The sequence below is a fragment of the Lolium perenne genome, chromosome 7 (genome assembly GCF_019359855.2).
Source record: "Lolium perenne isolate Kyuss_39 chromosome 7, Kyuss_2.0, whole genome shotgun sequence".
Lineage (NCBI taxonomy): Eukaryota > Viridiplantae > Streptophyta > Magnoliopsida > Poales > Poaceae > Lolium > Lolium perenne.
Window position 1 is genome coordinate 65,442,971 of NC_067250.2, and position 72,089 is coordinate 65,515,059.

General features: G+C 43.7%; 1 protein-coding gene and 1 long non-coding RNA gene across 2 annotated transcripts; both read left to right on the plus strand.

Annotated features, from left to right (window-relative positions):
* The first annotated feature begins 2,663 nt into the window (after positions 1-2,663).
* Positions 2,664-4,079, plus strand: LOC127317238 (uncharacterized). Its single transcript, XR_007860999.2, has 3 exons — positions 2,664-3,404; positions 3,479-3,550; positions 3,844-4,079. It is a non-coding gene; the product is annotated as an uncharacterized lncRNA (long non-coding RNA).
* A 15,466-nt stretch (positions 4,080-19,545) lies between these two features.
* Positions 19,546-23,052, plus strand: LOC127317237 (uncharacterized). The gene is made up of 3 exons (XM_051347762.1): positions 19,546-19,689; positions 19,776-20,391; positions 20,495-23,052. The coding sequence occupies exon 3, from the start codon at positions 20,515-20,517 to the stop codon at positions 22,594-22,596; it is 2,082 nt and encodes a 693-aa protein (XP_051203722.1). The 5' UTR covers positions 19,546-19,689; positions 19,776-20,391; positions 20,495-20,514; the 3' UTR covers positions 22,597-23,052.
* Positions 23,053-72,089: the final 49,037 nt, after the last annotated feature.

Here is a 72,089-nt window from a genome sequence, read left to right on the forward strand (position 1 = left end):
TCTTTGCCTCGTAGGGTTTGGAGACGGTTCGTAGATACCAAGGTCGGTGAATTCAAAAAAGAGCTACATTTTAAAATGGCAGTGCGGACGACTGGGGATATTCAGCCACCGGGGACCAATCTATGTGGATACTATGTTTGTGAGAGGATCCGGAGATACTGCAATGAGCGGGACCAGAAGTGTGAGAACAACATCATGAGGAATAACCTCCGGAAGACGCTTAGTCCAGAAGCTCGCTTCCGACCACTTCAAGAGGAACTAGCTGGATGGTTGGCGAGGGAAGTCATCGATCCTAGAGGAGAACACCATTACGATGACGTAGAACTTCATATGCACTAAATTATGGATGGAAACTTGTTCAAAATTGTATATGGTCATCCGATATTGAATATATATTGTATATTCCTCTTGAATTCTTTTTGTTTCTAATTTCAAATTTGTTTGAAATTGTACATTCATATGCATGTATGTAGTGCCGTAGAATATGTGAAACTCCTTCAAAATTAAAACCCAAAAGAAATAAAACAATACAAATTAAAAAGAAACCAGATTTAGGGGGAGGGGGGGCTAAACCCTAAACCCTGCGGAGGCCTTTAGTCGCGGTTGGCCAGAAGAACCGCGACTAAAGGTCCTCCGCCCTGGCGCTCGCCTGCGGCCCACGTGGACGGGCCTTTAGTCGCGGTTCGTAAGGAACCGCGACTAAAGGGGGGGCCTTTAGTCGCGCTACTTTGGTCGCGGTTGCGCAACCGCGACTAATGGCAGTTGCGAACCGCGACCAAAGGCCCTTTTTCCACCAGTGTTAGGAGGTGTACTCTCTCCTTTCCAAATTACTACTACCTCTATTCGTCTTTAATCGATACACGACACGGAATTTTGGAACCTGGGTGCGCGTGCACTCGATTATGAAAATAACAAAATATCCAAACAACACGATTATGTAAGACCTTATTAGAAGGGATGCAAGGGCCTCTCGAATCTACAGCACCGCTGCCTACCACCATCGGGATACATCAAATCATAGAAGGTTCATGGTGTATCGGATTTGGTCCGCGGAGTCCACCAATGTAATCTCAAACGCCATAAAGGGAAAAGCTACACAAAAGAAAAAAAACAAATCTACTTTTGGTGCCTTCCCTTTGCCTACTCCGACCAGCATCACCGACGAGAGAGGCTCCGACCCTGCCCGGTGCTACGGAAGAGGATATCGGACAAAGGAGTTCGGTGAGCCCGAGAGAATATGCAACTGATACACTACGGCTAAATTTCTGAATTTGTTTCCTTCAACACATAAATTGGTGTGCCAAAGTGAACCATGCATTCTCAGGATAAATAGTGAAGCTCCATGAATTTCTGAGTTGTATCCCTTCACTGTTTCGACTGTTAAATAGTCTCTGTAGTACATCCACTTTTGGAGATTCATAGACAACAATTGTAGACTACTCCTTTCATTTCAATTATTAGAGACTAATCCTTTATTTTGATAGCTAGGCTTGTTAACATGTCTACACATGTGTCTGAGAGCTCTGGCACTGGTGATGCTGTTGATGCACCTTCTGCAACACCACATGGTAGGAGGTCAAAAGTGTGGGAGCACTTCGAGCAAGATCTTCTCATTGTTGGTGATGTTCCGAAAGCTGTCTGCAAATATTGTGCAATGAAGCTTACTTGCACTAGAAGGTCTGGAACTAGTACCCTCTTGAGTCACATTTCCGAGTCGTGCAGATTGGTTGAAGCTGAGGTTAGAGCTGGGTTTCTAGCGACCCTTAAGAAGAACCCATCAGATGTTGGATTTGTTTTTGATGCTAAGAAAAGTCAGCAACTCATGACCAAGTATTGCATCCATGCTGAGATTCCATTCAAGAAATTCGATGACCCTTACTTTGAGGAGTGGATGGACTCAGTGCAACCAACATTCAAAGTTGTTGGTCGTCATACAGTTCACAATGATTGCATCCTTACACATGATGAGATGAAGGATCAGCTGAAAGTCGAACTTCAGAGTCTTGATTCCCGTATTTTCCTAACGTCGGACATGTGGACATCTGTTCAGAAGTTGGGCTATATGTGTGTCACAATGCACTATATTGATGCCAACTTTGTCTTGAAGAAAAAGATCATATCCTTCGAAGACGTGAAGTATCCACACACAAAAGAAGCCATTGAGGAGGCTCTTAGCCGGTGCTTGACAGAATGGTGTATTAAGCGCAAACTATTCACTATAGCATTGGACAATGCAGCTAATAACATTGGGGCAGTTAAGAACTTCTTGGAAACTCAGGATCATGGCCTGATGCTTGAAGGCATAGGTTTCCATGTCAGATGTTGTGCCCACATACTGAACCTCATAGTTCAAGATGGAACAAAGCATATCCACGGTTCAGTTGAGAATATACGTGACCTGTTTAGGCACGTCAATTCCTCAGGCGGGAGAATCCAAGCATTCAATGCACTTTCCGCCAATAAGGGTCTACCGGAGAAGGATGGTCTTGCCCTTGACATTCCAAGCTCTTGGAATTCAACTTTCCACATGCTCGTTCAAGCTATCAAATATAAGGAAGTTCTAAACAGCTATGCAAGTGAAAATGGTGAAGTTGCACTCAACGCAAAACAGTGAGCAGATGTTGAAGTAATATGTGATTTTCTTAAAGCTTTTAAAGAAGCTACAAATGCAGTATGATAGAAAACCAAATGCGCATCACTTCTTGCACATGGTATTGTGTATCCGCAATGCATTAAAGGATCCCCAGTGGAAAGTGAATGCAGATATGATGAATTTTTCTATCTCTATGGGTACGAAGTTCGATAAGTACTGGAAGGAGGTCAACTAAAGTAATGCACTTGTAATCGCCACAATACTAGATCCAAGGAAAAAGGAAGAGTACCTAAACTTCTTTTTGAAAAGTATTGTGAGCAGCCCTTTGACACTGAGGAGACCGTGAATGTTATAAGCAAAGCGGTCAGGTTGTACTATGATCTATACGAACAACAGATCAAGCTAAGAAGCAACGAGCACTCGGTGTCTCGTGAAGCCCGGATTAATATGGGCTCACCTGTTCTTGGTGAAAGGAAACTTGAAGAAGAGTTTGCTCAGTACTGGTCAAGGAGGAGAGCCAACACACAACCATGGTCAGAGTTGGACGCATACGTGGATGAGGTTTTCATTGAAAGCTCAGCTGGAACTACTGATATAGTCACATGGTGGAAATCAAATGCCGAAAAATACCCGGTGCTCTCAGCTATGGCTCGTGATTTTCTTGCAGTGCCTCTTAGTATTGTGTCATCCGAGTCAGCATTTAGTTGCGGTGGAAGAATTCTAGGAGATACACGGGCCTCACTAAAACCACATGCACTGGAAGCTTTAGTTTGCGGAAAGGACTGACTTCTTAAAGTCCCGAGCAATGAAGGTATAATAAAGTCCCAAGCAATGAAGTTATGTTCATGAAACTTTTGGTGATTAACATATATTTTTCATGTGCAGGTTCAAGCACGGGAGGTCCAAGCTCGGAGGTCCAAGTTCAGGAGTTGGATGGTCAGATTGTCTAATCTAAAGGTACTACAAGCTTGATGCTTGCTGATCGTTGACTCTCCAAATACTTTAGTTTAAGTAGCAGTGAATGACATGAGTACAAGTACAAACCAGAGCTACTAGCCATTTGTAGTCGCATAGAAGATCTGCGGGTTCATCAAATTTGCTTCTGTATTGCCTGTTGTCATGCTACTTCCAAACTAGAGCTACTAGCAGTTTACATGATATTGCGAAGCTTGGGAACTTTACATGATACAATATAATAGCCTGGCTTGTTATCTTGATATACTTGCTTTGATGCCCTGTTTATCTATCAGGACTTGAATTCTCTCAAGAGCATGGCTGGGGAGACTGGAAGAAGTTGGCATCTGAGTCATCCATGACTGTCGAACTGTAATGCTATTTGGGCGACCACCGTGGGAGACCTCTAACCATGAGCGGAGCAGTAGTGGCGGACTGCCGATAAGCTTGGGTTAATTATTTTTCTGGCTTGGACCCTGCGTGTATCTGACAAGAACTATTCTGTGACATGATTGTTATGGTGTTTAGCCTCTATAGCAGATGAAGTTTTCCCTAGCATGTCCTCACTTATATGATCTTGTAGCGCATTTTAAGGGTAATGAAGTAGCCGTAGTAGTTTCCTTCTACAGCTGTTGAATTTCGCCAGAACATTCAGTTCTAGTCAAGCAAAGAAAAGATAGTTCTTGCTGTTGTTCCTCTAATTTAGTGCTATGTGTATTTCAATGTGATTTTCCAGGTTTATGATTTTCCAGCACAGTGCTATGTGATTTTCCAGGTTTAGCTAGCAGCACGCCTAGGACACTCTATACATCAGTTGAGACCAAAGAGAATCAACAAGTCTGCACTCCGTAGCATCTCAGCATGCAGAGGCCAGCGACTAGCCATCAGCAAGTGAAATAGGGATGTCGCGGGTTGAACCCATGGATTTAGCCGCATTCTCCATGTGGTGCAGTGCGGGTGCAAACTTCGCGTGGGGCGGGTTGATTGCTCTTTTTTTTTTTTTTTTTTTTTTTTTTTGGATTGGATAGTATTGGAAAATTAGGCCACTGTCTGCGGGGTGGGCTGGATTAGGCGCGGCTTCTGCGGAAAACTTGGGGTTGAACCGGGCGGCATGTGCTCCCGGCGGAAATGGGCCTCCCATTGGTCCGGGTTGGTTGCGGGACCTATTAGAGTAATAAGCCAACCAGGGCGAGCGGCTCTGCGGCGGTGAGCGTATTCGGACTACACGTAGAGTTCTCGACTGAACCGCGATGGAAATACCAGGTGGTGCTCGAATCAGAACAATGAACAAAGACGAGCTGACGACCATGGAAGTTGCCGATCCCCAACTCATGAGCTCCTACTCAAAATACAACTGGGAAATGGGATGTGCGGTGGATTTGGGCTTTCCAGTTACAGATTTCCTTGATTTGATACATAAATTGGTGTCCAATTTTAAGATTTTGTGGGTGGGTGAGAGACTCGATGGTGACAGGATTTGGGGAAGAAGAGGAACTTCCGCATGGGAGAAGATTGGTGGGTCCCGGCGGCGATGGTGGCTATCGCTTATTAGTGCTTTTCCTTTACATCGGTCGGTGATTTTTTTTTCTCCTTGAAATGTGGTTACAAAACATAGAACCAATTTACACATTTTCAGCATGGTGCGGTTCAAGTTTTCCTCTCTATACATGGCATCTATGAAAATACATTCCGGTCTCATGTACACAATGAAGTACATATTGCAAAAAAGAAAAGTCAGCCAAAAGGTCTAGCGCCTTGCAAATCACCACATTGAGACGAATCGAGAGACTAATTTCGCGGCCGTGATTTATGGCTGGCCCGAGCAAAAAATCCATTCTGGTTACCGCCTAGCGAGGCTCGCCACGAGCCTCTCTGGCGGGAGCTCCGGTGTTAAACTAGCGCCTGGAGGACATCCCGAACAAGATCCTCCGCCTCCTTGGTGTGGGGAGATACGAGGGAACGCGCATAGATCGTACTCGAGCGTCACTGCGTGATCCTGAAATTTTAGACAAAGTGGATAGATGGATGACCCTGTGCAACTTAGTTTATATTTATACGGAGTGAGCCAACCGCAATTAGCACCGGCGCACGACACTGATCGGCCACGATCTCTAATTTTCTTTATTTTCTCTCATATTTTTAATTATGATTAGTTTTTCCAAACTAGAACACTAAAATTAACTGCTATATACATAAGCAGGTTCAATGAAATTGGAGAACCAATAAACTCTTTTGTATTGTTTCAAGTGCCATCTCTTTGCCGCTGTCAGAGGGACTGATGCAATATCCAGGGCTGGTAGCAAACACTTTTAGTTCCACGCCACGTGGCTGGGCTGACTACAGTCGTGTAATTGTTCCCCCAGAGCATGGTATGTTGATAGATTTTTCTCTGCACAATTGTGAGATATGTCATTGTCAATCTCTAGAATTATTTTCAATGTTTTTGATAATTTCTAAAAATGTTTTTTTAGTTTTTTTAAAGTGCCGAGAGAACTGGAGCTCGGGAGACAAACACATTTTCGGATACGTTTTCCAAAAAAACTGTGTTTCCAGGAACGCTCGCGCGAGCTGTGCGGTGGCTACCGTTGCTTGATGTTGGCCGGCGGCCAAACGGCCCAATTAACCAGCAACAAACCAATCGAGGCTATTCACGGAACAAATCATCGCTATGGCTCACGTTAGGTGTAGATAGTTTGTGTAGATAGTCCCACCTGGCTTCCGTGTATGAAGTCCCACCGATTTATATACCTAAGTTTTCTAGGTTGAAACAAGTAACTGCTATATAGAGAAGCAGGTTCAATGAAATTGGAGAACCAATAAACTCTTTCGTATTGTTTCAAGTGCCATCTCTTTGCTGCTGTCAGAGGGACTGATGCAATCTTCAGGGAGGCTGGTAGCAAACACTTTTAGTTCCACACCACGTGGCTGGGCTGACTACAGTCGTGTAATTGTTCCCCCAGAGCATGGTATGTTGATAGATTTTTCTCTGCATAATTGTGAGATATGTCATTGTCAATCTCTAGAATTATTTTCAATGTTTTTGATAATTTCTAAAAATGCTTTTTAGTTTTTTTTTAAAGTGCCGAGAGAACTGGAGCTCGGGAGACAAACACATTTTCAGATACGTTTTCCAAAAAACTGTGTTTCCAGAAACGCTCGCGCGAGTTGTGCGGTGGCTGCCGTTGCTTGATGTTGGCCGGCGGCCAAACGACCCAATTAACCAGCAACAAACCAATCGAGGCTATTCACGGAACAAATCATCGCTATGGCTCACGTTAGGCGCATATAGTTTGTGTGGATAGTCCCACCTCGCTTCCGTGTATGAAGTCCCACCGATTTATATACCTAAGTTTTCTAGGTTGAAACAAGCCACAACAAGAAGCAACATCATTGTATGGATCTAAGATCTAATGTGTGGTGGAATGAGGAAGGAAAACCGAATCAAAGGGACAAAGGAGGAAGGAAAGGTTGGTCTCAGACTTGTGAGAGGACAGTGAATTAATGGGTGTTGGTTTGGAAGGAAAGGTACGGGAACTAAAGGAGAAATTACGGAAAAATTGGACGCTGGTTGTGGGGAGGAAGGAAAGGTGGAAAATCAGAAGATGAAAGGAAAGGGAATTGAAGGAGGAATTACAAAAAAAAAACCTGGTGATGCGACGAAGAAAAGTCATGGGACGACAAATGGATGGGCCAACTAACAAATCCCTGTTCTGTCCGCACAACTCGCTTCAATTTCGCTTCCTTTTGTTCGGATTGCTTCCAGAATCTGAAGGGGGAAAGAGCCAGGTGGTTGAGCATGGTTTTGGTTTAGCTGAACCATTTTCTTTTCATAGATAATAGTACAGTATAAAAGAGGAATGATTTAAATTTAGCACTGAAAACAACAAGCTTTGCCTTCATAACATTATTAGTAGGGATTTATTTTAAAAGAAGATCAAACCGGAAAATATGTGGCATGTTCTCTAGAGTAATTTGCAGCATTCTATTTAGATTAGATCGACGCAAATATTGATATATATTTAAAATAGATGTTACATTTCCAAATACACTGGATAATAGATTGGTTATTTAAAGGATATATTCTATTTGTTTTGATGACACACATATATAAAAATATAAAACATACTTATTTGATTTAATGTTGACACCGTAGCAACGCACGGGTTTTGTGCTAGTTTTATACAAAACTGTCAATACAAAGGGGAATACTTTAGGTGGGCCCGTAATTAATACTCTGCAGAGAGACCAATCGCTAGGAGAAATCCCCCACGGCAGCGATGCTCGTCTGTCGGCCGGCGCTCGTGCCCGAGACAGGTCGGCGGCGTGGCGCGGCGCCTGGTTGATGACCGCTGCCACCTCGTCGAACGCAGGCCGGCCATGAACCCACCTCCGACGCGAGCTGCTCCTTGCAGACGTTGTTGGTGATCAGGCGCGGATCTTGGGCCAAAACTCTGGGGGGGCGAAATGGACTGAGGGGCGAAATGGGCTGGTTTTTGTCATTAAATGGGCCACTTAGTGAGAGAGATTTTGGTATTTTCTGCTGGGCTGGGGGGGCGACGGCCCAATTCGCCCCCGAGAAGGTCCGCCAGTGTTGGTGATGACGGCGATGGTGTGGCGACGAGCATGACATCCTCGGCGGCCGAGAGCAGTGCCTCGCAAGTGCAGAGAACGACCACGGAGTTCGGCAGCGGGCGGCTTCATCTCCCACGCGTCGTTTCCTCATCGACCTCTGCGCCGCCCTTGACGTCCGCAACGGGCCGGCTGCGCCGTTGCGCGCTCGCCTTCGCGACACCGTGAAATCCCCCAGGTGGAGTGCCGCCCGCCCTCGCCGGAGGAGGACGCCGCCATCCTGCGCGCTGATGACCCACAAGTATAGGGGATCGCAACAGTCTTCGAGGGAAGTAAAACACAATTTATTGATTCGACACAAGGGGAGACAAAGAATACTTGAAAGCCTTAACAGCGGAGTTGTCAATTCAGCTGCACCTGGAAACAAACTAGCTCGCAAGAGTTTATCAGTAGTAACAGTTTTATAGCAGTAGCAGTAGTGAAATAACAGCAGCAGAGTAACAAAGACAGCAGTAGTGATTTTAGTAAACAGCAGGATTAAAATACTGTAGACACGGGGACGGATGAACGGGCGTTGCATGGATGAGAGAAACTCATGTAACAATCATAGCAGGGCATTTGCAGATAATAATAAAACGGTGTCCAAGTACAAAGCAATCAATAGGCATGTGTTCCAATTATAGTCGTACGTGCTCGCAATGAGAAACTTGCACAACATCTTTTGTCCTACCAGCCGGTGGCAGCCGGGCCTCAAGGGAAACTACTGGATATTAAGGTACTCCTTTTAATAGAGTACCGGAGCAAAGCATTAACACTCCGTGAACACATGTGATCCTCACATCGCTACCATTCCCTCCGGTTGTCCCGATTTCTGTCACTTCGGGGTCATCGGTTCCGGACAGCGACATGTGTATACAACTTGCAGGTAAGATCAATAAACAATGAATATCATGATGAAACAATAACATGTTCAGATCTGAGATCATGGCACTCGGGCCCTAGTGACAAGCATTAAGCATAACAAGTTGCAACAATATCATCAAAGTACCAATTACGGACACTAGGCACTATGCCCTAACAATCTTATGCTATTACATGACCAATCTCATCCAATCCCTACCATCCCCTTCGGCCTACAGCGGGGGAATTACTCACACATGGATGGGGGAAACATGGCTGGTTGATGGAGAGGCGTTGGCGGTGATGATGGTGATGATCTCCTCCAATTCCCCGTCCCGGCGGAGTGCCAGAACGGAGACTTCTGGCTCCCGCGACGGAGTTTTGCGATGTGGCGGCGTTCTGGAGGCTTTCTGGCGACTTCGACTTCTATCCGTGCGTTTTTAGGTCGAGGGCAATAAATAGTCCGAAGGAGGGCGTCGGAGGCCGGCCGAGGGGGCCACACCATAGGGCCGTGCGGGCCCCCCCTAGGCCGCGCCGCCTTATGGTGTGGGGCCCTCGGGCCTCCACCTTACTTGTCCTTCTGGCTCCGTCAGTATTCTGGGAAAATAGGGCCTTCTGCATAAATTCCGAGGATTTTCCCGAAAGTTGGATTTCTGCACAAAAACGAGACACGAACAGATTCTGCTGAAAACAGCGTTAGTCCGTGTTAGTTGTATCCAAAATACACAAATTAGAGGCAAAACAATAGCAAAAGTGTTCGGGAAAGTAGATACGTTTTGGACGTATCAACTCCCCCCAAGCTTAGCTTATTGCTTGTCCTCAAGCAATTCAGTTAACAACTGAGCGATAAAAGAACTTTCACGAACACATTTGCTCATATGATGTATATATTCTCATGCTATGGCTAATACTTAAGCAGTTCATAATGAGATATATGCAAATAGGATCATCTAACAGCTATGTCAATCATGGAGAGGTACCAACCATTAATAATAAGCATCATGAATCATGTATATAAGCAGGATTGCAATGTTCATAAGAGAGTATGATAAAGTGGTATCTCGCTTGCCCGTATTTGATCGGCAAAACATAAATGTCCAGGCACCTCTGGAGTTCATAGGAAGACTAGAAGTAGTGATTGTCAAAGATAAAAGCATCAAAGTTATACCACAATCAATCATATTTTGAGACAAGCATATTATACTAAGAATGACAGTTGTGCTCTCAAGATAGTGCTCAAAGAAATAATGGAGACACAACATAGAAGTAAAAGATTGACCCTTCGCAGAGGGAAGCAGGGATTAACATGCGCTAGAGCTTTTCATTTTTGAAATCAGGAGTAAAATCATTTTGAGAGGTGTTTGTCGTTGTCAACGAATGGTAATGGGTACACTAACTACCTTGCCAACCGGACTTTCAAGAGCGGCTCCCATGAATTATTTGCATGTTTATGTGGCACTCCTTCCAACCTTTCTTACACAAACCATGGCTAACCGAATCCTCGGGTGCCTGCCAATAATCTCATACCATGAAGGAGTGCCTTTTTATTTTAGTTTTATTATGATGATGACACTCCCCCAACCTTTGCTTACACAAGCCATGGCTAACCGAATCCTTCGGGTGCCATCCAACAATCACATACCATGGAGGAGTGTCTATTTAAGTTAATTAATTCGGGACTGGGAATCCCATTGCCAGCTCTTTTTGCAAAATTATTGGATAAGCGGATGTACCACTAGTCCATATGAGAGTCCGTCAAAAGTAAATGACAAGGTTGAAAGCTAAACACCACATACTTCCTCATGAGCTATGAAACATAAACACAAATTGGAAAGCATTTTGAAGGTTTTAAAGGTAGCGCATGAGAATTTACTTGGAATGGTTTGAAACGCCATGCATAGGTATTTATGGTGGACACTCTGGAATAACTTGGTTTTCATGTGTTTAGAAGCACGAGCAGCGTTCCCGCTCAGTACAAGTGAAGGCTAGCAAAAGACTAGGGAGAGACAAATCAAGAGAGCGATGCTTGTCATAATCATGCTTGCGGCAAAATAAATTAACGGAGGCATAAAAGTGATACAAGAACTCTGAAGCAATATAAATCATCGAGGCTTAATTGACTTTTGTTCAGTCATATGCATGCGTGAGCATGTGCCAAGTTAATTCAAACGAATTATTCAGAGGAGGATACCACAATATCATACCTATCTATGAATAAAACAATGCAAGCAAACATCCATGACATGCTACTCATATTAATAAATTGGAGCTTAACATGAGAGATCATGAACTACTAGACTTCTTAAATGACATATACCTCACATGAACAAACCAAGCATGCTCACATGGATGAGTATATGTACAAAAATGAAAACAAATAGAGTTCATACCAGCCTCTCACCACAATCAGATTGTCGTAGATCGTCATTATTGCCTTTTCACTTGTATAGCTTGGATAATATGAAATGAAAACCACGCTCCAGCCACCGAAGACCATTGAACTCATAAAGAACTTTACAAAACCAAAGAAGAACAGCAAATATTTTTGGTGTTTTCGAATTTGAGAACAAGAACAAAAGGAAACAAACAAACAAAGCAAAATCTTTTTGGGTTTTCTTATAGCAAACTGGCAATAGCAAATAAAGCGAAACAAATGCAAGAAACCAAGATAAACAAATGGTGAAGAGAAACAGCAGAAATATTTTTGGTCTTTTTGTGTTTTAGGAAAGAAACAAAGCAAGAACAAGAAAATGAAAACTAAAAGAAACACAGAAAAGCGAGATGGCAGAAATCTGCCAAAACCTGACAGTAGTACAGAAATCGATTTTTACAAAAATCTTACGTTGCTCAGCTCGAAAAGTGTTCAACTAATGAAAGTTAGATAACAACCTGGGGAACCTGCACAAAAATTGGCAGCTCAAAATAACGTTCTGGCTGTGCGCACGAATATTTCTAGTAACAGTCTAGAATCTGTTTTCAGGCAGCACTTCCCCAAATATCATCTCCCTCTCATTAGAAAACCACTCAAAGAGACTAAACAAGTATGTGCAAGTATCCAGCAACCATAATATGCAAAGAATGAGTGATGGCCGGTATACCTCCCCCCAAGCTTAGGCTTTTGGCCTAAGTGGAGTTCAATCCCATCGAGGGTCGCTGTTCCTCGCCGGTGGATAATTCACGGCGTAGTCATAGTAAAGTTCCTGTGCAGAAGAAAAGCGTGAAGGCTCCACATGCCCAACATGTTGATGCGAGGAACTTGCTGCATCGGACGATGAGTCGAGGTGTTCCTCAGCCTCCTCCGTGTTATCTCTTGCATGATGGCCTCCCCCCTCTATGTGTGCATCCAGTGCACCTTCTGTGACCGACCAATCCTCCTTGGTCAAAGTTATAGATTCTCTGCAAAGCAATATGTTGAGCACTAGCAGGAAAGTATTTCCGGAAGAAAACATCAAGCAATTCTTTTGGACTTTTAATAGAATTAGGTGGCAAACTATTATACTAAGTTTTAGCGTCATCCTTTAATGAGAATGGAAAGATTTTAGCAACAAAGTAAGTACGCTTCTTAACATCATCAGAAAACAAGCTACTCAGAGTAGATAGCTCAATCATGTGTTCAACAACACTTTCTTTTTCAGTACCACAAAAGGGTGTTTTCTCAACAATAGCTATATGAGATAAATCAAGAGAAAAATCATAATCTTTATCCTTAATGTTTATAGGAGATGTGGCAAACTTAGGATCAGGAGACAGTTTATATCTAACAGCATGTTCTGCAAGCAACTTTTTAATTTTTCTTGCATCAGTAGTAGCATTGCATTTTTCAATAAAATCATCATTAAGCTCCACATAATCTTCATCAGGATCATCACTAGAATAATCAAGTTCAGGTGAATTAACAGGTGTAGTAGCATTTTCATTAGGAGTTTTAGTATTTTCAATTTGTCTAGACCTAGCAATTGTAGCATCTAGAAAATATCCCAATGAACCACTATCATCAAGCACAGCAGAAATATTATCAATATTATGAGAGTTTTCAGATTCAGCAGAAGTACCCGCATGTGAAGCATGTGGCGGTGAAACAAGTTTATCAATCACAGATGGTGAATCAAGAGCAGCAGAGGTACTCAGAGTTGTACCTTTTCTTGTAGTGGATGGTAATATGGCGACCTTAGTATCGCGAGGTTTACCCATGATGGAGAATTTGCAGCGAACAATATCAATCCAAGTGAAGTTCCAAATAAAGCTATGCTCCCCGGCAACGGCGCCAGAAAACGGTCTTGATGACCCACAAGTATAGGGGATCGCAACAGTCTTCGAGGGAAGTAAAACCCAATTTATTGATTCGACACAAGGGGAGATAAAGAATACTTGAAAGCCTTAACAGCGGAGTTGTCAATTCAGCTGCACCTGGAAACAGACTAGCTCGCAAGAGTTTATCAGTAGTAACAGTTTTATAGCAAGAGTAGTGAAATAACAGCAGCAGAGTAACAAAGACAGCAGTAGTGATTTTAGTAAACAGCAGGATTAAAATACTGTAGGCACGGGGACGGATGAACGGGCGTTGCATGGATGAGAGAAACTCATGTAACAATCATAGCAGGGCATTTGCAGATAATAATAAAACGGTGTCCAAGTACAAAGCAATCAATAGGCATGTGTTCCAATTATAGTCGTACGTGCTCGCAATGAGAAACTTGCACAACATCTTTTGTCCTACCAGCCGGTGGCAGCCGGGCCTCAAGGGAAACTACTGGATATTAAGGTACTCCTTTTAATAGAGTACCGGAGCAAAGCATTAACACTCCGTGAACACATGTGATCCTCACATCGCTACCATTCCCTCCGGTTGTCCCGATTTCTGTCACTTCGGGGCCATCGGTTCCGGACAGCGACATGTGTATACAACTTGCAGGTAAGATCAATAAACAATGAATATCATGATGAAACAATAACATGTTCAGATCTGAGATCATGGCACTCGGGCCCTAGTGACAAGCATTAAGCATAACAAGTTGCAACAATATCATCAAAGTACCAATTACGGACACTAGGCACTATGCCCTAACAATCTTATGCTATTACATGACCAATCTCATCCAATCCCTACCATCCCCTTCGGCCTACAGCGGGGGAGTTACTCACACATGGATGGGGGAAACATGGCTGGTTGATGGAGAGGCGTTGGCAGTGATGATGGCGATGATCTCCTCCAATTCCCCGTCCCGGCGGAGTGCCAGAACGGAGACTTCTGGCTCCCGCGACGGAGTTTCGCGATGTGGCGGCGTTCTGGAGGCTTTCTGGCGACTTCGACTTCTCTCCGTGCGTTTTTAGGTCGAGGGCAATAAATAGTCCGAAGGAGGGCGTCGGAGGCCGGCCGAGGGGGCCACACCATAGGGCCGCGCGGGCCCCCCCTAGGCCGCGCCGCCTTATGGTGTGGGGCCCTCGGGCCTCCACCTTACTTGTCCTTCTGGCTCCGTCGATATTACGGGAAAATAGGGCCTTCGCATAAATTCCGAGGATTTTCCCGAAAGTTGGATTTCTCGCACAAAAACGAGACACGAGAACGATTCTGAAAACAACGTTAGTCCGTGTTAGTTGTATCCAAAATACACAAATTAGAGGCAAAACAATAGCAAAAGTGTTCGGGAAAGTAGATACGTTTTGGACGTATCACGCGCGCACCTAGGCCATCGCTAGGCCGCCATCGCGTGCCTGATCCGGTGCGGGGCTGGCGTGGGGGACGGGGGCGATGTCGAGGATAGGGCGGCGTCGAGGACGGGGCGGCGTCGAGGACAGGGCGCCGTCGAGCTGGCGTCGAAGACGGGGGCGGCGTCGACGTGGCGTCCAGGCGAGCTCGGGGAGGAGCCGGGCGCGGCGGTGATGGGGATCGCTGGGGAGGGGATGGGGAACGATGGGGCTGGGGAGAGGATAGGGGGACCCACATGTGTATGTACTGCCTTTTTGTACATGTATATGGAAAACAGCCATTCCAGCAGTGGACCCCACGCAAAAAAAACTGGATCAATCAGAAGGTGACTTCGCGCAGAATCACATACCGCCCGGTTCCATTAGTCCGGCTTCTGCCCCATTCTCACCTTAACGAGAGGAGACCAAGGAGGGGGAGAAGGATCGTACACTTTAATCTCTTGCATCATGTAACGCAGGACTGTCCTTTTTAGAAGGGGTATGCCCTTTTTTGTTCTACAAACCACAATTGTATTATGGCCTATTATAATACGTCGGCCTTTTGGGTGCGATGCGTTGGAACTTTACGGATTTACCTAATTTTTCGGTTACGGCCTGATGGCACGTGAAGCTGAGTGGACTAGGATCATTCCACAGAGCCCACATCTGAAGCCCATGTTAAACGGGCTGGACACGACTGCTCCTCATTAGCACACATGTTTTTCTATTTTTTTCTTTCTAAAAAACATGTTTTTCTATTTTCTCTGTTCCATTATTTTTGTCATGGTTTTAATTTATATTTGAACTAAGCCACGATAATTTTTTAATACATAGAGGTATTTTTTAAAAGAACTTGCAAGTATTTTAAAATATATTGTAATTTTTTAATAGGAACACCATATTTGCAAATACATGTACCTGTCAACATTTTTAATTACTAGCACACATCAAGGGGTTTCAGATTTGGTAATGTATGTTAAATAAAATGGCCACACTACAGTTGAAACTGTTCCACAAAATCACAAAACTACCTTGTGACATACTTGGATCTTTATTTGTACTGATGTCAATCGAGAATAGTCATGTTTCACGAAACAAATATCACTTGCCAGCAAAATGAAATGTTCAACTATTTCAGCGATGTACATATATTTCAGACAAGTGTTCATGTATTTGGAAAATAAATACTCATAACTTAGAAAAAGTTCATGTATATATATATAAATATATATGCTACAAAAAGGAAAGAGAAAGAAAATAAAAAAATAAAAAAGAAATAACTAAAAAATCAAAAAGGAAATTATATAAGCACAATAATATGCTCCCTCAGACCTATTGCATGGGCGCCCTTTGTGTTTCAAATTTGACCACTAATTTAACCAATAAAACATATGTCACTTATTATAAAATTATACCACTAATTACTACATTAGAATATGAATTCAATGATATAACATGCTGGCATGTTTCGTCGGTCAAATCCATCGACAAAATTAGATCTCAAAAAGCATATGAACTACCTAAATTGGGATAGAGGATGTATAAAGTAAAATAAAAAAATGTATGAAGGGATAAGATTAAATAAAATGGTGTGGACATGACGTGAAAGGACGTCTCGCCTACACGGGGCGAATGAATCTTGAAACAAAATACTAGAAAAAAATAGAATAGGAATGTAAGAAACAAAAAGGAAAAGGAAAAATGTACACATAATTTGTCGGTCTAGCGCTAGCTCCGGGTATATCATATATGTCTACACTATCGAGTATCGAGTTGAGCCCATTAATAAAGTATCCCCTTCGATTCATATTATTTGAAGTTAAAATAGATGTGTCTATAACTAAAATGTGTCTAGATACATCTATATTAGAGTCAAGTAATATGAATCGGAGGGAGTATGTTGTTTTCTTCTCTAGTTTCTTTTTTTTATATATTATTCTTTGCAAAACACAGACGTACATACATTTATCTCTATTAACACGTGCACTCACATCCTACCTCCATAAGCACCCTATCAACATGAACATCGGCCTCCACCGAAAGAATATTCTTCCTCTATGAGACACAGAAGTGTTAAACCTAGAGTTTGAACTCTGATGGGTTGGGATACTACTACTCTCTTAACCATCCAACTATATGTTGGTTTCTTTCTGGTTTTAGCTGTTCAATTCCTTGACGGATACATGCACAATTTTGTTTACATATGAACACAATGTTTGATGTATACTAAAATTTTGTTATCATAAATATTAACATTATTTATATTAATAGAAACATTAATCTAGAAATATTTTTTTAGAAATATGTTTGTAAACATTAGTTTAAAAGTACATGAATATTGATTAAAAACAATTATTATGGTATAGACGAACATTTTATTCCTAGGCAAACATTTATTTTTTATAGGTGATAATTTTTCATATACACAGATATTCTTTCTTATATGCAAAGATTTTGTATATCTAGAGCAAATATATATTTGTATTGATGAACATTTTTTCATATATACTCGAATATTGTTTTCATACACAAGAACCATTCTATTTTGTGCATGCATTTGGACAAATTCTCTTCTATCTATACGGCATTCACTCAAGCATACATAGATAAATGGAATGAAAGAAAAGTAGTAGCTCCGCAGCTCTCCTAAAAAAAGAAAGATCTGTTGCTAACTATTTATAAATCCCTGGTGAAATATACCTGAAAGATAAATATGTGTAGATTTCCATACCCTCGTCTTAACTTTAAGACACAAATTAAAATGCGGGGCCATGTTAAATTCCTACTGAGAGAGTATGCGAAGCCAGCGCGTGGCTAGGTAGATGCAAACCGCCGAGCTGTGCTTTCTGGCATGCCACCGGTAGCCAGCTAGTGGTGGCGTGGTCCAAAAAATGGCTTCGCATGACTTGCTCCATGGAGCCTATATTTGATTTTGTTTAAATGGATAATATGAAGCTTTTAAAAATGTAATAATATCATATAGATTGAAAATGATGTATTGTACGGTCTTGAAAAATATCAATGCAACATAGTTTGCATTCCAGCCTACACAAAAATAACAAATACTAATAAATTTGGTGGTTTTCAAATTTTCATTTAATACAGTACCCTAGAATTGAAAATTTTATCATTTTTACACAACCTAGAATACACAATATTTCACATTATTTTTTAACATATGTAGACGTCATGAATATCTACATATATATTTTTTCGAAACTTTAAAATGTTGATTTAAAAAATATTTTTTAAAAATATTATTTTCGGAGCGGCAACACTTTTCTGAAGGCATTTCATGGAACAAATACTGTATTTTTTTTATTTTGAGAAACAAATACGGAGTACTATCTTTATGGTATTCTTGAAACGGGGCAATCTTAGGTCATTTTAAAAATTTACGTAAAAATAATATATTTTTCCTTTTAGAAAGGAATTTCCGTACATATAATTGTTTGAGTGGACCCAGTGGACAGCGCCCCGTCAAGAATCGATCCCAATCTAGTTCGTTCTTCCCAAGCGGCAATGGCCTCTCCCCCACAAAAAAGCCGCCGGCCGCAATGGCAATCTCCCTCCTCGAACCACGAGATGCTCTTGCTCGAGGTTCGAGGCCGCAAGGCGAGCCGCTCATTGCTGCGGCCACGGAAACTCGCCGGCCATATTTCTTCTGCTACGGGGGGCATGTAGCCACTGCATCACCTTTTTTTTTCGAAATGGGGCAAAGCCCAGCCTCTGCATCAATATGATGCACACAGCTTTCTTTATTAAAGTATCTCCAAAGTGCACCAAATCAAATTCTTACATCACGGATCAGAGAGGGTCGGTACATGCACCAACCAACGAAAAATGGAGAACAACATATTATTATCCATTTTGTAGCCTACTAGTGTGTCGCCACCCAAAGAGCGGGAAAAAGAAGTCCTGAGTAACCGTTAGCAGACGGTTGCATCCAGTAACCATAGTCTCCCGCTGATCCTCCGGGAGAAGTAAAGCCCATTGTTGAATCCAGTACGCCGCACGTCGGATAACCTGCAAAAAATTAGTTCCCTTTTTTTTATTAAAAATTATGTCATTCCGACTCGTCCAAATAGACCAACATATAGCAGATATGCCGATCCTAATTCTGGCCTTTTCTAATTTCTTTACCCCATTAAGCCAGTTTCCAAACATATTAGTAATATTGGCAGGTGGGGGTAAATTGAAAGTTAAGTATACCATACGCCAAACAATTTTGGCAAATGGACATGCTAAAAATAAATGATGTATAGTTTCTAGTTCATTACAGAAACAACACTTTTGACACCCATTCCAATTTCTTTTGGCCAGATTATCTTTAGTAAGCAAAACTTTATTATTAAGAAACCACATGAATATTTTAATTTTTAATGGAATTTTCAACTTCCACAAATTTTTCCGTAAGCCTATGCTATGTCCATTCATTAGGTCAAGATACATAGATTTGACTGTAAAGATGCCCGAATCATTAAGCCTCCAGACAAAATTATCAGGGCTATTCGTCAACTGTACTCCCATGAGTTGTTGACAAAGAGTGATCCAAAGGTTCCATTTATGTTCATTTAAAGTCCGCCTGAAGGTAATATTAAGAGGTGCTTGAGCTAACACAGTAGACACTAACACATTCTTTCGTTGTACAATGTTATACAAACTCGGATATCTGAGTGCTAAAGAGGTGTCTCCTAACCAGACATCCTCCCAAAATCGGACCGAAGATCCGTCTCCCACTTTAAAATAACCCCTGGCGAAAAAATCACTTTTCACTCTCATGAGGCCCTTCCAAAATGGGGAATCAGTAGGTTTTTCTTCCACCTGTGCTAATGTTTGCCACTGCCTCACCTATGCTCGCCAACGGCGGTCGTCGTCGGAGTGCAGCGCGTAGGCTGACCCACGCTACTACTAAGAAGCGCCTCTTTTCAGTGAACCGGCACGCCCACCGCCGGAGCCTCATCATGCGCACAGTGGTGGAGATTTCGGTACCTGAATCTGAAAGTTCTCAACTTGTCCCCGTTTCCCAACTTCTGCAATTTCACAATCAATCCCCGAATGTTTTCTTAAGCAGAATCATGAACCGTGCGTGCCCAGCTAGCTTCCGCCCGTCCGCTGTCGATCACATGGCCTGCAACTATTATGCAATCGTGCTTGTGCACTGCGTGCTGTCAGTGTATGTCATTCTTGTTTCCTTGTTAGATTCAGGCCAGTTTCTTTAGTTTGCCACCTTTACCAAAACTAGCATGGCAACTTGAGCAGTTCACATAGTAGCTTCCTTGTCCTTTTCTGTAGATATAGAAGACCCAAAAAGGTTCTGGCTAGGGAATTCTTGCTGGTTGTATAGTGTCATTCATTCATGGAGCCAACTCTGGCCACCGGTGTCACATGGTCTCTAACTGTAGTGTTGGTAGAACCATAGAGATGGGCATATATAGTATTGTTGGTTGATTCAATGCAGTTTGTATGCTTGCACGGTCAGTACTTACTACTTAGGGTGTGCTAAAGCCTATAGTATGGTTGATGATTCATTGATATAGTTGTTAGCAACCTTATCAAACCAGTTAGAGTCAAGTTATTGTCTGGGAGTCAAGTATCAGTGTTCCGTCTCGGTCTCTTGTTCATTGCCTCCTCATCTTGCTCTCCTGACTGATACTGAACCTGCTCTATGTCTGCAACATTACTACCAGGTATTTATGAATGCATACACCATCAATTCTGAATTATGAACAATGGAGTAAGCTAATTGTGTTTTTCAGCTGACTTAGTTATGCATGTGCATTTGCGAAACAGGGTCATTGTAGGCTGAAGCTATGGCTGCAGGGCCACTGGATCTTTGGAATCACTGGTCCATCCAGATCCTTGTGCTCCTCAGCTTCGCACTGCAGGTTGTCCTCTTTTTCTTCGCCGGGATCCGTCGACGTGGAGTCAACCCTGTGCTGAGGATCTTGCTCTGGCTGGCGTACCTGCTGGCTGACTCCACCGCAATATACGCCCTTGGCCATCTCTCCCTTGGCACTATCAGCAAAGAGCGCAAGCAAGGGGAGCTAGTCGCATTCTGGGCTCCATTCCTCCTGATGCACCTTGGTGGCCCGGACTGCATAACTGCGTATGCCCTCCAGGACAACCAGCTCTGGCTGCGACACCTGCAGATCCTCGTCGTGCAGGTCCTCGGAGCTGGCTATGTCCTCTACAAACGCATCGCTGACAATGGGTTCTATGTTATGCTGGCTTCTGTCCTCATGTTCGCCATTGGTGTTGTCAAGTATGTGGAGAGGACATGGGCGCTCAGGTGCGGGAACATGGGTACCATCCGGAGCTCTCTCAAGAGGGGACCAGATGCCAAACATCACGAGTTCCATGCTCTGGATCAAGGGTTCAGAGAGGGGGCTGCCAATGAGGAAGAACTCTATGTGCGCCGTGCTCACTCCGTGTTTCATATATGCAAGGGTGCCATAGTTGATTCTTGGATCGAAAAGGATTCAGAAAACCATGGAGGCGAGATGCTTAGGGACATCATAAATGAAGGCTACAAGGGTATGTGGACATTAATGGAGGTGGAGCTCTCTCTGTTGTATGACATCTTGTACACCAAGGCAGCTGTGATCCATACATGGCGTGGCTACTGCATCCGTCTTGTCTCGCCACTTGCCACTGTCGCCGCCTTCCTGCTTTTCCACTTCAGTGTCAAAGATGGGCACAGAAGAACTGACATTGCTATCACATACACCTTGCTGGCTGGGGCCTTCCTACTGGAGATGGCATCATTGTTGATGGCCCTAGGGTCGAGTTGGACATACAGCTTCTTGTGCACCACACGTTGGAGCTGGTTCCGTTATGCTGTTCTGTGCACGGGAAGGTGGAATCAGCTTCGTCAGCTTGTCAAGAAGATCACGCGAAGACAAGTTGCTGGCCATGCAAGGAGGTGGTCCGGTGAAATGGGGCAGTACAACATGCTGCATTTTTGCAGCCGCCAAGACACAGCCTTCAGTCCAGTTCTCGGTAAACTAGCAAAGATGGTGGGACTAAAGGAGTGGTGGAACAGCAAGCATTACTCAGGGACCATTCAGATTTCAGATGAGCTTAGGCTGTGGCTGCACTGGTACATAGAACAATTGCCCAGGAAAAACAAAGTGAACACGCAAGGGGTGCTCAGGCAGAATTGGGGGGTACAGGCATTGGAGGTTCATCGTTGTTATGATAATTTCAAAGGCTACCTTGGCATTGAGCTGCAAGAGGGAATCGTCATCTGGCACATTGGCACTGATGTCTTCCTTGCCAAAAGCAGTCGAGCGAAGGCAGATTATGGATCCGCGCAGGAGAAACTGGTGAAGACCATTAGGATACTGTCTAATTACATGATGTTCCTCCTCGTTGAGCGGCCTGAGATGTTACCCGGCCTTGCTCAGACGAGGCTGTATCAACAGACGTGCGAGAACTTGGTCGACATGTGGTGTAAGGTTGAGTCCTCAAGTCACAGTCATCCAAACAGGAAGATCCGTACTATGATGAAGGAATTATTCCTCTGGCGTGACGACCCAAATACTTCTCGACTGTTGCAAAGAGATGAGCTTGCCGTCATCCTCTACAGCGAGAAGCCAGAGTATAGCACAGATGTTCCTCGCCTCTGCTATGCTAACTGGGTTGCTAAAGAACTACTCAAACAAGAAAAGGAGAAAGGCAGCAAGGCCATGCTGGACCTGCTCCTACATGTGTGGATGGACTTTCTAGTCTACACTGCCAATAGATGCAGCAGGGAATCCCATGCCAAGAAGCTGAGCAGTGGCGGTGAGTTGACAACCGTCTTATGGCTTATGGCAGATTACTTTCACAAATCATTACTGTATCCCCAGTTTCCTATAGGCGTGCGTACTGATTCACCAGAGGATGGTTGAACCATGTACACGATAACCTAACCATATTGTATCCCGAGTTACCTATCAATATTTGGCAAATTTGGTTTCCAAATTTCATGGCTTCGTTTAAAAAGCTGAAGGCTGCAGCCAAATGACTGGTACAGGCTTCTCTCTCTGGAAGTTACCCTGTTTGTTGTGGCTGTCAGGTACATCACAGAGGACCTTCTGCTCTAGAGGTGATGCTGCCCTAAGCTGTGCCCAATAGCTAAATAAGATTGATCACTCACCGCCACATGGAATTCACAAGTAGACATGTGTTCTCAGATTGTATTTTTCCATGTAATCCCCCTGATTCCTTCCAGATGTAGTGTTGAGAACCGACCAAATGATGAGTTGTATGCAAGAAGCTCTGGGTGCCATGCTAGTGCAATTGGCACATGCATGGCCTCTCACCATCTTTGTACTTACTTGCTGATTTTAAAAGTAGTTACTTCATGTACTCCTGCGTTACTACTAATCAGGGGTGGAGGCATGTCGACCGCGGTGACAGATTATTATTCTGTACTGCTCTCTAGCTAGCAGTGACCATTGAACCGGTCATGGCTGCTCAGTTGGTTAAATTTGGTTGGGATTGGATTGTTTTTGTAAAGTAAGGCTTAGGAGGACCAGTGGTTTTGGGATGCTTCTCTTGCTATTCACTTGTTGGACCTCTTTGTGTTTTGTACTGAAACTAAAAGGCCATGACCATTAGAGCAAAGTTTAGACTGTGAATGAGCTTAGACAAACACAACTATATCAGAATAGCCTTCTCTGATGGCCTTGTGAGTACATGGTTTGAGCCCAAGGAAACTGTCGGCTTTACTTTTTTTGTCTTAATGAAGCTATCACCTCTGTAAACATATAGTAGTGGTGATACTTTACCCATCTGAATCCATCTTTGTCTGATGGATTATCTTGGTAACTGTTATCCTTCCCAAGATGATTTATCTTTATTTGGTTGGTACGCATACTACACTGAGGACTAATGATAACTTGTTGAAGCAAAAACATGGTGAAGTAGCTGGCTGTAGATTTTGCTTGGAAATGAAACTGTCCATTGATCATTAATTCGGTTGTGCGGTTTGTTTCTTATCTCTCATTCCTCTTTCCTTTACTTTGTAGCACTCACATGGGTGCTATCTCTATAATACGTGGTAGCAAGATTCAGGTTGAGAGTAAAAAACAAAATTGCAATTCTGAATACTACTGAATGTTTCCAACATCGGAGAAGTGCCAACATTCCTGGATGTTGTTAGTTCTAGATAGCTGTTAGGAATTTGATGCCTCTGATCTCACTGATTTTGTACTGGAGTCAGTCTTGTAGTTTTGAATAAATCAGCTGTTCTCCAAGGGTTGCAAACTTCAAACGCAACATTTTCAGAACAAGTTCTCTATATGTGGGGGAGGTCTTGGCTGTGTATTATATTTTTATTTTTTTTGAAACGGAGGCAAAAGCTTTGCCTCATCTATTAATTAAGAAGAAGTTGCTCGATTTTTAGGAGAAAACCGAGCGAAAACCTACAACAATAGGGCCAAACCCATACCAACATGACACCCACAAGAGAACAACATCAAAACAAAGCAACCTCTAAACCAACTACAACCGACACCTAAAAGTACAACGTCGCAAAGAAGAGCCACTAAAAGGACATGACAACCAAAAAGAGTCCAACAACTAATCAACCGGCTCTCTTCCTTCTTATGCTCCTGATAGATACTTTCCTGAGAGACTTCTCCACCCTCCTGATCATATCCTCCGAGGCCTTTCCCGCCAAGACGCAGTCAATGTCCTTGCCATATCCAGGGCTAGCCGCCTCCAAACTAGCGAGCAAGCCGCAAAGCTCTTTTGCAAAAAGAGCCTCAGAACTAGGCGCCAACACTACTCCACAGTCCAAAGAGGTGAGAGACTGGCAAGGCTCCAACTGTGGTGGCGGGGGTGTCATGGCCACCTCCAAGGTCTCCAAAGAGCATAACACCAGCGGAAGCACCGCAGGAGAATCACCACACAACTCATATCGCTCTGGCGTGATCTGCAACACCGGAGCCAAGGTCTCATTTATTCCCTCGCTCTCCGAGGCAGCCGACACAACAGGTTGCATTGACTGGCTGGGGCTGCCACGAGGAGAGAAACAGCTGTAGAGATATTCTTCCTCAACAACAAATGACTTCTCCTCAGTGGAGCCAAGTGCAAGTGAAACCTTCACGGTGGCGAGCTCATGTCCACCTGAAGAACATGCCTCCGTCGGCTCCAAAGAATCACCAACATGTGCCAACAACAACTTGAGACTTGCCACCTCCTCACGGAGGGGGCGAGTCGCCTCCTCGATGCGCGTAGCAACCAACTGGGTGAGCTCCATGCGCAGCAAGGAAACCTCGCGCTGAAAGCGGGAGTCCAAACTGGCGTTGACATTGAACTCCTCACAACACCGTGGAGAGGGCATTGGCGGCGATGTTGCAGGAGACGACGAGTGGCACACGACCTCGACCCAACTCCGGGGTGGCGAGGAACGACAAGGCTGAGCGGGCGGAGAGCGGCTCCGCTGAAAGGGAGCACGTGCCGGAGAACGAGCACGAGTATCCGGAGAGCGAGAACGAGCGGCGGGAAAGCGTGCACGGCAGAAGCGCTCCCGATGACCAGGACGACGGCATCGGATGCATCTGAAGGGCGCACTGCATGTGTTGACATGGTGGTCACGCTCGAGGCACCGAAAACATCTCCCACGAGCCCAACGCTTGAAAGAGAGACTACGCTCGAGGCCTTCATTCTGAAGCAAAGCTGATGGCTCGCGGACATGGCGTTTGCCCCGACCCACATGCACCCAGCCATCCTGGTCGCCAAGGGTGTCAACAACAAAGAGGCTATCGCAGGGCTCTGCTGGCGCTTGCACATCAAGGACAACACCGTTGGTGGAGACATCATCAGTGGTGCCACAAACTGAGACGGAAACGACGCCTTTGCTGCAGGCCAAGGGTGACTGCGCAACCAACTCTTCATCGATGTCGTCATCGCTGTCGGAGACCAATGAAGAAACCCAAAGCAAGCTCGAGGCTGACGGTGCATCATAAGAACGAAGGGGCACCTCGTCAGCACCACCCGAGGCAACTGGCGGAACCGACAAGTACCCGAGTCCTTCGACCAACACGAAAGGGTCGCAGAGCAGCCCATCAAAAGAGCAATGACCGGTTGGAGGAGCGGCCGCCATCACAGACCTATGGCGATGACCACGACGAAGCAAGCTCATGCATGCAGAGAACGACTCGAGGGTCGCTGGCCCCAGGCCTGAGGAGATGCCGACGAGGGGCATGGATGCAGCGTGTGACGGGGCTGAAGCTGTCATCTTCAAACTCTTCATCAACTGTCCCTAAATCGCTTGACTGGACATGCCACACCTCGATCCAACGAGAATCCGAGATCCTGGGGGGCCTCCTCCTCATGCCCCGATGAATGGATCGTAGCGAACAAGAGGGGGGGTGAATGGCGCTACGACAAGTTTTAGCCTTTTTCAAGTTTTAGCGCAACGGAAGGTAAAGGTGATAGCTTTAGCGATAGCGGTGTTCCTACGATGATCCTAGGACAAGTGCAACAAGTAAAGGAATCAACAAGATAGTAAGAGTAAGGAGCGAGACAACCGGAGGGCGCGGAGACGAGGCGAGGTTTGTTTACCGCAGTTCCTTCCACAATTGGAAGTACGTCTGCGTTGAGGAGGTGCTAGTCTCACACAAGAGACTAGACGGCCACACCACGAAGGAAGGCCTCACCTTCTTCCTCGAGACAGCTCCACGAAGGTGCTCCCCCTTCTCCACTAAGGCACCGGTCGCGGCGGTGATTCCTTCACATGGTTGGGGTGAGCTCCACACACAAGGATGCTTCCAACACCCTATGGAGCTAGTACATCACCAAGCTAGCTTCCATAGCTGCACATCTCCAATGTTCCACCATAGGAACTCTACCACCAAGATCCACTAAGGAGTACCACGAATTGGCAAACTTTCTTCCGGTAGAATGATAGATTGGGGTCTCCTCCACCACTCCTCAAAGTATGGGCAAGATTGGTTGGATGGTTGGGGAGATCCCCTCACTTTGAGCTCAGCAACAATGGATGAGAGAGAGAGAGAAGAGCTAAATCGGGCTGGAGAAGAAGGGGCCTTTTTATAGGTCCCTCCAAATCCAACCGTTATGTGTTGTTTTTGCCTAAGCGGTACTACCGCTTCTGGGAAGCGGTACTACCGCTCTGAGTTTGAATCCCTGATACGTCCCCGACGTATCCATAATTTCTGTCGTTCCATGCTTGTTTTATGACAATACTTACATGTTTTGCTTGCACTTTATAATGTTTTTATGCGTTTTCCGGAACTAACCTATTAACAAGATGCCACAGTGCCTTCTGTTTTCTGCTGTTTTTGGTTCCAGAAAGGCTGTTCGGGCAATATTCTCGGAATTGGACGAAATCAACGCCAAACCTCCTATTTTTCCCGGAAGGCTCCAGAACACCGAAGAAGAGTCGGAGAGGGGCCAGAGGGCCACCAGACCATAAGGCGGCGTGGCCTGGCCTGGGCCCGCGCCACCCTATGGTGTGGAGCCCCCAGGCACCCCCCTGTGCCGCCTCTTCGCCTATAAAATCCCTTTCGACCTAAAAACGCAGTACCAATTGACGAAACTCCAGAAAGACTCCAGGGGCGCCGCCGCCATCGCGAAACTCCAATTCGGGGGATAGAAGTCTCTGTTCCGGCACCCTGCCGGGACGGGGAAGTGCCCCCGGAAGCCATCTCCATCGACGCCACCGCCTCCATCATGCTCCGTGAGTAGTTCCCCCATGGACTACGGGTTCTAGCAGTAGCTAGTTGGTATACTCTCCTCCATGTACTTCAATACAATGATCTCATGAGCTGCCTTACATGATTGAGATTCATCTGATGTAATCGGTGTTGTGTTTGTTGGGATCCGATGGATGATACATTATGATTAGTCTATCTATAAAGTTTGTGAAGTTATTGTTGCTGCAATCTTGTTATGCTTAATGCTTGTCACTAGGGCCCGAGTGGCATGATCTTAGATTTGAGCTCTATACTTATTGCTTAGATTGTATCTACAAGTTGTATGCACATGTCACTGTCCGGAACCAATGGCCCCGAAGTGACAGAAATCGGGACAACCGGAGGGGATGGTAGTGATGTGAGGATCACATGTTTTCACGGAGTGTTAATGCTTTGCTCCGGTACTCTATTAAAAGGAGTACCTTAATATCCAGTAGTTTCCCTTGAGGCCCGGCTGCCACCGGCTGGTAGGACAAAAGATGTTGTGCAAGTTTCTCATTGCGAGCACGTACGACTATAATTGGAAAACATGCCTACATAATTAATAATCTGGATGTTCTGTCTTAATGCTTTGATTCCTATCAATTGCCCAACTGTAATTTGTTCACCCAACACTTGTCACTTATTGGAGAGTTACCACTAGTGTAGATCGCTGGGAACCCCGGTCCATCTTTCATCATCATATACTCGTTCTACATGTCATTGGAAGTAGTATCAACTATTTTCCGGTGCCATTGCTCTCATATTGCTATTACTGCTGTGTTATTCTTGTTACTACTGCTCTCATATTACTGCTACTTTTACATCACCCCTGTTACTAGTGCTTTTCCAGGTGCAGCTGAATTGACAACTCAGTTGTTAAGGCTTACAAGTATTCTTTACCTCCCCTTGTGTCGAATCAATAAATTTGGGTTATACTACCCTCGAAGACTATCGCGATCCCCTATACTTGTGGGTCATCAATCCCCACAGAACTTGTCCACGTGGACACATAGCGGTACTACCGCTTGCGGTACCGCTCGAGGTACCGCAACAGGGTCCAAACCTTACTGGACTCGAAGCGGTACCGGAGCGGTACCACAGCGGTACTGCCGTAACGTGTTACGGTACTTGAGCGGTACCTGATACGTCTCAAACGTATCTATAATTTCTTATGTTCCATGCTACTTTTATGATGATACTCACATGTTTTATACACACTTTATGATGATTTTATGCATTTTCCGGAACTAACCTATTAACAAGATGCCGAAGTGCCAGTTCCTGTTTTCTGCTGTTTTTGGTTTCAGAAATCTTACACAGGAAATATTCTCGGAATTGGACGAAATCAAGGCCCATGATCTTATATTTCCACGAAGCTTCCAGAACACCGAAGATGGACCAGAGGGGAGGCCCAGGGCCCCCACACGTGGTGGCGGCGCGGCCAGAGGGGGGCGCCCCCCTGGTGTGTGGAGCCCCCAGACCCCTTCCGACTCCATTTCTTCGCCTATATAAGTCGTCGTGACCTAAAACTTCGAGGGGAATAAGCCACGGATTGACGAAACTCCAGAAAACCTTCCAGAGCCGCCGCCATCGCGAAACTCCAATTCGGGGGACAGAAGTCTCTGTTCCGGCACTCTGCCGGGACGGGGAAGTGCCCCCGGAAGGCATCTCCATCGATACCACCGCCATCTTCATCGCCATCGCTGTCTACCATGATGAGGAGGGAGTAGTTCTCCCCCGAGGCTGAGGGCTCTACCGTAGCTATGTGGTTAATCTCTCTCTTTGTGATCTAGTTGAATATCATCTATGTGCTACTCTAGTGATGTTATTAAAGTAGTCTATTCCTCCTCCATGATGTAATGTTGACAGTGTGTGCATCATGTAGTACTTGGTATAAGTTATGATTGTGATCTCTTGTAGATTATGAAGTTAACTATTACTATGATAGTATTGATGTGATCTATTCCGCCTTTCATAGCCTGACGGTGATGGTGTGCATGCTATGTTAGTACTCGGTATAATTGCGTTGGTCTATCATGCACTCTAAGGTTACTTAAATATGAACATCGAATGTTGTGGAGCTTGTTAACTCCGGCATTGAGGTGCTCTTGTAGCCCTACACAATTAATGGTGTTTGTCATCCAACAAGAGAGTGTAGAGTGGTTTTATTATGTGATCAATGTTGAGAGTGTCCACTAGTGAAAGTATGATCCCTAGGCCTTGTTTCCAAGCATCAAATCTCCGTTTATTTACTGTTCTGTTGCATGTTTACTCGCTGCCATATTTATTTCAGATTGCTATTACCACTCATATTCATCCATATTACTTGTATTTCACTATCTCTTCGCCGAACTAGTGCACCTATACATCTGACAAGTGTATTAGGTGTGTTGGGGACACAAGAGACTTCTTGTATCGTGATTGCAGGGTTGCTTGAAAGGGATATCTTTGACCTCTTCCTCCCTGAGTTCGATAAACCTTGGGTGATCCACTTAAGGGAAAACTTGCTGTTGTTCTACAAACCTCTGCTCTTGGAGGCCCAACACTGTCTACATGAAAAGAAGCGTGAGTAGACATCAAGCTATTTTCTGGCGCCGTTGCCGGGGAGGTAAGGTAAAAGGTATTCACATCCTCCGACTACTAAGCTATTTCCTAGCACTGTTGCCGGTGTGTGAGTGCTCGAAGCTATTTCCTTTAGATCCTGCAATTGCATCTTTTTGTTTCTTGTTTTTATTTTTCACTAGTTAGGCATAATGGAAAACAACAAAAAATTTAGTGAGCTTTTTAATCTATTTCCTGAGTTAAGACATGAATTGTGTGACGCGGAAATTAAAAAACCTATGGAACCTTATTTGCATACTAGTAGCAATGTTATTAGTATGAACGCAATTACTGCTAATGCTATGGAGAAGTCTAAGCTTGGGGAAGCTAGTTTTTATGATCTTTTTAGCTTCCCATCTTTAGGGGAGAAAATTTACTCTGATAATACTTTATCTCCCATATGCGATAACTCTAATGATGCTTGTGATATTTTAAATCCACCTACTGCAAGTACTGCTTTCAAGATACCCACGAAAATTATTGAACGTGTTATGGATAACCGCTATGAAGGGGATGGAACTGTCCATCCTGGAGATCATTTACTGTTTTTGCATGAATTATGCGGGTTATTCAAGTGTGCAGGTATCTCTATGGATGAAGTGAGGAAGAAACTATTCTCTATTTCATTGCCGGTAAAGCGGCACATTGGTATAAATTGCTGAAGAATAGTCATTCTCTTGGTTGGGAGGAAATTGTATCTCTCTTTTATTCTAAATTTTATCCTCCTCATGAAGTGCATATTGATAGGAATTGCATTTATAACTTTTATCCTCGTGATGGAGAGAGTATTTCCCAAGCATGGGGGAGATTGAAGTCACTAATGCTCAAATGTCCCATTCATGAGCTCCCCCGTAATGTTATTATTAATAATTTTTATGCAAGGCTTTCAGGACATCACAAGGACTATCTAGATGCATGTTTGGAGGGATCTTTCACAAGCAAGGAGGTTGAAGCTAGATGGGATCTTCTTGATCGGATTCAGGAGAATACTGAAGATTGGGAGAACGACAAAGGTAGAGAGTCAGGTATAAATTATGATTATGAATGCATTGAAACTTTTATGGATACTGGTAAATTTCGAAATATGAGTGATACTTATGGTCTTGACTCTCAAGTTGCTGCAAATCTTTATAAAGCTTTTGCCTCTCATTTTGAATTGCCTAGGAAGAATTTTGATAAGTATCATGAACCTTTTAAAGACACTTGCATGGAAAATGGAATTGTTGTTAATGATTGCAATTAATTTTTGAACATGCCCAAACTTCTGAAAATGCTATTTCTTATAAGCATGTTAATTTTTGTGGAATGCATAGACCCTGTGGAATTATTCAAATCGAAGATGAATATTGTATCCATCATATGAATGAAAAAACTAGAAAGTGGTCTAGGGCTCTAGATGATCTTGGTAAAAAAGTTTGTGCCATCTATCCTTTTATTTGTGAACTTTGCCATAGAGTGGATCATTTTAATTTCCAATGCTCCTCCAATGATAATTCGAACCCCATGAGTGCTGCAAATTTGTATTGTGATTATGAAATTACTCCTAATCAGCATGATGAACTTACTTTATTTTTGTGGTGTGAAGAGTTATCAAGAAAAATCTCTTTGTTACATATGAGTGATCTTGATATTGATGATGTCCTGCATGGGTGTTTTTCTTATTGCATTGATAATTGCCATACAAATACTTACATACAAAATATTTTAGAAGATGACACTTTGCCAAAATATGATAGGACCGCTGTGTGTTTTGAACTTATTAATGAAAAGGAGGAATCCTCCCAAGTTTCTTCTATTGTTTCTGGAAATAAATCAGGTTATGTGGAGAAGCCTCCCTTCAAGCCTCTTCCTCCTAAAGAAGGTAACGAGGAGAAGGAAGAGAAGAAGAAGAAAAGGAATAAAGAGAAAGAGGTAACGGCATATCCCTGCGTGTATAAGATAACGATAGGTAACCGTAAGTATGCTGCTCCTAATGATTATTATGATAATGAATCTGAGTACAATGATCTTCTTATGCCCTTTACCTACATTAGTGATCATTATTTGAAAGAGCACACTACTTTTGATATTGAAAATCTCTGGGAAACTAATTCTGAAAATGATGATGTTAATAATTGCCATAGTATCAGTACTATCCATGCTTCCTCCCATAATGATATAGAAAGCTCTAAGCTTGGGGATGAGGTGTTTGAAAATCCTTTTGCTACTGATCATTATATGTTTGATACATATCCTTCTAGTAACAATGATGGTATGGTCACAGATGAACATACTGTGAAAGATAACTATTCTATTTCTTATGATGACACTATGCCTCCGACCTTTGATGATTATTATAAAGAATGCTATGATATAGGTAATAACTATCCTTATGAAACTTGTCATAGTTATGATTGGATTGCCAAAAACAATTCCCTTAGTATGCAACTTGTTTACCATGTTCAAATTCTTGATAATAATCTTGCTCCAATTACTATTAATGAGAAGAACTCTTCTAATGCCAAAATTAATGATACTTTTATGCATATGAACCATGATAAGAATGTTTTAAGTGATGGGTATATTGTGGATTTCATCAATGATGCTACTGAAAGTTATTATGAGAGAGGGAAACATAGTTATATGCATCTTAATAATATTAAGTTTCCCCTCTTTATGTTGAGAATCTTGAAGTTACTCGTGTTTTATCTTCCTATGCTTGTCACTTTGTCCTTCATGAATTCATTATAAGATTCCTTTTCATAGGAAGTGGGTTAGGCTTAAATTTGTTTTGAATTTGCTTTTTGATGCTCTCTTTTGCTTCAACTCTTATTTCTTGCGAGTGCATCATTAAAATTACTGAGCCCATCTTAATGGCTATAAAGAAAGCACTTCTTGGGAGATAACCCATGTTTTTATTTTGCTACTGTTTTATCGTGTCTTGGAAGTTGTTACTACTATAGCAACCTCTCCTTATCTTTATTTTATTGCATTGTTGTGCCAAGTGAAGTCTCTAATAAAAGGTTGATACTAGATTTGGATTCCTGCGCAGAAACAGATTTCTTGCTGTCACGAATTTGGGCAGGGTTCTCTGTAGGTAACTCAGAAAAATCTGCCAATTTACGTGAGTGATCCTCAGATATGTACGCAACTTTCATTAGTTTTGAGTTTTCTCATCTGAGCAAGTTTAGTGCCCCAGAAAAAATCGTCTTTCCGGACTGTTCTATTTTGACAGATTCTGCCTTTTATTTCGCATTGCCTCTTTTGCTGTGTTGGATGGATTTCTTTGTTCCATTAACTTTCAGCAGCCTTGGGCAATGTCCAGAAGTGTTAAGAATGATTGTGTCACCTCTGAACATGTGAATTTTTGATTATGCACTAACCCTCTAATGAGTTTGTTTTGAGTTTGGTGTGGAGGAAGTTTTCAAGGGTCAAGAGAGGAGGATGATATATGATTAAGAAGAGTGAAAAGTCTAAGCTTGGGGATGCCCCTGTGGTTCATCCCTGCATATTTCAAGAAGACTCAAGCGTCTAAGCTTGGGGATGCCCAAGGCATCCCCTTCTTCATCAACAATTTATCAGGTTTCTTCTATTGAAACTATATTTTTATTCCGTCACATCTTATGTACTTTACTTGGAGCGTCTGTGTGCTTTTATTTTCGTTTTGTTATTTTCATTCTCTGAATAAATTCATGCTTGTGTGGGAGAGAGACACGCTCCGCTCGTTCATATGAACACTGGTGTTCTTAGCTTTACTTTAATGTTCATGGCGAAGGTTGAAACTGCTTCGTTAATTGTTATATGGTTGGAAACAGAAAATGCTACATGTGGTAATTGGTATAATGTCTTTAATAATTTTATACTTGGCAATTTTTGTTCTCAAATAGATCATGTGTAAGCTCATGCACCATGTAGTTTAAACCTATTAGTGGAGAACTACCGTAGAGCTTGTTGAAATTGGTTTGCATGATTGGTCTCTCTAAAGTCTAGATATTTTCTGGTAAGGGTTTGAACAACAAGGAAGACAGTGTAGACTTTTATAATGCTTGCAATATGTTCTTATGTAAGTTTTGTTGTACCGGATCATACTTGTGTTTGCTTCAAACAACCTTGCTAGCCTAAGCCTTGTACTGAGAGGGAATGCTTCTCGTGCATCCAAATCCTTGAGCCAAAAACTATGCCATTTGTGTCCACCATACCTACCTACTACATGGTATTTTCTGCCATTCCAAGTAAATACTTCGTGTGCTACCTTTAAACAATTCAAAATTTATTACCTCTTATTTGTGTCAATGTTTTATAGCTCATGAGGAAGTATGTGGTGTTTTATCTTTCAATCTTGTTGGGCAACTTTCACCCATGGACTAGTGGCTTCATCCGCTTATCCAATAATTTTGCAAAAAAAGCTGGCAATGGGGTTCCCAGCCCCAATTAATTAACTTTCATAATTTTACAAATAGACACTCCTCCATGGTATGTGATTGTTGGACGGCACCCAAGGATTCGGTTAGCCATGGCTTGAGAAAGCAAAGGTGGGGAGGAGTGTCATATAAATAAAACTAAAATAAATAGACACTCCTTCATGGTATGAGATTGTTGGAAGGCACCCGAGGATTCGGTTAGCCGTGGTTTGTGAAAGCAAAGGTTGGAAGGAGTGTCGCCCAAAAATAAAAATAAACTGCATCATGGGAGCCTCTCTTTGAAGGTCTGTCTGGCAAGGGGGTTAGAGTGCCCACTACCATTCGTTGACAACAACAAACACCTCTCAAAACTTTACTTTTATGCTCTCTATATGATTTCAAAACTTGAAAAGCTCTAGCACATGATTTTATCCCTACTTCCCTCTTCGAAGGGCCATTCTTTTACTTTTATGTTGAGTCAGTTTACCTATTTCCTTCCATCTTAGAAGCAAACACTTGTGTCAACTGTGTATTGATTCTTACATACTTGCTTATTTGCATTCATCATATTACTTTGTGTTGACAATTATCCATGAGATAAACATGTTGAAGTTGAAAGCAACCGCTGAAACTTAAATCTTCCTTTGTGTTTCTTCAATGCCTTTACTTTGAATTTATTGCTTCATGAGTTAACTCCTATGCAAGTCTTGTTGATGCTTGTCTTGAAAGTACTATTCATGAAAAGTCTTCGCTATATGATTCAGTTGTTTAATCATTATCTTTACCATTGCTTTGAATCACTTCATTCATCTCATATGCTTTACAATAGTATTGATCAAGATTATGATAGCATGTCACTTAAGAAATTATCTTTGTTATCGTTTACCTACTCGAGGGCGAGTAGGAACTAAGCTTGGGGATGCTTGATACGTCTCAAACGTATCTATAATTTCTTATGTTCCATGCTTCTTTTATGATGATACTCACATGTTTTATACACACTTTATGATGATTTTATGCATTTTTCGGAACTAACCTATTGACAAGATGCCGAAGTGCCAGTTCCTGTTTTCTGCTGTTTTTGGTTTCAGAAATCTTACACAGGAAATATTCTCGGAATTGGACGAAATCAAGGCCCACGATCTTATATTTCCACGAAGCTTCCAGAACACCGAAGATGGACCAGAGGGGAGGCCCAGTGCCCCCACACGTGGTGGCGGCGCGGCCAGAGGGGGGGCGCCCCCTGGTGTGTGGAGCCCCAGACCCCTTCCGACTCCGTTTCTTCGCCTATATAAGTCGTCGTGACCTAAAACTTCAAGGGGTATAAGCCACGGATTGACGAAACTCCAGAAAACCTTCCAGAGCCGCCGCCACCGCAAAACTCCAATTCGGGGGACAGAAGTCTCTGTTCCGGCACCCTTCCGGGATGGGGAAGTGCCCCCGGAAGGCATCTCCATCGACACCTCCGCCATCTTCATCGCCATCACTGTCTCCCATGATGAGGAGGGAGTAGTTCTCCCCCGAGGCTGAGGGCTCTACCGTAGCTATGTGGTTCATCTCTCTCTTTGTGATCTAGTTGAATATCATCTATGTGCTACTCTAGTGATGTTATTAAAGTAGTCTATTCCTCCTCCATGATGTAATGTTGACAGTGTGTGCATCATGTAGTACTTGGTATAAGTTATGATTGTGATCTCTTGTAGATTATGAAGTTAACTATTACTATGATAGTATTGATGTGATCTATTCCCCCTTTCATAGCCTGACGGTGACGGTGTGCATGTTATGTTAGTACTCGGTATAATTGCGTTGGTCTATCATGCACTCTAAGATTACTTAAATATGAACATCGAATGTTGTGGAGCTTGTTAACTCCGGCATTGAGGTGCTCTTGTAGCCCTACACAATTAATGGTGTTTGTCATCCAACAAGAGAGTGTAGAGTGGTTTTATTATGTGATCAATGTTGAGAGTGTCCACTAGTGAAAGTATGATCCCTAGGCCTTGTTTCCAAGCATCGAATCTCCGTTTATTTACTGTTCTGTTGCATGTTTACTCGCTGCCATATTTATTACAGATTGCTATTACCACTCATATTCATCCATATTACTTGTATTTCACTATCTCTTCGCCGAACTAGTGCACCTATACATCTGACAAGTGTATTAGGTGTGTTGGGGACACAAGAGACTTCTTGTATCGTGATTGCAGGGTTGCTTGAGAGGGATATCTTTGACCTCTTCCTCCCTGAGTTCGATAAACCTTGGGTGATCCACTTAAGGGAAAACTTGCTGCTGTTCTACAAACCTCTGCTCTTGGAGGCCCAACACTGTCTACAGGAAAAGAAGCGTGAGTAGACATCAGTACCGTGGGCGGTACTGCTGGCGTGCAGTTGACGTGGGAGTTAGAAATCTTTGTGGTGTAACTTTTCTTCAGTTCCCCGGCAACGGCGCCAGAAAATCTGCTTGATACGCGTACAGCACGCGTCCGTTGGGAACCCCAAGAGGAAGGTGTGATGCGTACAGCGGCAAGTTTTCCCTCAGTAAGAAACCAAGGTTTATCGAACCAGTAGGAGCCAAGAAGCACATTGAAGGTTGATGGCGGCGAGATGTAGTGCGGCGCAACACCAGGGATTCCGGCGCCAACGTGGAACCTGCACAACACAACCAAAGTACTTTGCCCCAACGAAACAGTGAGGTTGTCAATCTCACCGACTTGCTGTAACAAAGGATTAGATGTATAGTGTGGATGATGATTGTTTGCAGAAAACAGTAGAACAAGTATTGCAGCGGATTGTATTCGATGTAAAAGAATGGACCGGGGTCCACAGTTCACTAGTGGTGTCTCTCCCATAAGATAAATGGCATGTTGGGTGAACAAATTACAGTTGGGCAATTGACAAATAGAGAGGGCATGACCATGCACATACATAATATGATGAGTATAGTGAGATTTAATTGGGCATTACGACAAAGTACATAGACCGCTATCCAGCATGCATCTATGCCTAAAAAGTCCACCTTCAGGTTATCATCCGAACCTCTTCCAGTATTAAGTTGCAAACAACAGACAATTACATTAAGTATGGTGCGTAATGTAATCAATAACTACATCCTCGGACATAGCATCAATGTTTTATCCATAGTGGCAACAGCACATCCATAACCTTAGAGGTTTCTCTCACTCCCCCAGATTCACGGAGACATGAACCCACTATCGAGCATAAATACTCCCTCTTGGAGTTACAAGCATCAACTTGGCCAAAGCATCTACTAGTAACGGAGAGCATGCAAGATCATAAACAACACATAGATTGATAATCAACATAACATAGTATTCTCTATCCATCAGATCCCAACAAACACAACATATAGCATTACAGATAGATGATCTTGATCATGTTAGGCAGCTCACAAGATCCGACAATGAAGCACATAAGGAGAAGACGACCATCTAGCTACTGATATGGACCCATAGTCCAGGGGTGAACTACTCACTCATCACTCCGGAGGCGACCATGGTGGTGTAGAGTCCTCCGGGAGATGATTCCCCTCTCCGGCAGGGTGCCGGAGGCGATCTCCTGAATCCCCCGAGATGGGATTGGCGGTGGCGGCATCTCTGGAAGGTTTTCCGTATCGTGGCTCTCGGTACTGGGGGTTTCGCGATGAAGACTATTTGTAGGCGGAAGGGCAGAGTCGGGAGAGTCACGAGGGGCCCACACGCTAGGGCCGCGCGGCCAGCTCTTGGGCCGCGCCGCCCTACTGTGGCGCCGCCTCGTGGCCCCACTTCGTCTTCTCTTCGGTCTTCTGGAAGCTTCGTGTGAAAATAGGCCCCTGGGCGTTGATTTCGTCCAATTCCGAGAATATTTCCTTACTAGGATTTCTGAAACCAAAAACAGCAGAAACAAGAATCGGCTCTTCGGCATCTCGTTAATAGGTTAGTGCCGAAAATGCATAAATATGACATAAAGTATGCATAAAAGATGTAGATATCATCAATAATGTGGCATGGAACATAAGAAATTATCGATACGTCGGAGACGTATCAGCATCCCCAAGCTTAGTTTCTGCTCGTCCCGAGCAGGTAAACGATAACAAAGATAATTTCTGGAGTGACATGCCATCATAACCTTGATCATACTATTGTAAGCATATGTAATGAATGCAGCGATCCAAACAATGTAAATGACATGAGTAAACAAATGAATCATATAGCAAAGACTTTTCATGAATAGTACTTCAAGACAAGCATCAATAAGTCTTGCATAAGAGTTAACTCATAAAGCAATAATTCAAAGTAGAGGTATTGAAGCAACACAAAGGAAGATTAAGTTTCAGCGGTTGCTTTCAACTTGTAACATCTGTATCTCATGGATAGTTGTCAATATAGAGTAATATAACAAGTGCAATATGCAAGTATGTAGGAATCAATGCACAGTTCACACAAGTGTTTGCTTCTTGAGGTGGAGAGAGATAGGTGAACTGACTCAACAATAAAAGTAGAAGAAAGGTCCTTCAAAGAGGAAAGCATCGATTGCTATATTTGTGCTAGAGCTTTGATTTTGAAAACAAGAAACAATTTTGTCAACGGTAGTAATAAAGCATATGTGTCATGTAAATTATATCTTACAAGTTGCAAGCCTCATGCATAGTATACTAATAGTGCCCGCACCTTGTCCTAATTAGCTCAGATTACCGGGATTATCATCGCAATGCATATGTTTTAACCAAGTGTCACAAAGGGGTACCTCTATGCCGCCTGTACAAAGGTCTAAGGAGAAAGCTCGCATTGGATTTCTCGCTATTGATTATTCTCAACTTAGACATCCATACCGAGACAACATAGACAACAGATAATGGACTCCTCTTTAATGCTTAAGCATTCAACAATTATTAATTTTCTCATATGAGATTGAGGATATTTGTCCAAAACTGAAACTTCCACCATGGATCATGGCTTTAGTTAGCGGCCCAATGTTCTTCTCTAACAATATGCATGCTCTAACCATTAAATAAGTGGTAAATCTCCCTTACTTCAGACAAGACGGACATGCATAGCAACTCACATGATATTCAACAAAGTGTAGTTGATGGCGTCCCCAGGAACATGGTTATCGCACAACAAGCAACTTAATAAGAGATAAAGTGCATAAGTACATATTCAATACCACAATAGTTTTTAGGCTATTTGTCCCATGAGCTATATATTGCAAAGGTAGAGGATAGAAATTTTAAAGGTAGCACTCAAGCAATTTACTTTGGAATGGCAGAGAAATACCATGTAGTAGGTAGGTATGGTGGACACAAATGGCATAGTGGTTGGCTCAAGGATTTTGGATGCATGAGAAGTATTCCCTCTCGATACAAGGTTTAGGCTAGCAAGGCTATTTGAAACAAACACAAGGATGAAGCGGTGCAGCAAAACTCACATAAAAGACATATTGTAAACATTATAAGAATCTACACCGTCTTCCTTGTTGTTCAAACTCAATACTAGAAATTATCTAGATTTTAGAGAGACCAAATATGCAAACCAAATTTTAGCAAGCTCTATGTATTTCTTCATTAATAGGTGCAAAGTATATGATGAAAGAGCTTAAACATGAGCACAACAATTGCCAAGTATCACATTATCCAAGACATTATAGCAATTACTACATGTATCATTTTCCAATTCCAACCATATAACAATTTAACGAAGAAGAAACTTTCGCCATGAATATTATGAGTAAAGCCTAAGGACATATTTGTCCATATGCAACAGCGGAGCGTGTCTCTCTCCCACACAAAGAATGCTAGGATCCACTTTATTCAAACAAAACAAAAACAAAAACAAACCGACGCTCCAAGCAAAGTGCATAAGATGTGATGGAATAAAAATATAGTTTCGGGGGAGGAACCTGATAATGTTGTCGATGAAGAAGGGGATGCCTTGGGCATCCCCAAGCTTAGACGCTTGAGTCTTCTTGATATATGCAGGGGTGAACCACCGGGGCATCCCCAAGCTTAGAGCTTTCACTCTCCTTGATCATGTTGTATCATCTCCCTCTCTTGATCCTTGAAAACTTCCTCCACACCAAACTCAAAACAACTCATTAGAGGGTTAGTGCACAATTAAAATTTACATGTTCAGAGGTGACATAATCATTCTTAACACTTCTGGACATTGCACAAAGCTACTGAAAGTCAATGGAATCGAAAAATCCATCAAGCATAGCAAAACAGGCAATGCGAAATAAAAGGCAGAATCTGTCAAAACAGAACAGTTCGTAAAGACGAATTTTATTGAGGCACCAGACTTGCTCAAATGAAAATGCTCAAATTGAATGAAAGTTGCGTACATATCTGAGGATCACTCATGTAAATTGGCATAATTTTCTGAGTTACCTACAGAGAATTAGGCCCAGATTCGTGACAGCAAAGAAATCTGTTTCTGCGCAGTAATCCAAATCTAGTATGAACCTTACTATCAATGACTTTACTTGGCACAACAATGCACAAAACTAAGATAAGGAGAGGTTGCTACAGTAGTAACAAATTCCAAGACTCAAATATAAAATAAAAGTACTGTAGTAAAAAAAAACATGGGTTGTCTCCCATAAGCGCTTTTCTTTAACGCCTTTCAGCTAGGCGCGGAAAGTGTGTATCAAGTATTATCAAGAGATGGTGCGTTGACATTCTTACCAGGGGCGTTGCTCTTACCCTTCTTACTCTTATTCCTACTCTTTGGTCTAGGGAATACATGACCGCATCCGGGTGTAGAGGTAAAATTTAGAGTGCGTTTCCCCACATCTATGACTGCTCCCATGAGTTTCAGCAGGGATCTTCCAAGCGTGATTTGTCCTATCCCTACACATTCAATAACGAGGTAATCAGTGGATACCGTCCTTCCAAGAAAGGTTGTGAAAACACCTTCAGCTATACCCTTAGGAATTATAACAGAGTTATCAGTAAGAGTTATTTCTTCTCCCCCTTCAGTAAGTTCCCAAAGTGTCAAAGATTCATAAATACTTTTAGGCATAAGGCAAAACTCAGACATAATATCACAACGAGCAGAAAAAGTTTCACCACCAATAGCAACTTTAACGGTAGGCACCCACATTGAAGGTTCGAAGCTTAATGGAACATAATCATAGTATTCGCGAATTTGGGTGTACACTTTTTTTAAACAGGATATATTTGTTTGAATAGTGTTTAATCTATTATGCATGCTAGCATGAGATGGATCAAAATTATTATCGGAGCTAAATGATGTAATCAATTTCCTTATGGCATTAAAAGCTTGATCCCCATCACAATGAAGGAAATCTCCTCCCACTACAGCATCTAAGGCATATCTATAGCGAAGAATAAGCCCAAAATAAAAGTTACTAAGAAGCAAACTTAGGGTCATTTTAGGTTCAGTTTTACTATAAGAATCAAAAATTCTAGACCAAGCTTCTTTAAAATTCTCTTCACCACCTTTTTTAAAAGTGAAGATTGATTCCTGTGGTGATAGAGTGACAACTACGGGACTAGTCATGATACTAAAAATAAAGTAAATGCGAGTAACTAATTTTTTGTGTTTTTAATATAGAGTATGCAAACAAGACAGTAAATAAAGTAAAACTAGCAACTAATTTTTTTGCATTTTGATATAATGCAGCAAACAAAGTAGTAAATAAAATAATGCAAGACAAAAACAAAGTAAAGAGATTGGATTGTGGAGACTCCCCTTGCAGCGTGTCTTGATCTCCCCGGCAACGGCGCCAGAAAATCTGTTTGCTGGCGTGCAGTTGACGTGGGAGTTAGAAATATTTGTGGTGTAACTTTTCTTCAGTTCCCCGGCAACGACGCCAGAAAATCTGCTTGATACGCGTACAGCATGCGTCCGTTGGGAACCCCAAGAGGAAGGTGTGATGCGTACAGCGGCAAGTTTTCCCTCAGTAAGAAACCAAGGTTTATCGAACCAGTAGGACCCAAGAAGCACGTTGAAGGTTGATGGCGGCGAGATGTAGTGCGGCGCAACACCAGGGATTCCGGCGCCAATGTGGAACCTGCACAACACAACCAAAGTACTTTGCCCCAACGAAACAGTGAGGTTGTCAATCTCACCGGCTTGCTGTAACAAAGGATTAGATGTATAGTGTGGATGATGATTGTTTGAAGAAAACAGTAGAACAAGTATTGCAGCGGATTGTATTCGATGTAAAAGAATGGACCGGGGTCCACAGTTCACTAGTGGTGTCTCTCCCATAAGATAAATGGCATGTTGGGTGAACAAATTACAGTTGGGCAATTGACAAATAGAGAGGGCATGACCATGCACATACATGATATGATGAGTATAGTGAGATTTAATTGGGCATTACGACAAAGTACATAGACCGCTATCTAGCATGCATCTATGCCTAAAAAGTCCACCTTCAGGTTATCATCCGAACCCCTTCCAGTATTAAGTTGCAAACAACAGACAATTGCATTAAGTATGGTGCGTAATGTAATCAATAACTACATCCTCAGACATAGCATCAATGTTTTATCCCTAGTGGCAACAGCACATCCATAACCTTAGAGGTTTCTCTCACTCCCTGCATTCACGGAGACATGAACCCACTATCGAGCATAAATACTCCCTCTTGGAGTTACAAGCATCAACTTGGCCAAAGCATCTACTAGTAACGGAGAGCATGCAAGATCATAAACAACACATAGATTGATAATCAACATAACATAGTATTCTCTATCCATCGGATCCCAACAAACACAACATATAGCATTACAGATAGATGATCTTGATCATGTTAGGCAGCTCACAAGATCCGACAATGAAGCACATAAAGAGAAGACGACCATCTAGCTACTGATATGGACCCATAGTCCAGGGGTGAACTACTCACTCATCACTCCGGAGGCGACCATGGCGGTGTAGAGTCCTCCGGGAGATGATTCCCCTCTCCGGCAGGGTGCCGGAGGCGATCTCCTGAATCCCCCGAGATGGGATTGGCGGCGGCAGCGTCTCTGGAAGGTTTTCCGTATCATGGCTCTCGGTACTGGGGGTTTCGCGACGAAGACTATTTGTAGGCGGAAGGGCAGAGTCGGGAGAGTCACGAGGGGCCCACACGCTAGGGCCGCGCGGCCAGCTCTTGGGCCGCGCCGCCCTACTGTGGCGCCGCCTCGTGGCCCCACTTCGTCTTCTCTTCGGTCTTCTGGAAGCTTTGTGTGAAAATAGGCCCCTGGGTGTTGATTTCGTCCAATTCCGAGAATATTTCCTTACTAGGATTTCTGAAACCAAAAACAGCAGAAAACAGCAACTGGCTCTTCGGCATCTCGTTAATAGGTTAGTGCCAGAAAATGCATAAATATGACATAAAGTATGCATAAAATATGTAGATATCATCAATAATGTGGCATGGAACATAAGAAATTATCGATACGTCGGAGACGTATCAGGTACTACCGCTTGCAAGCGGTACTACCGCTCATGGTATCGTAAAGGTACCGTAACCTGTTCTGTGAGACAATCTCATGTGCAATCCTCAGAGCGGTAGCTCAGAGCGGTACCAGTAGGGGTAGCGGTGCTACCTCTCCTAGTACCAGTAGTACTGCTATGGCTAAAACAACTTTTTCCTCTTTTCCTCTCCTACCATGTTACCTCGCGACACACACACAAAACCAGAAAGCCTAAGAACTACGCTTCGGTCTTCTGATCATAATGTGTCCGGCGAGGGCACCGTACACCTTGCAAACCTATCAATGACAAACTTTGTGCACGGTAAGAATTGTTCGAGTGTTGTTATCAAACATACAAAACAAGAGATATGGATCTTGGTCTTACAATCTCCCCATTTTTTGGTGTTTGATGACAACACACGAATTTGCAATAATTCATAGGATATTATGATAAGGTATTTGGTTTGCAAGAGTAGATGAAGCTCCCCCTAGATGTGTGCATATTTAGAATATGCATTTGTATACAAATGCACACATCCTAGAGAGAAACTCCCCCTAGATTCTACAAACCAAGCACAAGTGGTAATTAAGAAGAACATATGACAAGATCATGTAGCACAAGCACACTATGGAGGCAAGTATAAGTGCATATAGTAGAGTTTAGGTGAACCTTTTCATACCTTTGCCTTGAGAAAACCCAAACTCATAATAATTAGAGCCTCCATAGGATTGATGTAGCCAATCAAAGGATAAATAATGAAGACCATTAAGCTACGAACGATTAAGTCTTAATACAAACCGGGGGATCGGGAGATCCACAAATAGAGTAGCAAGCACACATACGAATTAAGTTCCAAATAACTAGGGGAAGGTTTGATGCCAAGGCCGAAAGAACCAAAACGAAGCACCAAGCCCTTGGCATCCCCATGCAAATTCCCGTCCTAATAGATCAACTTCTCCCCCTTTGGCATCGAGACACCAAAAAGGGAGAAGGAGCATACTAACGCCCCAAGGGAATCACTCGTCATCATCATCCTCGTCGTCGTCATCTTCATTCTCGTCACCCTCATCCTCAATGTGCTCCTCCTCTTCATCTTCACCTTCATCATCGTCTTCCTCTTGAGCAAGGCCCTTGCCATGAGGTGGCTCGGGGATGGAGTGTTGGAGATATGCCCAAGAGGAAATAATAAAAGTGGTTATTATATATCTTTGTGTTTATGATAAATGTTTATATACCATGCTATAATTGTATTAACCGAAACATTGATACATGTGTGTTATGTAAACAACAATGAGTCCCTAGTAAGCCTCTTAACTAGCTTGTTGATTAATAGATGATCATAGTTTCATGATCATTGGATGTTATTAATAACAAGGTTATGTCATTATATGAATGATGTAATGGACACACCCAATTAAGCGTAGCATAAGATCACGTCATTAAGTTATTTGCTATAAGCTTTCGATACATAGTTACCTAGTCCTTTCGACCATGAGATCATATAAATCACTTATACCGGAAAGGTACTTTGATTACATCAAACGCCACTGCGTAAATGGGTGGTTATAAAGTTGGGATTAAGTATCCGGAAAGTATGAGTTGAGGCATATGGATCAACAGTGGGATTTGTCCATCCCGATGACGGATAGATATACTCTGGGCCCTCTCGGTGGAATGTCGTCTATATTAGCTTGCAAGCATATGAATGGTTCATAAGAGACCACATACCACGGTACGAGTAAAGAGTACTTGTCAGGAGACGAGGTTGAACAAGGTATAGAGATACCGATGATCAAACCTCGGACAAGTAAAATATCGCGTGACAAAGGGAATCGGTATCGTATGTGAATGGTTCATTCGATCACTAAGTCATCGTTGAATATGTGGGAGCTATTATGGATCTCCAGATCCCGCTATTGGTTATTGGTCGGAGAGAGGTCTCAACCATGTCCACATAGTTCGCGAACCGTAGGGTGACAAAATTAAGGTTTGATGTCGTATTAGTAGATATTGAATATGGAATGGAGTTCGAAGTTTTGTTCGGAGTCTTGGATGGGATCCAGGACATCACGAGGAGTTCCGGAGAACAAGATTCATATATAGGAAGTCATTTTATAAGTTTGAAAATGATCCGGTGCATTTATGGAAGGTTCTAGAAGGTTCTAGAAAAGTCCGGAAGAAATCACTTTGGAAGGCGGAGTCCCGAAGGGACTCCACCAAGCTTGGCCGGCCAACCCTAGAGGGGTGGAGTCCTAGGTGGACTCCACCAAGGTGGCCGGCCACCCCCCCTCATGGAAAGGTGGGAATCCCACCTCAAGTGGGAATCCCACCTTGGGTAGGTTTCCCTACACATGGAAGGTTTTGGGTTTGGGTCTTATTCGAAGACTTGTAGTCCAACACTTGGGGGTTCCACCTATATAATGAGGAGCAAGGGGAGGGGCCCGGCCAACTCACACCAAAGCCACCACCTTGGCCGCACCCCTTAGTGGCCGGCCACCCCCTCTCCCAAATCCTAGCCGCCCCACCTCCTCCACCTCTCCCGCAAACGCTTAGCAAAGCTCCACCGGAGATCTCCATCGACACCGCCACCACGCCATCGTGCTGCCGGGGTTCAAGGAGGAGCTACTACTTCCGTTGCCCGCTGGAACGGGGAGAAGGATGTCGTCTTCATCAACACTGAACGTGTGACCGAGTACGGAGGTGCTGCCCGATTGTGGCACTGTCAAGATCTTCTACGCGCTTTTGAAAGCGGCAAGTGATCATCTTCCGCAACAACGAGAGCCTCCTCTCGTAGGCTTTGGAAATCTTCAAGGGTTAGCCTCATTCATCCCCTCGTTGCTACCGTCTTCTAGATTGCATCTTGGCTTGGATTGCGTTCTCGCGGTAGGAAATTTTTTGTTTTCTATGCTACGAATCCCTAAAGTGGTATCAGAGTCGTGTCTATGCATAGATGATTGCACGAGTAGATGATGTCTACTCATGCTTCTTTTCCTGTAGACAGTGTTGGGCCTCCAAGAGCAGAGGTTTGTAGAATAGCAGCAAGTTTTCCCTTAAGTGGATCACCCAAGGTTTTATCGAACTCAGGGAGTGTCAACACCCGGATTTTTAAGTCCGGATGCCTATTATGTCATACATCGCAATCCCAGGAATATTGTTGTTGCGAGGCATAATAGTTAAGTATCACAGTCATCATTCATTACAAACCATAAGTCTTACAAATTGGAATCACATGATCCATATTACACGAATAGTTGATCTATTGATCAACGAACAAACATAAGTTCATAGTTCATAGCGGAAGCGTAAGATACAAGGACTCTCTAGTCCACAGGCCAATGCTTGACGTCGGAAGACTCCTAGTTGTCGTAGGCGTCCTGCTGGTCATCTCCTTGTTCATCTTCATACTCTGGCCATTTGAATAGCCAGGGACAAAGCCGTGAGTACTTTAAGTACTCGCAAACTAATACTAATGTAAGTGCTAGACATTCTAGTAAGGTTTGCTAAGCTCTAGTTTATTTGCATAAAGCTAGTTTTAGTTCATAAGTATTTGAGAAAAGCTTATTCAATTGCTAACTAACTCAAGTGGGAACATTAGTGGCATTCCCACCATCCAAGTGGTGATTTCAATTCAATTCACCACAAGTCATTTCACCATCTTCTTTCACATCATTTTCAAAGGTATGACATCGGAAACTGTATGGCCTTTCCAACCGTCCGTAACCGTGGACGCGGCTATTCGAATAGATTTACACTCTGCAGAGGTTGCACACTTGTGCCACAACATTTGATTTCATCCGTCGGGATTACCCCGAATCATCGTAACACAGTACGCGGATCATCAACCATAACCTTTCACTTACAAATCCTAGTATGAGCACCTCTCCCCATGAGCTTGGCCTCCCAGTGAAGACCAACTGTCAACCTGGGAACTGCACAGGGCTTGGCCGTACAATTCACCTCAATTTCACATAATTTCTCAACAACGGAGGCAGCCTCAAGCGTAACCCCTATGACGTGTGTTCAAAGGGAACCCATACTAAGATGTATAAACTTCCAGTTAAGACCTACCCATAATCAGGTATTGTGGGGGTACTTAATAATTGGAAAGGTATCGCATTCAAACCAACATCATGTTTATCAAAAATCACTATCTTCTCTTGGTCATATTCACCTTCAAAAATCATTCAATGGAATGTTTCATCATTCCAAGGTTTCAAATTCATTTCAATTCACATTGTTCCCATCTAGAGTAGTCAAGTTTTATTTCATTAGCACTAGCTCTAAATCATGAGGGGTGCTATCTTGCTTTGCTTGATTGAGACTACTCCACTACTCTAGTAAACCTATTTATTTTGACCAAAGTTAACTATAAAAGCAACTCATTGAGAAAACAAGTAAAAACTTGTATTGTATAAACTTGGGATAGGCTTATGTAAGAAAAGGTAAGATTCATGGTGCCTTGCCCCAAGGGGCTTTGCACTTTGCAAGAATATTAGCTTGCCTTGGTAGTTCTCAAAATTCTCCTCCTCCTCCTCTTGGTAGCAACTTTCTTCTTCGGTGTACTCTCTGGTGCTAGCGTCTAAATTTGAATACGAGTATAATTACTCACTAATTCAATGGCTATTCCATGTATCACATATAAACACACAAACTATTCTATGCACACAAATAATCTAATTAGAGTGCATGGGTTGTGTTGTTTGGGGAGAATTTACTTCTTTGTATTTAATATGTAAATGATAGTTTCCATAGGGTTCTTGAGAAATAATTTCCTCTCATTGAAATCTTCTTAAGATTTAATTTCTCAAACAATCATATATGAACTTATATTGACCTAAGGCAAATGTTCATCATCATCATCATTTTAGAAGATGATTTAAATGAGGTAGATCACCTCATATCATTTAATAAAGGGATTTCTATTTTCGTGCCCTCGGGTCCTTAGTTGTACTCAGTTTTCCCCAGCCCCTTAGTTTTTCCTCAGTTTTACCCTAGCCCTTGTCTGAAGACCCGCAGAAGGAGCTTAGACGGAAGGAATCCGTTTATTTGGACGTTCTGTGCTGACGTGTTGCGCCGCGTCGTCTGTGGGGCCGCGTCGTGTGGGGCTGGTAGAAAGGGACCGCGTGGGACAGGACGAGAAGCGTTTGGTTGCACGTGAGCAGGAGCTGGGTTTTGTCTCTCTCGGCCCAAATTGGCATTTTTAAGAGCACCTTTTCCCCTCTTTCTCTCTCTGTCTTTTTCACCAAATTAGTATCAAATCTAGAGAAGCTTCTATTTCTGTCTTTCTTCAATATGGCAGCAAATCTAGTAGCAAATCTAGTAGCAAATCTCTGGGGTTATTTATGCCTTTTGGCCCTCGTTTTTTGCCCAATATGGCAGCAAATCTAGAAGCTAGTATATGATAAATTCACAACAGCATAATCAGAAAACTAAGTATAATACATAAACTGCATACAGCAGCCAAAAGCAGCCAATAACGTTGTTAATGTTCACGACAAACTAAGCTGAAAAATATACAAGACGCACGCAATGTATGGACAACAAGAAGATTAGGATACCCCAGGATGAATGAATTTGTTCTTCATTCCTCCTCATATATTTCTCCGTCGCTCCAGCCGTGCATTACCCCAAGGAAATATTCATTGAACTCCTTCCGTCTGCAGTGTGAGGCCAATACATCCTCCAAACGGTATGGCCTGTGTTCATTTCTCATACCGTAGTTTCCTATTCTATCCACACGTAGTGGCCACTCATCCCAGGCCTTTGTATCATGAGAGTACTCTCTGATATAACCCAAATCCGTGTAGTAGATGCAGCCAGGTCGAAGTGTCGGGTACACTCTAGTGTCGACGGAGATACACCGGGTATAATTCACGAAGAAGGCATTACTGCCAATGTTACTGACCGGATGGAGAGAGCGGCTCTGAGTGTCCACACGGTACACCAATGGTTTGCCCGCCAATGCCACGCTGACCAACAACACAAGCAGCAGATCACCATCCGACTTCACAAGGTAGAACTTCTGATGTCCAAGTTCTGGAAATGAAATTAGTGTCTCCATCTTGACAGTGCTCGCGCGCTGCTGCAAATGTACATTGGTGCACACTATTCTTCCGGACTCAAAATTGTCCGCAGCTACTGCATACAGTTCACCATTGAACGGGGTAATACAACGCAGACAATGGTTCTTGATCGAAAATCTTCCTTCTCCCCAATCTTCATATATATCCTTAGTTGGAGTGCTCTCATCGACCCAACCAATTTCTGGCGGGTAATGTGCGGCAACGAAGATCATAGTCAGGGATTTGATTACAGCGACTGAATTCAGAAAAATAGATTGCATCTGCGCCTCAAACATAGTGTTCGATTTCTTTGTGAGTGGGTTCAGAAGCCGTATCTTGTGCGGCGGGTTCTTCTGGGCAAGCACGATGACGCCACGGCAAAAGCCGACGAAGTAGTATCTAAAATATATTGATAAAGATAACATTCAGCACTAAGATGTTTAAGATTGAAAATAAAAAGGTAGATATGGAGGAATTTGAACCTTGTATGAACTTCCGATAGATCTATGGTGATGTAGCGTGATGTGCCGAGTTGGAGGAAGGTGAACTCAGCGACGCGTGGAAGGGCGTGGTCTAGCATGATCCATTCGTCCAGATGCACGTCGGGCTCAGGCAAACCTGAGCGCCAATTTCTACAGACTTGCCTCATAGCAGAGTAGGTTTCGGCGTACTCCTCGTTCGCCAGTAAGCATTCGCCGATCTTGTGAAGTGGTCCATCAGCCGAGAGGGAGGCCCAGTTCACGGAGGCGCCGCGCTTCGATGCGCCGCCCTCGGCGGCGACGGGCTCGGCGGCGACGGGCTTGGAGGCGACGGGCGCGGAGGCGACGGGCTCGGAGGCGACGGCCACCGGCGCATTCTTCTTCTCCATCGCCGGCAGGGTAGCGTGCGTACGGCGGTTGGGGTTTTTTCGATTTGGAGAAGTTGATGGGACGTGAGAGGGGTGGTTTCGTGCGTGAGCGAGAATGAGACGACTGTGTGCAGAGGGAGGGAGGGGCTTACGCGTCCTAAATGCGACCGGCGTCCTACGCGTCCACTATTTGCACGTCTGCACCGCGACACGCGTCAACAAAGGCACGTCTACCACTTCTGCACCGCAACACGCGTCCTCGGGTCTAACCCTGGAAATTTAGATATACTCAGGTATACCCCCGAGTCATATACTAGCATTTTTCGTGTGCTCAGTTTTCGCCTTGAGTGCTAATACTGGCTAGTGTAATATACTCAGTTTTACCCTCAAGTGGCTGGTCAACAGAGAGTCAACAAATGGGATTAACTAGTTAAATGAGTTATTTAATGTGCAAAAAATTCCGAAAAAGAGTGGCACTTACTCATGGAGTCTTTACCACAAATTGCCACTTCTCAAATCATAGATAAATCCTAGATAAATCAAGTTTCACCACAAATTGCCACTTCTCAAATCACCTAGTAGCTATGAAGGTGCATGGTTTTCCATAATAAGCCCTACCCAAAACAGCTTTCCCCAAAACATACTTTGTCTGAATGAGGCCATAATTTTCACACTCATGTAGATTTGTATTGCAAATAGTTTGAGGTAGGCCAAGATGGGTTTCATTGTACAAAACACGCATTTTCCATTTTTTAAATCTCATATTTGAATCCCTTAGTCTGTTTACTACTCACTTGCCCTTGGTTTCTTGATACTACTCAGTTTTGCCCTCTCCCTTCACAAACTCTCACAGACGCCCAACATTGCCCTGATTGGTCTAGCCCATGTCACGCGGATCGTGCCCGCCGACCGTTGATCGTATGATCTAACGGGCAGGATAACCCCTATCTCTCTCTCTGGTCGGGGCCACCACCCTCTCTCTCTCTCTCTCTCTGTCGTCGGTTAGCTTCACGCAAAGTTTGGTTTTCTGCATTATTTTTCACGAGCTAAATTATAAACTCTTTTTAGGCATTACTTTTCACGCAAAAAATGATAAACCATCACCGATTTGTTGTAGCCATTACTTTTCACGCAAAAAAATGATACACCATCACCCATTTCGTGTACCCATTACTTTTCACGCAAAAAACGATAAACCATCACCGATTTTGTTGTAGCCATTACTTTTCACGCAAAAAATGATACACCATCACCCATTTCTTGTAGCCATTACTTTTCACGCAAAAAACGATAAACCATCACCGATTTTGTTGTAGCCATTACTTTTCACGCAAAAAATGATACACCATCACCCATTTCTTGTAGCCATTACTTTTCACGCAAAAATGATAAACCATCAACGATTTGTTGTAGCCATTACGGTAAATGATAAACTATCACGAATTACCATTTCTTTTAGGCATTACTTTTCACGGTAAAATGATAAACTATATCACGAAGTTCCATTTCCGTCAAGATAGTCCGCATTACTTTTTTGTTGAGATATATACCCCCACAACGGTCATCTCCTCCTTAAATTATTGTGTAAACCCCCACAACGGTCACCTCCTCCTTAATTTATTGTGTAAACCCCTACAACAGTCATCTCTCCCTTATAAACACCCACAACGGCCATCCCTTGTGTCAATAGGTTCTGCCTCTCTCTTCTTCGTTCACATACACTTGATCATCCATTGCCATGGCTTCCACGTCTCGGACGCGGAACGGAAGGGGAAGGGGAAGGGGAAGGGGAAGGGGCGGCCGGGGTGGTGGATCATCATCATTGCCACCACCACCGTCGTCAACACTGCCATTGATCATAGAGGAGTTCTTCATCGTCATCTACGAAGACCCTTTGGTCAAGAAGGTACGTATGCGTTCCCACATATATGATGCATGTGATTAATTATGGGCATGTTCTAAAAAACCTTTAATTTCAAACGATCGGCGCTCGATCTCTTTGCAGGCACTCCCAAAAAAGTTTGCGGACTATCTTGACGGCCAGGAGCCAGCTAAGGTGTATCTGCGAGCAGCTGACTGCGGTCCTCGTCTCTGGACCGTGGAGGTCCTATTTGACGGACAAGGCCGGATGTATCTCGACAAGGGCTGGGAGAATTTCGCCATCGCGCACGGTGTGGATTTCGGCTGCTACGTACACTTCAAATATGAAGGCGATGATGTGCTCACAGTGAAGGTGTTCGACGGAACAATGTGCAGGAAGTACTACTACTCAGACGACGAAGATACTGACGATGAAAGTGACGACGACGTGAAGCCATGCATCCATCCCCTTTAGAGATCTAGCTATTTTCTATATATTTAGAGATCTAGCTATTTTCTATATATTATGCACAATATTTAGCATAAGAGTCACTTTAAATTAAGCTACGAAAATAGTCACCTGCCATGGGCTGAGGCGGCCCCACAGAGCGGCTCTATATTATATTCTCTAAATAAATAGACAACCCCAGCGGTCATTGGCTGCGGAGGCCCCACAGAGCGGCAATATATGATTTTCTATAAATAAATAGACGACCCCACTGGTCATTGGCCGCGGCAGCCCCACAGAGCGGCAAATATATGTCTTTTCCTGAAAAATAGACGACCCCACTGGTCATTGGCTGCGGCAGCCCCTCAGAGCGGCAATATATGACTTTTCCTGAAAAATAGATGACCCCACTGGTCATTGGCTGCGGCAGCCCAATAGAGCGGCCCCATTTGTCAGCACGAGACGGGTCAGAGAGGAACTGCCCTCTGTGCAGCCCCACCCGTCAGATTAACGGTAACGGTAAGGCCTCTGACCTGACGGCAACCCTCCCGTCCGAGCGTCTGCGAGGGGTTTCAAACTAGAGGGAGGGGAAAACTGAGGAAAAACTAACGAGCTGGGGAAAACTGAGCACAACTAAGGACATGAGGGCACGAAAATAGAAATCCCTTTAATAAAACTACATATGATTTAAATCTCTAAGTAATTCATATAAGAGAGTTTGGGCCAGGGGTCCAAACATCACATGAATTCATTTGAGACAAGATTTAAATGAAGTATAAGACTTCATATGAATTACTTAATAGTTTTAGACAATATCAACTAGTTAAACTAGCCATATTATCCTTTAATTAAACTAGGGCATGATCATGCCAAGTGACCACACCATTTTACTGCATAAACAATTAGTGTAAGTCAAATGTGAGCTATTAGAGTTGGAATTAACTTAATATCTATTTTGGTTGATTTTTAATAATTATTTGAATGTGAAAAAGTCCCTGCCTTCTTCTTTTTATCAAATTAATTCTAAAACAAATATTGACATGGGACCAGTGGCATTTTGTAGATATTTTCCTTAGCTTTCCAACAATATAAAGTTCATTAAATTTGGTTGAGCCAATTTGAATCTATTGAATTTCAAAGTTTGGGCAGTATTGAAATTGTTTGGAAAAGTTTAAATGGAATTTGAATTAAATAGGCCGGCGGGAAAACTAACTGGGCCAGATTCAAATCAAACGGCCCAAGCCAGCCCACCATGCATCTGTGCCCGCGTGGGCTGCCTGACCAGGGGGTCCCGCATGTCAGCGAGTCTTAAAACCCGAAGCGGTATGGATGAATAAGATGCGTTGGATTACATCAAAGATCAACGGTCGAGGTTCATCGTCTTCTCCGACGAGAACCCGACGTGCTGGCGGCGAACCTAGGGGGTCGGAGGGCTTACGGCGGCTCCAGCAAGGGTTGGCAATGTGCTCGAGGTAGATGTGGACGACGGCGAAGCGGCTGGTAGCAGTGGCGGAGCTCGAGGTGGCCTGGATCGCCGTCGATTGCCGCAGGGCTTCCGCGGCTCCGAGCTTGCGATTGGCCTTGCTCCGGCGACGATCGAGGTGGCTAACGGTGCGAGGCGAAGTGGTGAAGGGTGGGGAGTGAGGTGGTGTGCTCAGTTGCTTCTAGGGAACTCTCTATTTATAGGATTGAGCAAGGGTTGCGGGGCAGGGTGGTGGTCGACATGCTCGCGGCGTCTCCGGTGAGCTAGCGAGCTAGGCAAGGGTGCGGCAGTGTTCTACGGTTCCTGGCGAAGCGAACGGTGGCGACAGCTTGGTTGGGCGGCGTCTGGTTTGGTCGCCTCGCTTCCATGTCTGCCGCGGCGTTTACGGGAACAGGTCGTCGTCTCCGGCGCCGGCGGTCATGGGTTGGTGCTGGGTGCGTGTCTGGCGGCGTCGCGGTGGCAAGCAGGCGCTCAACTCGTTCACAGGGGGTCCAGGGAGGGCTCGAGGTGGTGGCACGGCGCGTGGCCAGTGACGTCTGCGAGCGTGCACACGCGCGACGTCATCGGCATGGCGTCGCCGTGCTGGGCGCGGGCGTTCCGGCCAGTGTCAAGCTTCTCCTCGACCGTGGCGATGCTAGGCGGTGCTAGGGCAGCGAGGTGGAGCTCTGGGACATGGTGGCCGTGGCTGGAGAAGAAAGGAGAGGGGTGGAGCTCGACATGTGGCATGTGGCCGGCATGGCCATGCCATAGCTTGCTTCTCCTCTCTCCTTAGGGTTCCTATGTGCCATTAAGGTTGAGAGGGGGCAGGGGGACCATTTAGAATAGGTTGGGATAGATTAGGGTTGAGGTAGATCACTATTTCAAATAGTGTCAAATAGTGCCATAGATGCTATTTTTGATTTTTGTCCAAATTTGGTTTAATTCAAATGGTTGACCAATTTTAATTGTGTGTGTTTAGTTGAGTTCTAAATGACCAGAGATGATGAGAGGTGGTGGTGGCATTGTTGAATTCAAAGTTTTGCAAAATTTGATAAGTGGGAGATTGTTACATATGTTAAAAAGTTGAAACTTTGGATGAGCATAGCTAATGATCAAGAAAGAATTTGGCATGGTGATTTTTACAAAAAGTGTTCACCTTGATGTTGACTTTGAAGTGGTGCAAAGAGTTAGCAAGGTTTGGTTTGAGAAAATTGAATTGCAAGGGCTCAAAGTAGTGATCAGACTATAATTTGCAGTTTTGACCATTATCATATGTGAGCAAGGTTTGCATTTGAAAATCATTTGAATTGTGATTCTTTGATTCCAAAAGTTGTAATAAGTGTTTAGTAACATTATTCAACTAATGGTGAAGACCAAATTGGTCTAGGGTCAAAATTTATAAAAATGCCATAGAGCATATGTGAGGGTTTTTAGGGTTTTTCATTTATGGGATTTTCTTCCTCTTTGATTTATTTGGTTTGTGATCTCCATATGATCACCTTAGGGTTTTAGAGTATAGCACATACAAATAATAACACTCATCATGGCATATCACTCAAATGCACAAGTCCTATGCATGGCACTATATGCAATTTAAAAAGTTTTTGTTTGTTTGAAATTTTGCTCTCTGGAATTCTTCTAACTTTCTTTTTATTGAAATTTGGGATGTTACAAACCCTTCCCCCTTACAAAAGATCTCGTCCCGAGATCGAAAATAAAGTTAGGTACTAAAGAGATCTGGGTACTCCTTCTTCATGAAGTCTTCGCGTTCCCATGTGGCTTCATCCTCGGTATGATTGCTCCATTGTATCTTCAGAAACTTGATGCTTCGGGTGCGGGTGGTTCGGTAAGCTTCCTCCAGAATGCGAATCGGCACTTCACGGTAGGTCAAGTCCTGGTTGATATCCACCGATCGGTGATCGATGTTCTTGAACACTTCGGTCTTCTCAGGGACTTCAAGGCACTTCCGGAGGAGTGAGATATGAAACACGTCGTGCACAGCGGACATTTCTTCAGGCAACTCCAGTTGATAAGATACTTCACCTCGGCGGCTGAGGACTTTGAAAGGTCCGACATATCAGGGTGCAAGCTTTCCTTTCAATTGAAATCTTTGCATTCCTTTCAAGGGGGATACCTTGAGATAGACGAAGTCTCCGATCTCGAAGGTCATCTCCCGACGTCTCTTGTCGGCGTAGCTCTTCTGTCTTGATTGCGCAGTCTTGAGGTACTCGCGAATCTTGTGGACTTTCTCTTCGGCTTCACGAAGAACATCTGGGCCAAAAACTTGGCTTTCTCCGACTTCCGACTAGTTCAGGGGGGTACGGCATTTCCTTCCGTACAAGGCTTCAAAGGGGGCCATCTGTAGGCTAGCTTGATAGCTGTTGTTGTAAGAGAATTCTGCGTAAGGTAAGCAGTCTTCCCACCTGGATCTGTATTCCAGTACACATGCTCTCAGCATGTCCTCCAGTATCTGGTTGACTCTCTCAGTCTGTCCGTCGGTCTGAGGGTGATAGGCGGTGCTGAAATTCAGACGGGTTCCTAGTCCTTCGTGCACTTTCTGCCAGAACCTTGAGGTGAACTGTGATCCTCTATCTGACACTATCGATTTCGGGGTTCCGTGCAGGGCGACTATTCTGGAGATGTAGAGTTCAGCTAACTTTGGGCCTTGGTAAGTGGTTTTGACGGCGATGAAATGGGCGACTTTGGTCAATCTATCGACAACTACCCATATTGAATCATTGCCTTTGCTGGATTTGGGCAGTCCGGTGATAAAGTCCATTCCTACGGAGTCCCATTTCCATTCTGGAATCTGGAGGGGTTGTAACAGTCCGGCGGGTCGTTGATGTTCTGCCTTGACTCTTTGACATATGTCACACTTGGCGATGTAGCTGCCGATTTCTCTCTTCATTCCATGCCACCAGAATTGCTCCTTCAGGTCTTGATACATCTTGGTACCTCCGGGGTGGATTGAATAAAGAGTGTCATGGGCTTCTTGCAGGATGACTTGCTTCAAGTCTGAGTCCGATGGTACGCAGAGACGTTCTTTGTACCAAAGAACTCCGGCTTCGTCTACGGTGAATCCGGGGGCTTTTCCTGTGGCTATCTGCTTCTTGATTCCGTCAATGCTAGCGTTGTCCTTCTGGGCTTCCTTGATCTGGCTAACCAAGGTGGGTTGCAGTTCTATGCTGGCTAGGAATCCTTCACTAACAAGTTCAAGTCTGAACTGTTCAAACTCTTGATGCAAGCTGGGCTGTTCGGTTGCGAGCATGGAGTTCAATCGACACTGACGATCGACTCAAAGCATCCGCTACCACATTGGCCTTGCCGGGGTGGTAGTGAATCTCCATGTCGTAATCCTTGATCAATTCGATCCATCGGCGTTGTCTCATGTTCAGCTCCTTCTGGGTGAATATGTATTTGAGGCTCTTGTGGTCGGAGTAGATCTCGGATCGATTACCCATGAGGTAATGACGCCAAACTTTCAAGGCTAAGACCACGGCTGCAAGTTCGAGGTCATGGGTTGGGTAATTCTGTTCATGTTGCTTTAGCTGTCTTGAAAGGTAGGATACAACCTTGCCTTCTTGCATAAGTACACATCCAAGACCAGTCTTGGAGGCGTCGCAATATACATCAAAGGGCTTTGCAATATCTGGCATGATCAGGATTGGGGCTGTTGTCAGTCTACTCTTGAGCTGTTGAAAGCTCTCTTCACATTTGTCGGTCCACTCAAACTTCTTGTCCTTTTTCAGCAGTTGGGTCATGGGTCGAGCGATGCTCGAAAAGCCTTCTACAAATATGCGGTAGTATCCGGCTAATCCAAGAAAAGCGCGGACCTCGGTTTGGGTGGTTGGGGCTTGCCATTCCATAACAGTCTTGATTTTGGCGGGATCTACGGCAATTCCTCCTGCAGACAAGATGTGTCCCAGGAATCCAACTTCTTCCAACCAAAATTCACACTTGCTGAACTTGGCATACAACTTGTGATGCCTAAGGGTTTCTAGGACAGTCTCGAAATGTTGTTCATGTTCCTCTTCGGACTTGGAGTAAACGAGAATGTCGTCGATGAAGACCACGACAAACTTGTCCAAAAAGTTCATGAAGATCTTATTCATGAGATTCATGAAATAAGCGGGGGCATTGGTCAGTCCAAACGACATGACGTTGTACCCGTACAACCCATATCTGGTGGTAAAGGTAGTTTTTGGAATGTCGGTGGCTCGGATTTTCAGCTGATGGTATCCAGTTCTAAGGTCGATCTTGGAGAACACTCTGGCTCCGGTGAGTTGATCAAACAAGTCTTCTATCTTGGGTAGGGGGTATTTGTTTTTGATGGTGACATCGTTAAGCTTACGATAATCCGTACATAAATGATTTGCACCATCCTTCTTGTCCACAAACAAAACTGGTGATCTCCAGGGGGATGCACTAGGTCTAATCAGACCTTTGGCCAACATATCATCTATCTGCTTCTTCAGCTCCACAAGCTCGGTTGCGTTCATGCTGTAGGCTCTCTGGGCTATGGGTCCGGTTCCGGGGATTAACTCGATGATAAACTCGATATCCCTATCCGGGGGCATACCGGGTAGATCATCCGGAAACACATCAGGGTAGCGACAAACGACCCTGATTTGATCCAGAGTTGGCTTGGATATACTTTGGTTGCAGGTGAATTTTCTGGGTAGTTTTTCAGAGACGTGCTCTACTACGATCCCGGTGCTGCTGGTCATGGTTATGGCTTTCTTGGCACAGTCTATCAATCCATTATGATTGGACATCCAGTCCATTCCTAGTACGACTTCCAAACCTTTGGTTCCCAGAATGATTAGATTGGCATAGAAATCTACATCATGGATTTTGATTGGTACATTTTTGGAAAAATTTCTGGCTTTGGTGGTTGATCCGGGAATTTGAACTATCATAACATGCTTCAAACTGAGGGGTTGAATTTTACTTGTTGATGCAAAGTCTTCGGTGACAAAAGAATGAGATGCTCCGGAATCAAACAACACTCTGGCAGGGATGTGGTTGACAGAAAACATACCCAGTACAACATCTGGTGCTTCCTGGGCTTCTTCGGCGTTCATGTGGTAGAGGCGGCCGTTGCGGTTATTGGGGTTGTTGGGGGCGAACTTCTTGCCGGTGGAGACACAGCGTTGTTGCTGAGCAGGTGCTGCGGTGTTGCCGGCGAGCTTGGCGAGACGCTTGGGACACTCGTTGGAGTAGTGCCCCACTACACCGCACTCATAACAAGTGATGGTGGTCTTGTCCTGCTTGTTCGCAACGGGGACGGCGTTGCTTCTGGTTCTGGGAGCGGTGTTGGTGTTGTTGTTGTTGTTGTTGGGGGCTCTGGGCGGAGCGCGGTTGTAGTAGTAGTTGTTGTTGTAGTTTTTGTTGTTGTAGCCTCCTGGCTTGGAGTTTCCTCCACTCCGGTTTTGATAACCGGGGCGCGAGTTCTGCATCGGTGGCTTGTTGTTTCTCGGAGTGAAACCTCCGCTTGAGATGGGGCGAAACTTCTGGGTATGGCTAGACCCACTTTGATTCGCCATGCGGCTCTTGCGGTTCTCATTGGCTTGGTTCAGCTTGCCCTCCATCTGGATGGCGGAGTCAACCAGGGCTTCGAGGTCGGCGAAGGGGATGTTGACGAGGATAGTCTGCATCTCATCATGCAGTCCGTTCAGGAATCTCTCCTTCCTCTTCTGGCTTTGGTGGTTGATCCGGGAATTTGAACTATCAGACCTTTGGCCAACATATCATCTATCTGCTTCTTCAGCTCCACAAGCTCGGTTGCGTTCATGCTATAGGCTCTCTGGGCTATGGGTCCGGTTCCGGGGATTAACTCGATGATAAACTCGATATCCCTATCCGGGGGCATACCGGGTAGATCATCCGGAAACACATCAGGGTAGCGACAAACGACCCTGATTTGATCCAGAGTTGGCTTGGATATACTTTGGTTGCAGGTGAATTTTCTGGGTAGTTTTTCAGAGACGTGCTCTACTATGATCCCGGTGCTGCTGGTCATGGTTATGGCTTTCTTGGCACAGTCTATCAATCCATTATGCTTGGACATCCAGTCCATTCCTAGTACGACTTCCAAACCTTTGGTTCCCAGAATGATTAGATTGGCATAGAAATCTACATCATGGATTTTGATTGGTACATTTTTGGAAAATTTTCTGGCTTTGGTGGTTGATCCGGGAATTTGAACTATCATAACATGCTTCAAACTGAGGGGTTGAATTTTACTTGTTGATGCAAAGTCTTCGGTGACAAAAGAATGAGATGCTCCGGAATCAAACAACACTCTGGCAGGGATGTGGTTGACAGAAAACATACCCAGTACAACATCTGGTGCTTCCTGGGCTTCTTCGGCGTTCATGTGGTAGAGGCGGCCGTTGCGGTTATTGGGGTTGTTGGGGGCGAACTTCTTGCCGGTGGAGACACGGCGTTGTTGCTGAGCAGGTGCTGCGGTGTTGCCGGCGAGCTTGGCGAGACGCTTGGGACACTCGTTGGAGTAGTGCCCCACTACACCGCACTCATAACAAGTGATGGTGGTCTTGTCCTGCTTGTTCGCAACGGGGACGGCGTTGCTTCCGGTTCTGGGAGCGGTGTTGGTGTTGTTGTTGTTGTTGTTGGGGGCTCTGGGCGGAGCGCGGTTGTAGTAGTAGTTGTTGTTGTAGTTGTTGTTGTTGTAGCCTCCTGGCTTGGAGTTTCCTCCACTCCGGTTTTGATAACCGGGGCGCGAGTTCTGCTTCGGTGGCTTGTTGTTTCTCGGAGTGAAACCTCCGCTTGAGATGGGGCGAAACTTCTGGGTATGGCTAGACCCACTTTGATTCGCCATGCGGCGCTTGCGGTTCTCATTGGCTTGGTTCAGCTTGCCCTCCATCTGGATGGCGGAGTCAACCAGGGCTTCGAGGTCGGCGAAGGGGATGTTGGCGAGGACAGTCTGCATCTCATCATGCAGTCCGTTCAGGAATCTCTCCTTCCTCTTCTCAACGGTGTCGGTCTCATCAGGGGCATACCTCGACAGTGTGAGAAACTTGTCGCGGTATTCTACCACCGTCATGCGACCTTGTTTCAGTTCACGGAACTCATCCCTCATCTTTTTGATAAGACCCGGGGGTACATGGTACTTGCTGAACTTTAGCTTGAAATCCTCCCAAGTCATGAACTGACCTCCGTTCATGGCACGGGTGCTGGTCCACCAAGCGCGGTCTGGTCCAGCGAGATAGTGGGTGGCAAACAAGACTTTCTCGTTGGCTTCCACTCCGGCTACTTCCAGGTTGTTCTCCATAGTCTGGAGCCAATCATCGGCATCGAGGGGCTCCTCGGTCTTGCTAAACACCGGAGGGTTGGTGTTCTGGAAGTTCTTGAGTTTGGATCCAGGGTGGTCATGATTTCCAGGACCTTGATTGGCGATGTTCTGCAAGGCTGCGATGTTGGCTTGACGTTCAGCTCTTTCGGTCTCCCTGTCGGCAAGCAGGGTTTGCAGCAGTTGCATCATCGCATCGTTGGTGCGATTGGGAGGGGCCATCTGAAGATATAGAAGATCATGAGATAAGAGGGAACATTCTATGGTTCATTTTGGTTATGTTTGAAAACATTTGAAAACTTGTAATCTTTTCATGACAAACATAACATTCATTCATTCATTCGACACACCTTACAAACTAACACACACATACTCCAATGGTTTTAAGAACCATTCTCATTCTACGATACAAAGGACGGGATACAACTCACACCTACATAAGTGAGACTAGTGCAACTACTCCTCATCCTCAACATCGATCGGGACGTAGTCATCGGGTCCTGCCTCCAGGAACTCATAATCCTCCTCCTCGGTGTTCTCCTCCTCCTCAAAGTCGTCGTCGTCGCTCAGGAAGGCTCCTCCTCCCTGAATGTTGATGTCTCCGTCGTCATCCTCCAGCTCACGAATCTGATCCTCCTGGGCCTTGACAGTGGCCTCAAGTGACGCGATCTTGGCGCGAAGGCGCTTAATCGTAGCATCCTTCTTGGCACGCTGCTGGTGAAGGCTCTTGCGGTCGTTGTTGAGTAGCTTGATCGCCTCACCCTGCTCGATGATGTGAGCATGGGTCTGGTTCGCGTAAGCGCGAGTGGCGTCGAGGTCCTTCTGAGTCTGGTAGAGCATGAAGTCCAGGTGCTCAGCATGGTGCCTCAACTCCGGGTGCGGCTGCAGCTCCATGGGCACTCCCATGGCATCACGCCTCACAAGGTGTGCGTAGCGTGACGCAAGGATGCGCACCACGTTCTGTCCACAGAGGCGCGCAAGTGCCTCTTGAAGGCCGCATGCGAGTCCGTCGAGCTAGTTGCTCTCGCGGAAGGAGAAGAGGATCCTCTCCGAGGTGGGAGGCTCCATCTTGCCCCTCAAGTCGGCAGTGATCACCCACTGCAACTCTCCTCCGGGCGTGTCGTCCACCTGAACCCCGTGGAACTCGGGGTGTGGGCGCCCAAGGAAGTCAGAGACGGCGTTGAGGTCGTGCTCGAAGATCAAGCTCCCTCCGTTCCCAAGCTGGTAAAACTTGGTGTTGATGGGTTCATTCGGCTCCATCTGAAAGAGAATTGGATGAGTAAGTTAGAGAGTGTAAAGTGTGGCAAAATTTTAAGTAGACTCAAATAAGATAGAACCTGATTTATCAAATTTTTAGAAAAGTCTCAAAGACAAGAGTGTAAGTAAATTTTCACAAATATTCTCTTCATTTGATTTTCAAAGTTAAGTTTTTCAGAACGCCCATTCTAACTAAGGTCTTCTAAGGTCAAACAATGGCTCTCATACCAACTTGTCAACACCCGGATTTTTAAGTTCGGATGCCTATTATGTCATACATCGCAATCCCAGGAATATTGTTGTTGCGAGACATAATAGTTAAGTATCACAGTCATCATTCATTACAAACCATAAGTCTTACAAATTGGAATCACATGATCCATATTACACGAATAGTTGATCTATTGATCAACGAACAAACATAAGTTCATAGTTCATAGCGGAAGCGTAAGATACAAGGACTCTCTAGTCCACAGGCCAACGCTTGACGTCGGAAGACTCCTAGTTGTTGTAGGCGTCCTGCTGGTCATCTCCTTGTTCATCTTCATACTCTGGCCATTTGAATAGCCAGGGACAAAGCCGTGAGTACTTTAAGTACTCGCAAACTAATACTAATGTAAGTGCTAGACATTCTAGTAAGGTTTGCTAAGCTCTAGTTTATTTTCATAAAGCTAGTTTTAGTTCATAAGTATTTGAGAAAAGCTTATTCAATTGCTAACTAACTCAAGTGGGAACATTAGTGGCATTCCCACCATCCAAGTGGTGATTTCAATTCAATTCACCACAAGTCATTTCACCATCTTCTTTCACATCATTTTCAAAGGTATGACATCAGAAACTGTATGGCCTTTCCAACCGTCCGTAACCGTGGACGCGGCTATTCGAATAGATTTACACTCTGCAGAGGTTGCACACTTGTGCCACAATATTTAATTTCATCCGTCGGGATTACCCCGAATCATCGTAACACAGTACGCGGATCATCAACCATAACCTTTCACTTACAAATCCTAGTATGAGCACCTCTCCCCATGAGCTTGGCCTTCCAGTGAAGACCAACTGTCAACCTGGGAACTGCACAGGGCTTGGCCGTACAATTCACCTCAATTTCACATCATTTCTCAACAACGGAGGTAGCCTCAAGCGTAACCCCTATGACGTGTGTTCAGAGGGAACCCATACTAAGATGTATAAACTTCCAGTTAAGCCCTACCCATAATCAGGTATTGTGGGGGTACTTAATAATTGGAAAGGTATCGCATTCAAACCAACATCATATTTATCAAAAATCACTATCTTCTCTTGGTCATATTCACCTTCAAAAATCATTCAATGGAATGTTTCATCATTCCAAGGTTTCAAATTCATTTCAATTCACATTGTTCCCATCTAGAGTAGTCAAGTTTTATTTCATTGGCACTAGCTCTAAATCATGAGGGGTGCTATCTTGCTTTGCTTGATTGAGACTACTCCACTACTCTAGTAAACCTCTTTATTTTGACCAAAGTTAACTACAAAAGCAACTCATTGAGAAAACAAGTAAAAACTTGTATTGTATAAACTTGGGATAGGCTTATGTAAGAAAAGGTAAGATTCATGGTGCCTTGCCCCAAGGGGCTTTGCACTTTGCAAGAATATTAGCTTGCCTTGGTAGTTCTCAAAATTCTCCTCCTCCTCCTCTTGGTAGCAACCTTCTTCTTCGGTGTACTCTCCGGTGCTAGCATCTAAATTTGAATACGAGTATAATTACTCACTAATTCAATGGCTATTCCATGTATCACATATAAACACACAAACTATTCTATGCACACAAATAATCTAATTAGAGTGCATGGGTTGTGTTGTTTGGGGATAATTTACTTTTTTGTATTTAATATGTAAATGATAGTTTCCATAGGGTTCTTGCGAAATAATTTCCTCTCATTGAAATCTTCTTAAGATTTAATTTCTCAAACAATCATATATGAACTTATATTGACCTAAGGCAAATGTTCATCATCATCATCATTTTAGAAGATGATTTAAATGAGGTAGATCACCTCATATCATTTAATAAAACTACATATGATTTAAATCTCTAAGTAATTCATATAAGAGAGTTTGGGCCAGGGGTCCAAACATCACATGAATTCATTTGAGACAATATTTAAATGAAGTATAAGACTTCATATGAATTACTTAATAGTTTTGGACAATATCAACTAGTTAAACTAGCCATATTATCCATTAATTAAACTAGGGCATGATCATGCCAAGTGACCACACCATTTTATTGCATAAACAATTAGTGTAAGTCAAATGTGAGCTATTAAAGTTGGAATTAACTTAATATCTATTTTGGTTGATTTTTAATAATTATTTGAATGTGAAAAAGTCCCTGCCTTCTTCTTTTTATCAAATTAATTCTACAACAAATCTTGACATGGGACCAGTGGCATTTTGTAGATATTTTCCTTAGCTTTCCAACAATATAAAGTTCATTAAATTTGGTTGAGCCAATTTGAATCTATTGAATTTCAAAATTTGGGCAGTATTGAAATTGTTTGGAAAAGTTTAAATGGAATTTGAATTAAATAGGCCGGCGGGAAAACTAACTGGGCCAGATTCAAATCAAACGGCCCAAGCTAGCCCACCACGCGTCTGTGCCCGCGTGGGCTGCCTGACCAGGGGGTCCCGCATGTCAGCGAGTCTTAAAACCCGAAGCGGTATGGATGAATAAGATGCGTTGGATTAGATCAAAGATCAACGACCGAGGTTCATCGTCTTCTCCGACGAGAACCCGACGTGCTGGCGGCGAACCTAGGGGGTCGGAGGGCTTACGGCGGCTCTAGCAAGGGTTGGCAATGTGCTCGAGGTAGATGTGGACGACGGCGAAGCGGCTGGTAGCAGTGGCGGAGCTCGAGGTGGCCTGGATCGCCGGCGATTGCTGCAGGGCTTCTGCGGCTCCGAGCTTGCGATTGGCCTTGCTCTGGCAACGAACGAGGTGGCTAACGGTGCGAGGCGAAGTGGTGAAGGGTGGGGAGTGAGGTGGTGTGCTCAGTTGCTTCCAGGGAACTCTCTATTTATAGGATTGAGCAAGGGTTGCGGGGCAGGGTGGTGGTCGACATGCTCGCGGCATCTCCGGCGAGCTAGCGAGCTAGGCAAGGGTGCGGCAGTGTTCTACGGTTACTGGCGAAGCGAACGGTGGTGACAGCTTGGTCGGGCGGCGTCTGGTTTGGTCGCCTCGCTTCCATGTCTGCCGCGGCGTTTACGGGAACAGGTCATCGTCTCCGGCGCCGGCGGTCACGGGTTGGTGCTGGGCGCGTGTCTGGCGGCGTCGCGGTGGCAAGCAGGCGCTCAACTCGATCACAGGGGGTCCAGGGAGGGCTCGAGGTGGTGGCGCGGCGCGTGGCCAGTGACGTCTGCGAGCGTGCACACGCGCGATGTCATCGGCATGGCGTCACCGTGCTGGGCGCGGGCGTTCCGGCCAGTGTCGAGCTTCTCCTCGACCGTGGCGATGCTAGGCGGTGCTAGGGCAGCGAGGTGGAGCTCTGGGACATGGTGGCCGTGGCTGGAGAAGAAAGGAGAGGGGTGGAGCTCGACATGTGGCATGTGGCCGGCATGGCCATGCCATGGCTTGCTTCTCCTCTCTCCTTAGGGTTCCTATGTGCCATTAAGGTTAAGAGGGGGCAGGGGGACCATTTAGAATAGGTTGGGATAGATTAGGGTTGAGGTAGATCACTATTTCAAATAGTGTCAAATAGTGCCATAGATGCTATTTTTGATTTTTGTCCAAATTTGGTTTAATTAAAATGGTTGACCAAATTGAATTGTGTGTGTTTAGTTGAGTTCTAAATGACCAGAGATGATGAGAGGTGGTGGTGGCATTGTTGAATTCAAAGTTTTGCAAAATTTGATAAGTGGGAGATTGTTACATATGTTAAAAAGTTGAAACTTTGGATGAGCATAGCTAATGATCAAGAAAGAATTTGGCATGGTGATTTTTACAAAAAGTGTTCACCTTGATGTTGACTTTGAAGTGGTGCAAAGAGTTAGCAAGGTTTGGTTTGAGAAAATTGAATTGCAAGGGCTCAAAGTAGTGATCAGACTATAATTTGCAGTTTTGACCATTATCATATGTGAGCAAGGTTTGCATTTGAAAATCATTTGAATTGTGATTCTTTGATTCCAAAAGTTGTAATAAGTGTTTAGTAACATTATTCAACTAATGGTGAAGACCAAATTGGTCTAGGGTCAAAATATATAAAAATGCCATAAAGCATATGTGAGGGTTTTTAGGGTTTTTCATTTATGGGATTTTCTTCCTCTTTGATTTATTTGGTTGGTGATCTCCATATGATCACATTAGGGTTTTAGAGTATAGCACATACAAATAATAACACTCATCATGGCATATCACTCAAATGCACAAGTCCTATGCATGGCACTATATGCAATTTAAAAAGTTTTTCTTTGTTTGAAATTTTGCTCTCTGGAATTCTTCTAACTTTCTTTTTATTGAAATTTGGGATGTTACAGGGAGGAAGAGGTCAAAGATATCCCTCTCAAGCAACCCTGCAATCACGATACAAGAAGTCTCTTGTGTCCCCAACACACCTAATACACTTGTCAGATGTATAGGTGCACTAGTTCGGCGAAGAGATAGTGAAATACAAGTGGTATGGATGTATATGAGTGGTAATAGCAATCTGAATAAAATATGGCAGCGAGTAAACATGCAGTGGAACAGTAAATAAACGGTGACCTCCCCGGCAATGGCACCAGAAAATAGCTTGCTGGTGTGCAGTTGACGTGGGAGATAGGAATCTTTGTGGTGTAACTTTACTATTCGGAAACAAGGCCTAGGGATCACACTTTCACTAGTGGACACTCTCAACATTGATCACATAATAAAACCACTCTACACTCTATTGTTGGATGATGAACACCATTAATTGTGTAGGGCTACAAGAGCACCTCAATGCCGGAGTTAACAAGCTCCACAACATTCGATGTTCATATTTAAATAACCTTAGAGTGCATGATAGACCAACGCAATTATACCAAGTGGCTTATTCTTCTCGATGTTTTAGGTCAGGAGGCTTCTTATAGGCGGAGAGTCGGAGTCGGAGGGGGTCTGGGACAGCCAGACAATAGGGGGCACGCCCCCCCTTGGGCCGCGCCGCCACCATGTGTGGTGGCCCTGGGCCTCCCCTCTGGTCCATCTTCGGTGTTCTGGAAGCTTCGTGGAATTATAAGATCATGGGCCTTGATTTCGTCCAATTCCGAGAATATTTCCTTACTAGGATTTCTGAAACCAAAAACAGCAGAAAACAGGAACTAGCACTTCGGCATCTCGTCAATAGGTTAGTTCCGGAAAACGCATCAAAATGATATAAAGTGTGAACAAAACATGTAGGTATTGTCATAAAACAAGCATGGAACATCAGAAATTATAGATACGTTGGAGACGTATCAGCATCCCCAAGCTTAGTTCCTACTCGTCCCCGAGTAGGTAAACGATAACAAAGATAATTTTTGAAGTGACATGCTACTTACATAATCTTGATCATACTATTGAAAAGCATATGAGATGAATGAAGTGATTCAAAGCAATGGTAAAGATAATGATTAAACAACTGAATCATATAGCAAAGACTTTTCATGAATAGTACTTTCAAGACAAGCATCAATAAGTCTTGCATAAGAGTTAACTCATAAAGCAATAAATTCTAAGTAAAGGCATTGAAGCAACACAAAGGAAGATATAAGTTTCAGCAGTTGCTTTCAACTTGTAACATGTATATCTCATGGATAGTTGTCAACATAAAGTAATATGATGAATGCAAATATGCAAGAATGTAAGAATCAATGCACAGTTAACACAAGTGTTTGCTTCTAAGATAGAAAGAATAGGTAAACTGACTCAACATAAATGTAGAAGAATGGCCCTTCGCAGAGGGAAGCATGGATTGCTATATTTGTGCTAGAGCTTTTATTTTGAAAACATAAAGAGAGCATAAAAGTAAAGTTTTGAGAGGTGTTTGTTGTTGTCAACTAATGGTAGTGGGCACTCTAACCCCCTTGCCAGACAGACTTTCAAAGAGCGGCTCCCATGAAAGATTTTATTTTTGGGTGGCACTCCTTCCAACCTTTGCTTTCACAAACCATGGCTAACCGAATCCTCGGGTGCCTGCCAACAATCTCATACCATGATGGAGTGCCTTTTTATTTTAGTTTTATTTAGATGACACTCCTCCCCACCTTTGCTTTCTCAAGCCATGGCTAACCGAATCCTCGGGTGCCGTCCAACAATCACATACCATGGAGGAGTGTCTATTTTTTTTGTAAAATTATGAAGATTAATTAATTGGGGCTGGGAACCCCATTGCCAGCTCTTTTTGCAAAAATATTGGATAAGCGGATGAAGCCACTAGTCCGTTGGTGAAAGTTGCCCAACAAGATTGAAAGGTAAACACCACATACTTCCTCATGAGCTATAAAACATTGACACAAATAAGAGGTAATAAATTTTGAATTGTTTAAAAGTAGCACTCAAGCAATTTACTTTGGAATGGCAGAAAAATACCATGTAGTAGGTAGGTATGGTGGACACAAATGGCATAGTTTTTGGCTCAAGGATTTTGGATGCATGAGAAGTAATCCCTCTCGATACAAGGCTTAGGCTAGCAAGGTTGTTTGAAGCAAACACAAGTATGAACCGGTACAGCAAAACTTACATAAGAATATATTGCAAGCATTATAAAAATCTACACTGTCCTTCTTGTTGCTCAAACCCTTACTAGAAAATATCTAGACTTTAGAGAGACCAATCATGCAAACCAAATTTTAGCAAGCTTTATGTAGTTCTTCATTAATAGGTGCAAAGTATATGATGCAAGAGCTTAAACATGATCTATATGAGCACAACAATTGCCAAGTATCAACTTATTCAAGACCATATACCAATTACCACATGAAGCATTTTCTGTTTCCAACCAAATAACAATGAACGAAGCAGTTTCAACCTTCGCCATGAACATTAAAAGCTAAGAACACATGTGTTCATATGAACAAGCGGAGCGTGTCTCTCTCCCACACAAGCATGATCTTTATTCAGAGAATGAAAATAAAAAAAAACGAAAATAAAAGCACACAGACGCTCCAAGTAAAGTACATAAGATGTGATGAAATAAAAATATAGTTTCAATAGAAGAAACCTGATAAATTGTTGATGAAGAAGGGGATGCCTTGGGCATCCCCAAGCTTAGACGCTTGAGTCTTCTTGAAATATGCAGGGATGAACCACGGGGGCATCCCCAAGCTTAGACTTTTCACTCTTTTTAATCATATATCATCCTCCTCTCTTGATCCTTGAAAACTTCCTCCACACCAAACTCAAAACAATCTCATTAGAGGGTTAGTGCATAATCAAAAACTCACATGTTCAGAGGTGACACAATCATTTTTAACACTTCTGGACATTGCTCAAAGCTACTGAAAGTCAATGGAACAAAGAAATCCATCAATCATACCAAAAGAGGCAATGCGAAATAAAAGGCAGAATCTGTCAAAACAGAACAGTCCGTAAAGACAAATTTTTTAGAGGCACTGGACTTGCTCAGATGAAAATGCTCAAATTGAATGAAAGTTGCGTACATATCTGAGGATCACGCACGTAAATTGGCAGATTTTTCTAAGTTACCTACAGGGAACCCTGCCCAAATTAGTGACAGCAAGAAATCTATTTCTGCGCAGAAATCCAAATCTAGTATCAACCTTGCTATCAAAGACTTCACTTGGCACAACAATGCAATAAAGTAAGATAAGGAGAGGTTGCTAAAGTAGTAACAACTTGCAAGACACAAAGATAAAACAAAATTGCTGTAGTAAAATAAAAACATGGGTTATCTCCCAAGAAGTGCTTTCTTTATAGCCATTAAGATGGGCTCAGTAATTTTAATGATGCACTCGCAAGAAATAAGAGTTGAAGCAAAAGAGAGCATCAAAAAGCAAATTCAAAATAAATTTAAGTCTAACCCACTTCCTATGAAAAGTAATCTTGTACACAAATGAATTCATGAAGAACAAAGTGACAAGCATAGGAAGATAAAACAAGTGTAACTTCAAAAATTTCAGCATATAGAGAGGTGTTTTAGTAACATGAAAATTTCTACAGCCATATTTTCCTCTCTCATAAAGATTTTCAGTAGCATCATGAACAAACTCAACAATATAACTATCAAATGAAACATTCTTATCATGAGCTTCATGCATAAAATTATTACTACTCCCAACATAAGCATAGTCATTCTTATTAATTGTAGTGGGAGCAAATTCAACAAAGTAGCTATCATCAAATATAGGAGGCATATTGTAATCATAATAAACATTATCCTCCATAGTAGGTGGCACCAAAAGACTACTATTATTATAATCATCATAAATAGGAGGCAAAGTATCATCAAAGAAAATTTTCTCCTCAATGCTTGGGGGACTAAAAATATCATGCTCATCAAAACCAGCTTCCCCAAGCTTAGAATTTTCCATATCATTAGCAACAATGGTGTTCAAAGCGTTCATACTAATATGTTCCATAGGTTTTTTAATTTTTGCATCAAACCATCCATGTCTTAATTCAGGAAATAGATTAAAAAGCTCCATGTTGCTTTCCATTATGCCTAACTAGTGAAATAAAAACAAGAAACAAAAAGATGCAATTGCAGGATCTAAAGGAAATAGCTTCGAGCACTTACAACGACACCAAAAAATAACTTAGTTACCTGGGACCAGAATGTGAGTGTCTTTTACCTTTCCTCCCCGGCAACGGCGCCAGAAAATAGCTTGATGTCTACTCACACTTCTTTTCTTGTAGACAGTGTTGGGCCTCCAAGAGCAGAGGTTTATAGAACAGCAGCAAGTTTTCCCTTAAGTGGATCACCCAAGTTTTTATCGAACTCAGGGAGGAAGAGGTCAAAGATATCCCTCTCAAGCAACCCTGCAATCACGATACAAGAAGTCTCTTGTGTCCCCAACACACCTAATACACTTGTCAGAT

Coding starts and splice junctions, on each gene's coding strand:
- LOC127317237 (XM_051347762.1), top strand. CDS start 20,515: ATGGCTGCAGGGCCACTGGATCTTTGGAATCACTGGTCCATCCAGATC.